The following is a 71,925-nucleotide window of genomic DNA, read 5'->3' as shown; positions in this document are numbered from 1 at the left end:
GGGTACACAGGTCGGGGAAGGGATACCCCTATATCAGTGCCCCCCCCCACAAACACACACAGCAAACAGGAGCTAGGCTCCAGGTCCCCAGCTTAGCAAGGGGCGGCTCCATGGGCAGGGGGATGGAGAGGGGGCAGGAGCACGGCTGGCTGCAGACGGCAGTGGAGCAGGGCAATGCGGGAGATGGGGCAGCGCTGCTTCGGAGGAGTTACCTGGCTGGTCCAGCTGTCCCCCCTCCAGCTCAGTCTGTCCGCTCTCTCCAGATGCTGCTGCACCTGCCTGGCTCTAAGCCCCACTGGCTGTTGACTGGACAGGTGGGAGCGAGGTACCAGCATGGCACCCCATTGAGTGCCACGCCCTGGGCAGCAGCCTGGCCTACCCACCCCTAAGGCCAGCCCTGGAGACACCAGCTAGTGAGGAACCTCTATGGGGTCACCTACCAGCTGTATATAAAGCTATTCCCATTCTGCAGGCCCTGCAGCTGGGAGTCTCCTGCTATTGGAAACGGGTTCATGCTCCTCTGATTGGATGAGCTGAATTTGCATTGTCTTATTGCAAGGGGGGATTGCTGGTGAGTGAGAGGTCTTGGGGAAACTGACTTCTTCATGGCTGAGTCTCTTCAGCTGTTACACCAGGGGAGAAGGGTGGTTTACAGGAGCACATATGGGAAAAGATCACCCTGTGCAGCGCGGAGAGGGGTTCACTCATGTGGCAGCTCACAGCTCCAACTATACACAGCCCTGATGCGCAGCAGTCTCTAGAAGTGTGTGGATTAAGGGCTGTGTTAGCCGCTAAGTATATGTTAGGTGTTGTATAGATCACGTTATTGGGTGTTATGCGCACGGCATCAACATAGTTTGCAAGTGTTGGGAAGGTTTGTTAACTCAATGCTTTTCCCACAATTCTTTCCACCCATGTCGAGTGCCTCACTACATTTTGCACAGCTGACATCAGCTTTGGTATTAGAAAACAGGAGAGTATCACAGGGTCTATGTTTAGGGTTGGCAAAATTCAGTTGTTATTGTTTTTTATCATTTTGAAAGATAATCTCTCTGTTTTTAAGCATTTTTAATTTTTTTTTCAATTTACATTTCCACAATTTTGCATAAATATGGGATTTGGTTTTTTTCCCCAAAGTTTATTGATCTAAATTTTCACAGTTGCAGGAAATTGGGGGGCAGGGTCAGACAATAAATATGTAATGACAGCAGACACTGAGATTCAAGAAGTTAAAGTTTTTTAATGGTTAAAACACAAATTGTTGATATCAGATGTAAAAATATACAAAGTGAAGAGTCTTAAATCAAATGCTCATATGGTTTCAAGCAGCCTGGCTGTAAATTTTGATTATCATCAATGGAACTATTTTTCATCAGTTTGTGTCTGTGTGTGATGGTACTCAGGACACTCTGGACTGCGAGTTATCTCGTTACCCCCTGCTTCAGTGAGAGGGAATCACTCTTGTGATGGCTGGTAGTCAGCTCCCTGACACTACCTGCCCTTCAGCCACTCAAGTACTCTCCTCTGGGCTAGGCCAGCCCTGACTTCCCCTTGCAGGTTAACAATAGCTGTCCCCAAGACCCTTTGCATCAGTCACCTCTGATATACATCCCCTGACACTGGCTACTCACAGACATCCCAGATTCCCTGCCCCCGGAGGAGCAGTGTGCCCCTGTTTACTGGTTTTATCTTAAACTACCACTCCCGTATTACATGTGGCACATGTGAGCTCTTGTAATAAAAGAAAAGTCAGTTTATTTAAGGAAGAAAAAAGATTTAACAGGAAACAGGAGAGAGTGGCAGAAACAAATGGTGACAATGCAAAAGAAAATCATAAAATGGAAAGGTGGGTCTACAATTATCATTAATTACCTTTCTTATCTAATAAAATCGATTCTCAAACCCCACCCCTGCCCAACTTTCAGTCTGTTGCAGAGCTGGCTGGTTTCACAACAAATTTTCATGAAAACACTCTTACTCTGCAAAGCATTTACTCAGTGGATGGACACAGAGTGCTTCTCTTTCTCTGGGCTAGATTGAAAACAGCCTTTGGTTCTAGTCAAAGACAGGGCGAACCCCTGTCTAGCTGTAAAGGTGTTTTTCCCCCCCCCACTTTGAAGTGGTTTTGATTGTTTGTAATTGTCTCTGATGGTTTTTCATTCAAAGTCCTGGTATTGTGCAAGACTAAACAATTGAACCTTGCATTGCATCACCAGTCACACAGGGCGGGGTGACAACTCTTCCTTGCCTGAATGGACCATCATTGAGACACATTAGTGTATCTCCTGGTTACTTATTTCTACTCCAAGCCCATAAAGCACACTGTCAATATGAATACATTATTCCTTAAATATTACCTGTACATACTTCTCACAATGATTATGAATCTTGACAAGTTAGGAGCTTTCAGGTTACTTTTTATGGTTAAATATCCTGTAAGATTTGTGTTTGGTGTAGTGAGTTTGTCAGGGCTGTGGTGAGAATTGTTTTCAAAGAACAGGGAATCCCTTGCCAAGGGGTCTCTGTTTCACAGTGTGAATGGTGAAATTGACATTTATCGACATTTACTGATAAAATCTAATCTCTCCAAGCGTATCTATATCCTAGGACAGATACCTTCCTGGGCAACTGGTTTGGAATGTAGCATCCAAAACAGAGGTAAGATAAGGTACACAACAACACGTTAATGAACTGGTGGGTTGGATCTTAGGTGACACAGAAAGTGCTTTTTAACATATAAGCAACTGTGCTATAAATAGAAATTGTTTGGGGGGCATATTTTGAAGCACACCTACTGTATCAGATGGACTTGCTGCGAGATTAGAATAGCTTCCTAAAAGAAGGGGTATGTATGTCTCCCTTTCATAGTGTACTACTTTATCTTAGACCATAAAATTGGCCCCGTTTGGTTATTTGGTCTCTTGAACATTTTTTTATGATGAACCAGAGGTTTAATGCATTAATTGTCTATTCACATCACTCAGGATGCTAGATATACTGTAGCCCCAAAAGCCAGGGCAGTGCTGTGAAAATGGGCTGTGCAGAAACAATTCCAGCTCTAACTGCATTTCTTTCTTTTAGGTGCTCTGAGCTAGAACCATAATGAAGTTTAACTATTCACAGCCCCAGAGCTCTACCTACCCAGGGCCCCTCCGGCACTCCAGCATCCTGTCTGTCCCAGCCATAGTGATAATGGGGAGCCTGGTGCTTGCACACTGGGTCCTTCTGGTGAGCCCCTTCTCCCTCCTTGTCCGCAGGCTGCCCTTCTGCCAGCGGTGCCTCATCTCCCACTCATACTGTGAGCACATGGCCATGGTGAAGCTGGTTTGTGGGGACGCTACAGTCAGTGTCACTTACGGCCTGTTTGTGGCTTTTATGGTGGTGGGGTTTGACGTGTTTATCATCTCCGTGTCCTATGCTATAATCCTCCAGGCTGTACTGAGGCTCCTGTGCACAGACACCCATCTCAAGTTCTTCAGCACCTACATGTCTCACTTCTGTGTCATCCTGGAATATTACATCCCTGCCTTCTTCATGTTCCTCACCCACCGCTTTGGCCACAATGTCCCGCACCATGTCCACATCAGGGTGGGCAATCTCTACCTGCTGACGCCCCCTATGCTAAACACTGTTGTTGATGGGATGAAAACCAAACTGATCCGTGAGAGGGTGCTCTATATCTTCCAGCAGAAAGTAATCTGGGCAGTGTGTGCCTGTCTAATTTAATCTAGGAGTATAAAACATTCATCACCCTGGCCTCAGACTCATTCATGATCTGCCATCACTCACACTGGTATGTGAGCATAGAGATGTCACCATGGACTCCGGTGGGCTCCACCTTCCCTTCCTGCCCAAGGAAGTATCTCATCAGATCACCTCAGTGGGAGCTCCAAGGACAAATGTGAGAGGGAAACCTCTTCCCTCATCTCCCATGATACCCTCAGCCTGGGCGCTGGATGGTTCATTGGTGGGCGTCTCCGTGGATCTCTATCAACCATCACTCTCAATAATTTATAACAGCTTTTAGTAACAGTTTGTTGTACAACAAAAATAATGTGAAGAAATCAGGTGTGCACAGCTGGATCTCAAACAACTGTGTCTTCTAAATATACCCCAAAGTGCAAGGCTCAGGTAGAAATTGGCTGGTTTCTGGTGGCTTCTGAAACATAGAACATATTGATCACTATCACAGGGCCCACAAACTATTCAAAAGCATGTAATCCTATACACAACAGTAATTAATGTTTGGTATCCATTTGACAGCTGTATCGCACCACACAAAAAACAATCTCTCCCCTGAATAGATCACAGTTTAATTCACACACAATCCCCTGAAACACATGGCAACACTATGGCGGGAAATGGATTACAAGTTACGCGCAGCCCTACTTGTTGGAGGAATGGGCCCAAGATACACAGACACACACCCGGCCCATGGGGCCGAGAGACTCAGACACAGGCCTGGCCCCTGTGAACGGAACAGGGCCAAAAGACACAAACACACACCTGGCTCCTGTGAGGGGAATGGAACAAAGAGACGCAGACACATGCCCAGTGCCTGTGAGTGGAATGGGGCTGAGAGACACAGACAGAAACCCAGCCCTGTGAGGGTATTGGGGCAGAGAGGTGCAGACACACACCCGGCCTGTGTGAGGGGAATTCGGCCAAAGGACAAAGACACACACCTGGCCCCTGTGGGGGGCACAGGGCAAAGAGATGCAGACACATGCCCAGCTCCCATGAGGCAAATGGGTCCTAGAGACGCAGACACACAACCAGCCCCTGTAAGGGGAATTGGGCAGAGAGACACAGACACACGCCCAGCTCCTGTGAGGGAAATGGAGCAAAGAGACACAGACACACACCCAGCATCTGTGAGGGGAACGGGCCCAGAGAAGTGACCAAACACCTGGCCCCTGTGAGGGGAACAGAGCCGAGAGATGAAGACACCCACCCGGCTCCTGTGAGTGGAATGGGGCCGAGAGACACAGACATACCCCTGGCCGCTGTCAGGGGATTGGGGCAAAGAGACATAGACACACGCCCAGCCCCTTGAGAGGAACGGGGCAGAGAGATGCAGACTCACGCCCAGCTCCTGTAAGAGGTATGCAGCAAAGAGATGCAGACACACACCTGGTGCCTCTCAGTGGAACGGGGCCAAGAGACGCAGACACACACCTTGCGCCTCTCAGTGGAACGGGGCTGAGAGACACAGACACATGCCTGGCCCCCTGTGAAGGGATTGGTGCTGAGGGAGGCAGACACTCACTTGGTCCCTGTGAGCGGAATGGGCGCCAGAGATGCAGTCACATGGATGGCCCTTTCCAGCCCCCTAGGAGCAGCAATGGAGTGCCAGACACACTAACAGTGCTGAATGCAGACTGAGGAGCTGGGACAGTCACCAGCAGGTGCCTGGCTCCTAGCAGGGAGGTGGGGCTGAGAGGTGAACGCACAGCAAACATCCTTAAGAGAGGATGGTGGAGAGGAGAGGAGACAGGCATGGCCTGTCACTAGTAGTGGACCCTGTAATGCAATGCAAAAGTGTACAACTCTGTTGAGCCACTCAACGTCCTCCAGGAAACCCAGCTGTTGCAAGCCCCATTCTTCTCTGTGCACAGTTCATGGAGACTCCCCCCATCCCATCCCAATGGGCAGTCACTTAGGCCTCTGCAGGTAAATCTCACCCTCAGAGATGATCCAATAAACTTCTTTCACAGACTAGACTCCTTTCTAGTCTTGGCCCAATCCTTTCCCCTGCTACAGTCCTTGTTCCAGCTCAGGTGGTAGCTAGGGGATTTCTCATGACTGCAGACTCCCTTGTTATGTTCCAACCCCTTATATAGCCTAAGCACAAGGCAGGAATCTTTTGTCTCTTTGGGTCCCCACCCCTCCTCCTAAATGGAAAAGCACCAGGTTTAAGATGGATTCCAGTACCAGGTGACATGGTCACATGTCCTGTGAGACCCCCAAGCCTTCATTCTTCCTGGCCTGACTCACAGGAAGCCTTGCAAGTAAACAGAGCCATCTACTGTCAATTGTCCTAGTTGTTGGGAGCCACCAAAATTCCAAACCAGCATTAATGGCCCACACTTTGCATAACTACAGTAGGACCTCAGAGTTATATTTCATATTTCTAGTTTCAGATAGAAGAATGATACATACATACAAATAGGATGAACACACTCAGTAGATTATAAGCTTTGTAATGATCCCTTACAAGAGACCTTTTGCATGAAGCATATTCCAGTTATATTATATTCACACTCATTAGCATATTTTCATAAAATTGTATGGAGTGCAATGTCACAGCCTCCGCCAAGGCCCAGTCATAGTCGTCTTCCCAAAGCTCTTTGCTGTAGTGAGAACCCCTCCTACTCTTTCCCAGGCCTCTCCGAGTACTCACAGGCAGGGGGTCAGACGAGATAGTCAGAGAGGTTCCTTTTGGCCTGGGAACATGTAAAAGGTTCTGAGAGGGAGAAAAGGGCAGATGGCTGGGTGTGGGAGGGCATGTGGTCAGGTGGATAGAGGTAGTCGGCAGGGTGTGAGAGGGTGTGTGGCAGGGGGGAGAGGCAACCAGCAGGGTGTGAGAGGGTGCATCAGAGAGAGATGCAGCCATCTGGGTATGAGTTTGCCATGTGGTAGATTGGGGGCCTGGCTTTGTGTTTAAGGCTTGGACCGGGGCTCAGATCTGGGTTCACAGGCTCAGGATGGGGTCCAGTTTAGTCTAATCTCCTCTGTCTGACAATGACCAGATCAGGTTCAAGACGCTATGCATGGGACAGCTGAGGGTAACCTGCCTCCAGCGGACCTTTTCTCGTCACCCCCAATGAGGAGAGGTTGGCCGGTGCCCTGAAGCAATTGTTGGCTGTCTTAAACTCCCTGTGTGATGTTGGGCAAGTCCTCGGGCTCCTCGGCCTCATCCCAAACCTGTGATGTGGGGTGACCATAACCCTGCCTTGCCCATGGTTGCTCCGCCTTGTCTGTTTGGATTGAAGCCCAAGGGGCAGGGATGGTCTCTTGCTATATGTCACACAGCAACTCGCACAACGAGGCTCTGATCTCGCTGGGCGGGGTGGAAATGGCCAGTGAAAACAATGCTCTAGAGCAGTGCAAAGTCAAAGCCGTGTTTTGCTGCAGACCCAGACAAGCGTGTTTATTAGCCCTGCTGCTCAGCAAGGCTGAGTTGGGTTTCTATAGCCGGGGGTGACTGAGCCGTCTCGATGCCAGGCCTTGCTGGCCCTGATGTTGCCTGCACGGACCTTGCTCCCCAGCTGCTGACCCATCCTGTGGGCCTTCAGTCTATTTTGATGCCCAAAATGTGGAGCGCCCTCCGCCGGATCCCCGGGGTTCTCACTCCATAGATGATGGGGTTCATCATGGGAGGGAAGAGCAGATAAATGTTGGCGATGAGGATGTGAATGTGGGGAGCCATGTGACCGAAGCGGTGGGAGAAGTAGGTGAAGGTAGCTGGGGTGTAAAAAACCAGCATGGTGATGACGTGGGCACTGCAGGTGCTGAGGGACTTGTGCCGCGCCTCCTTGGTGGGGAGTCTGAAGACGGCCCGGAGGATCAGGATGTAGGACAGGACAATGAGGATAAAATCTAATCCCCCGGTGAAAACCGATACGGCCAGACTATAGGCACTCATGACCGTCGTGTCCTCACAGGCCAGTTTCACCAACGCCATGAACTCACAATAGGTGTGAGATATGACATGAGTTCTGCAGTACGGGAGCCGTTTCAGCAGAAATGGGTGTGGGCCCAGAAAAATGGCCCCCCTCATCACAATGACCAGCCCTATCTTGGCTACAGCCCGATTGGTGAGGATGGCCGAGTGTCGCAGCGGGTTACAGATAGCGACATAGCGATCAAAAGCCATGGCCAACATAAACCCGGACTCCATGCAAGTAACTGAGTGAATCAAAAAAATCTGGGCCAGGCAAGCGTTGGTGTGAATGGCATTGTCCCTGAACCAGAATATGCAGAGGGTTTTGGGCAGGGTTGTGGTGGATACAACCAGGTCGGCGAGCGCCAGCATGCAAAGGAAAAGGTACATGGGCTCGTGGAGGCTCGTCTCAGTCTTGATAACAGCCAGGAGGAGGCTGTTCCCCAGGAGAGACAGAATGTAGACAGAGCAGAAGGGGATGGAGATCCAGACGTGCACTGCCTCCAGCCCCGGGATGCCGAGGAGGATGAAGGTGGAGGGGTGGAGCGTGGTCCAGTTGGAAGCTTCCATGGTGGGGCTGGTTGGGCGTGTTCAGTTCCACAGCACGGTTGCTTCCTGCCCCTGTAACTAACCATTAAAACAATCATTAACTGTCTGATAGGAACACGACAAGGCGACGTTTTCTGAGCATTAGTTCTTCACCTGTCCTGTGCTAATGTCACACAAAGTGTGACTAACAAATAACCTATTCCCAGCTATTGCACTGCAGCCATTCCACCCTCATTACAGAGGCTTTTAGCGGCAAGTGATTTTTTAGAGCTATGATTTTATAATCTTCAGCAACACAATAATGAAATATTTTAAAACAAATTTTAAACTAAGGTCCTGTAGACTAACATGTTCTGAGTAAATACAACAGTGATGCACAACTGGTTTTGTCAGTACATTCAGAAACTGACAGTCTATACCTGGGGGTTGGCAAATGCCTGTTAAATGGCTTCATTACCACTTGAATGGCTCTTTAACAGTTTCAACAGCCTGGAGGAAGGCTCACCAGGCTGCAGCAGCCAGCTGTGGTGGGAGCCTGCAGGAAGCCTTTTGGAGGAAGGACGCAGGAGGTTCATACCAGGGGTCCTACCTGGGAGCTCTCTGTGCCCAGGACATTGGCGGGAGCTTTGCACACAAAGTGCCCAAAGGATTGGGACCAAATGATTTCATGATGGGAACACAGGGCACACCTTGCCTACTTCTCCCCCAGTGACGTTCTCACTCCTCCATCTAGTGTAGGCGGGTTTGTCTATACAGCAGCTGGAGACGTCTCTCCCAGCTCTGAGAGAGCCAGCATGTTAAACACAGCAGGGTAGCCGTGGTGGTGGTGGGGGCAGAATTCAAGCCCAGGGGTACCCCTATCTGTGTATTTGGGAGGCTGGCCTGTTCCACTGCTCCCACCGCGGCAGCTGCACTTCTATTTGTAGTGAGCGAGCTGGGTCAGAGCTAGCGTGGGAACATCTCCCCAAGCTGGGAATTACAAATCCAGATGTCGCCCGCCTTCCTCTAATGAACCTTTTGGTAACTTTACTCACACCTTCAGTACTAACCACACAGGCATTTACAGCTCAGCCTTTATTGAATGAGCCATGAGCAGAATTCTGTCCATTATCTAAGTGCAGCGTACTAGTAGCTTTGTGCACGCTAGGAGAACGTCCACCAGCTCCTGGCCTGTGTTTTCTGGGGTCACTGGGTGCAAAGTCGACCGTGGAGCTCGGGTATACACGGGGTTCCACTGGTTTAACATAGGGTGTGATTTAAGCTCATTCAGCTAAATTGGTGCAAAAGACTTTGTGGACATTTTGATTTCAGACTAAGAGTGGATTATTGCAGTTTAGTTTAAAAAGGTGAGGAAGAGATTTAAACCAATAAAAAAGTGCCCACACAAGGGTTTGCATCTTTTTAAATAAACCAGTTTAGTTAAAATGGTGCAAGACCATTGGCTTTTCTTCATGTACAGTGCTACCGCGTGCAGCAGAGTCGCTGTAACACTAGGCCGACGGGAGCTTCTCCTGTCTGTGTAGTTAATCCGCCTCCCCAAGAGGTGGCAGCTTTGTCAGCAGGAGACATGGTGCTGTCTACACAGGGGGTTAGGTTAGTATAACTACATTGCTCAGGGATGTGCATTTTTCACACCTCTGAGTGACATGGATAGACCGGTATAGGTCTGTAGTGAGACCTGGCTTGTGTGTAGATGAGGCCTCAGAATATGTCTACATGAAAAATTTCCCCGGTATAATATAAAGGGTGTGTTTAAACTGCTTTTGTTCAACTGGTGCAAACCTGTGTCTGGCCTTTGTTATTTTGGTTTAGGTTCAGCTGACTGGGAATAAGTCTAAGCTAAAGTGCAGTTAGCCTTTCTGAAACTGAAATAGGAGCATCCACACAGGAGTTTGCACCAGTTTAATTAAATCAGTTTAAAAACAGGTTCCACTTTCTCGTGTAGATAAGGCGTCAATTAAGAAGCAGTGATGCCCCAACCCGGAGGCTGCCTTTTCACTGGAGGGAGAGGCAGAGAGCTTGTCCAGGAATCACAGCCTCCTGTCACATTTTGGAATAACCCTATTCCATTGGGCTCCTCACCCACAGGGCTCGGGGGCGGGGTCACTCCCAGGGCAAAGATGGCAGTCCATTCTGGCCTGCCGGAAATTAGAAAAATGAAAATTGATAGACCCATTTCCATGCCTGATAATCCAATCAACCAGCCAAACATCCCATGGCATGTCTGCTACCCAAAGCAAACACCCAGACCAGGGACTTGTGGCTAGGGCACCAGGTTGGGTCTCAGGAGAGCTAGGTGCTCTTCAGATTCCTTTGGCACCCTCAGTTCCCCTGTCAGTAAGATGGGGATCAGGATACCCCCAACCTCACGCGGGGCGGTGTGTGTGAAGCAGGATACACAAATGTCTGAGCTTGGTTCCAATGAGCACTATGGACATGCCTATAGATAAATAACTGCCCCCGAACCTGGAAGTGAATGAGAGCGATCTGCTCTCTAAAAAGTATTACAATCTGCTGTAGGACACTCCTGGGAGTGGGTATTGCTCTTGGGATCTGTCTTTTACCTGGCAGGTATCTCAACCCACCATCAGAGAAACAGCCACTGTCACTGCCTGCGCTGGCTAAGGCAGAGGGCTCACCCCATCCCAAGTGAGGGGTAATTTGTACATACTGAATCTAGATCTGCGCATTTCAAAGTTTGGGTGGAAACTATTTATGATGAGACCTCTTTTGTCCTTTGAAGGTTGGGCAGAGACAGAATTCGCCAGAGAGCTTCTAATTATGAGCTCTGAGCAATGCTGTACTACAAATAAGTAATGGCAGATGACACTCAGAGAGACCCCTGCTGTCTCACACACAAGATATGGACCATTCACACACCTTGCGGGAGAGCAGATTCCCAGCAGATAGAAAGTGAAGCATAGAGGCCGTTGTTGATGCATTAAACTAATCGCACGTTTCAAGGGACCGCTGTGTCCGAGGGCAGAAGCTGCCTGAAGACATCGTCATCACAATTTCAATCCAATGCAGCTGGATTGAACGATACACTAACAATAACCTCCCAGCCAAATTCTACCTTCAGCCAGGTGCAAGCGGTTGCGTTGGATCCAATGGGACCTAGGCGGGAGAAGCTTTGTGAGGGCACAATAGGGTGACCAGATCACCCAGGTGAAATATCGGGACATGGGAGGGAGGAGGGGGGCGCAAAAAAAAAAAAAAAAGCCGCCGGAGTTCCACGCCCTGCCCCCGCACCAGCTTGCCTCCGCTCCATCTCGGAGACACTCTGCCGCAGCTCGGCCACCGTGGGCCCGTGCCCGCCCGGCTTGCCCCCCCCAAACACACACACACACCCCTGCACAGACACCGGTCACCCCGCCCCACGCACACACACAGAGCCCTGCACAGCTCCACTAGTCACTAGACCAGCCCCTTTCTCAGCTAGCAGCTCTGGTGTCCCCAGACCAAAGCTCCCCAACCCCCGACCCCTGTGCACCCCGTGAGGAAAGCCAGTCCTCCTTTCCGGCTCCCCAGGGCCACTGGACTGTCCGGGACTTGACCCCAGGCCAGATTCGAGTCCAACACACCCAGGAAGCAGCGCCCCGGGCCAACTTCCAGCGTTGGCTGAGCCCGCAGAGCCGGAGGGCGGCGCAGCCCAGCGTGGAAGGTGTCTCGGGCTGGGCGGCCCGCGGGGGCAGGTTTGAGAAACCCCTTCCCGGGCTGGGGGCTGCTCCGGCTGCTGGCGTGCAGGGCCAGGCTGGAGGGGGCCGGGCAGCGCTGGGCGCGGAGAGCGGCGCTACGACGCGGCGTTTGCGGGCCTGGGCTGGGCTCGGCTGCCGGCGGAGGGGCCCCAGGGCGGCTCGAGAGGCAGGCGAGGTCCCGGGAAGACACGCAGCCGCAGAGGGGCTGCGCTCCTGCCTCGCCTCAGGAACCCCTGGTGCGGCGGCTGCAAACGCGTCTCGCTTGCCCCAGCCCAGGTCGGGCCCCTCCCGCCGCCGCTCACTACCCAGCCCAGTGCGCATCATCCCTGCGGCGGGACGGGCAGGGACCGGCTCCCCCACCCGCTGAGGAAGAGGCTCTGCGCGCCAGCAGCCAAGCTCCGGCTTCCAGTCCCTCCTCAGTCACCCGCCCCACACGCTGAGCCAGCTGTGTCCAGGGTAGCAGACCGGGCTGGCTGCAGCGTGCCCAGAGAGTGCTTGGGGAAGAGGCGGGCTCAGGGCAGGGGTTTGGGGAGGGATCCAATGGGGGAAGGAGGGGGCGGAGTCGGGGCGGGGGGGGGGCGCAGGCGCCGGAGCAGAGGGCAAAATTGTTTGTCCAGTGTCCCGGCCGAACATCAGTCGGGACGCGGGACAAACAAGCAGATATCGGGACAGTCCCGATAAAATCGGGACATCTGGTCACCCTAGGGCACAATGAGACCCTCACGAGGAACAGCATGGTCACATACCACCAACAACCCTGCCCAGAATATACAGGGGTCTCTGCCGCAAAGAGGAGAGCTGAGAAAAATATAGGAGCTTTGTTACTCGGGGTTGTCAGAAACCCTAAAAGAGGCAACTTAACTATTTTACTTCAGGCCATGTAAGGAATAAATCAGCAACAATTGAGCAATTCTTTTTGATCAAGGGGTAATGCAAGTCAGCATGCTCTTGTCTAGCACTGCAGTTGATTAGATGTAAGCACACACAGACATAAGCAACAGGCTTAGAACATCCCAGATATTTACCTACATTCTGAGACAGTATTCAGTAATCAACGACAGGTCAGTGCTGGCCAGACACCTCCCTGCCGGGGAGTAAAGATGTCAGGAAAACATCTCTCCCAGGATAGCTTCTGAGGACTGCTCCCAAGTACATATTATTATTTAAACTTTTTATAACTAACTTCTGCTAAACACATTGGTCATAATGACCCCTATTAATTTATTACTTTTTAATGTTTTAATAAACTTTTCTTATTAGAGGCGTATAGACTTAAGGCTGTTTATTTACATTTTTTAATTTTTATTTATTTACTTTTTTTTATACTGATTAGCAAAACTGCCAATAGTTATGACCTTGCTTTTGAAAGCCTGTCTTCAAATTGACCATTAACTATGTGGTGTTTTATTTTATTATAAATAAATTAAATTATAAATTAATGGAGATATCCTATCTCATAGAACTGGAAGGGATCTTGAAAGGTCATCGAGTCCAGCCCTCTGCCTTCACTAGCAGGACCAAGTACTGATTTTGCCCCAGACCTCTAAGGTGGAGTGCTCATAATATGTTTGCAATTAGCTTGATCACAATCTGGGATATATACACCCCTTAAATCCAGGGCAACATTCTCCTTTTCAAAGGCCAAATATTTTAAATATTGAGGCAGTTACACACATATATATAACAAGTTCAGTGAGTTACTTTTGGAAACCCATCATTAGGCTCACGGCTCTCAACAAAGACTGAGCAAGAATTTTCTCGCTGGCAATTTTCGGTTTCACTCCTGACTTTGCCTCGTTAAAGACCAGACATCAGGTACTTATTTTCGGGACGTGCCCATGGTTTGTAAAATCTCTGGCTTTGCAACCTATCAATCTTCCTCCTTATCCAGCATGTCAGTGCTGAGAACACAACAACCAATGGCACTTGAAGCATTAGAATCACCACAGTTGGATGTAAAGCCAAATTGAAAATTTCCGATGCCATGGGAGACCATCCCAACAATGTCTCCCACCAATTGTGTTCCGAATCTCTGCTAACCCTTTTAATTACTGGTTAATTTTATTAGAAACATGGTGGACAGTAACCATGACAGTAACCACCTCCTGCTTAAAACTTGCAAATATTTTTTTTTAAATGGGAATGCTCAAATAACATTTTTATAGCAATTACATTTATTTTAATAGGTTCAGGTATTACATTGGAGCATAAGGTGTATTTTACTTTTAATTGGCTGTATTTTAATTCAGATACTTAACATTCAAAATTAAATTTTTAATCGCTACAATTTGAGAAAAACTTTTATTTTGGGGGGGATTGTGGGTTCTATTGTGCACATAATGAATGATGAGCACAGGACATTAACTTTTACCGCATACACAATTCTTACCCACATAAACAACTACAGATTTATTTGCAAATGTATTAATAGAAAAATGACATTTTTTAGTACTTTTAAACATATATTTTGTGGTTGCGAAGCATTTTTAATACATTTATATTTAATCCCCGATTTTTTAAGGAGACTTTAATTTCACTGTTTTTTATTTTGGGGCCTTTTTTATGTCCCATATTTTATGATCTATGGGTTCTATTACTGTTTGATTAATATTAAAGCCTAGGGCTGTAATAGAAAAAGCCTATTTTATATTTGCCTTAGACATTAATGAAACAAATGCAGTGATTTTTTAAAAATTCTGATTATAACTAAAATTTATTAGTTTTTACCAGGATTGCTTTTCTTTTTTTAAAAAAAGGGTGGAATATTTTTAAATAATACTTTTAATTTTTAATGGGAGTATTTCATTTATGACATCCAAACTATATGTTTACCATATTAATAATTCACGTTTGCATTTCCAAGCATGCCAGGGCCAAGGAAACATTGCTCTGGAGGACACCAGTAGCCTGCAAGAGGCGGAGGTGATCCTTTTTTATTGGAATTGTTTCTATATTCCTAAAACCTGTGCCACCCAATTTCATATGGAACTCAGCTGATCTAAGGATGCCTTCAGGGGCACTGCTAAATCCTTTAGGTGTTGACCCATTGTATTTATTTTATTTGCAACCACCTTTTTATTTATGCTGTTAAGAACTTCTACCCCAGCACCAATTGTTCCTAAAATGTCCCTTTTTTTATTCATATGGGGTCTGGGAATATTATGAAGATTTATTTAATTTTTTCAGCTCTTATACAATGGTTGAACAAACTCTTTGCATTCGGATTTTATTGCTAAAATATTTTCTAAGGTAATATTCACAGTTACTTTTTTTGCACTGTGGAATGGATTAATTACCAATTGTTTTTTAATTTCTGAAAACCCGGGTCTTTTTAAGTGCAAAACAAAATAATTTTCCTTTTTTTTTTGGGGGTTGTCACTATTTGCAATTTTGCTTTTTTTATTTTTATTTTAGCACCTTAGGAAACGAGGGGGAATAATACAGCCAACAATGGTTTATCTTTCCCCCCGGGGTTGTTCGCTTAGGGATATCATTCCACAAGTGAGTTCAATTGGGTTTCCTACAATTAATTAGCAGCCTGACAGATTCCACCCAGTGAAAACAACTACATGGGTAGTCTTTAATTTTTTGTATTAAGAAATATGCTTTTCCAACAAGTCCATTTGATTACATAAGAATGGTGATGTTGCCACCGAAGTGGGAGGGATTCTGTAATCGCCAGTACAAATCCATTGCAATCCAAACTATAATGCATTGCCAGTTCTTGTTCATTCCCACACTGATGTTTACTTTGTCTAAGACCAAACCTTTCAGCTTTACCGTAGTGGGAGAATATCCGTCCATGGGGTCTAAAAGAGTAATTTGTTTTCCCAGGATATTGGAACCAGTAATGATGTCAAGGGTATTGTTCACTTTCCATTTTGCTGTTATTTATGGGAAGTCTTCCCTCGCCTCAAATACAACAGATATTGGATTTCTGCAATTAAAGAAGCACACCCGGAGATCCAATGCCAGGAAACATAGCACACGGGAATGCTAAATTTTTAAAAATCTTTAACATTCACGCACTTGATTTGAAACACAAAACTTTTATTTTATATAGCGGGAGGTTACATAATAATACAAACGAAATGTATTAATTTGTACTTAGACCAGCCAGCTGAATTTCCCCACCCCCACTCCCCCCCTTTCTTGGGAGTGGGTTCTTAATTTTTTTTATTGTGCTCCAAATGCCCTTCTGATCTTCTGTTCTTTCCCCCTTCTGACCACCCCGTTTCCATACTGAGGTGGTCACTATTGGAGCCACGGGCTGGTGCTTCCACAACTTTTCCAGGGTTTCAAGTAAAGGGGACCATAAAGGGATTGCTTAGAAGTGCCCAAAGGAAAAGGAAGATCATGGGGATCACTTTTCTCTTTATCATAATTAGAAGGATACGAGCAGACATCCTCATCTGACCTGCCCCCCCCCCCTTTCCAAGGTTACAACTACTTCAAATCACAGCCACTCTTCCCTTCTGTTCTCCCAACATAGTTCTAAGAGCACAAATTTGACTCTTACATTCCCATGGTCAGCCTGAGTTCTACTATGGGATTCCTGTGTTGAGGCTCTGACAGCCGACTCACTCTCAGTTTTCTGGTGTCTTAACACAGACACTTCCAGCTCCAGCCTGTTCCCCCCCCCGTACACACTTGCTTCTGCATAGCTACCAGCTGTGCTGCCTGCATGAGGTCTGTGGCTCAGAGGGTTTCCGATTTTGCCATGAAATTACTTATATATATATATATTTAATTTTATTTTTTTACATTTTTATTTTAACCCTTAAATGTTCTAACTCCTGGTTTAATGTTGTTGCTGCCATTCATAACCACTGTAATGCAGCTTTTTTTTTTTTTTTTTTTTTTTTTTTGGCCTTAACATTAGGATCCCTCCATTTTCCTGTCCCAGCCCAGGATTCCCATTCTTTACAGAGCTGCAACAATGCTCAAGGGGAACTAAAGGCTCCAGCTTTCCAAAGGCTGTTCCCACGTTTCTGTATAAAATTTGCCAAGCTGTTATTCAAAGCCATTTCTAGTTTCCTTTTTTCAGGTGTTTCCTGTCCCTCTCACAAATCTTTTTTACTTAATCAGACTTTTTGGACCCAGCCTGTAAATCAACAACGGAGTGTGACCCCAATCAAATCACAGACCATGGCGTGGAGAATTACAGGTTGCTACCCTGTTCCACTGCCCCCCTCACCTAGTGTAAATAACACAAACAAACCACTTGCATTATGTGTTCCTGTCCTTACACCATTCCTGGCTAGGCTCACTCTGTTACCTGGGGTTCTCATAACCCCCAATTGGGGCAACTTAACTATTTCACTTCAGACGGTGTAAGGAATAAATCAACAGGAACTCTGTGATTCTGTTTGATCAAGGATCAGAGTAGCAGCCGTGTTAGTCTGTATCCGCAAAAATAACAGGAGTACTTGTGGCACCTTAGAGACTAACAAATTTATTAGAGCATAAGCTTTCGTGGGCTACAACCCACTTCTTCGGATGCATCCGAAGAAGTGGGTTGTAGCCCACGAAAGCTTATGCTCTAATAAATTTGTTAGTCTCTAAGGTGCCACAAGTACTCCTGTTATTTTTGTTTGATCAAGGAGTAATTCAAGCCAGCGTGCTCTTGTCTAACACTGCAGTTTATTAGATTTAAGCACACACAGACATAAGCAATAGATATCGAACATCCCAGATGTTTACCTATATTCTGAGACTGTATTGAGTAATCAACGACAGATCAGCGCTGGCCAAACGCCTTCCTGCCAGGGAGTAAAGATGTCAGAAAAATGTTTCTTCCAGGATAGCTTCCGAGGACTGCTCTCCAGTACACTTTATTATTTAAACTTTTTATAACTATCTTCTATTAAACACATTGGTCATAATGACCCCTATTAAGTTATTACTTTTTAAAACTTTTAATAAACTTTTATTAGTAGAGGCGCTTAGACATGCGGTTGTTTATTTACATATTTTTTTTTATTTTTAGTTATTGACTTTTTTATATACTAATTAGCAAAACTGCCAGTACTTATGACCTTGCTTCTGCAAGCCTGGCTCCAAATTAACCCATAACTTTGTGGTATTATTTTTTACTCATTCATTGTGGCTGAGTTCATGTAATCTGGTTGCAATTAGCTCGAACACATTTTGGAATATATTCAACCCTTAAATCCAGGGCAACAGCTCCATGTTTCCCAGCCAAGTCCCATTGAATAACCCAGCCCCTTCTGGGATACAATTTAGAGTTTCCCCCAGGCTAAGCATCTTTTCAGCAGACCAAGCTTCCAGACATGTGGCTCTCAGTGCTCTCTCCCCAGACCCTGAGCCTGCCCCTATCTGAGCTTCTTTGGCCTGGCACAACCTGCAGGATCCCCCCTCACCCGTCTCAGCTCTGTGCTTCCTCTGGGCTGTTATGTGGGGCAGGTGCTGCTGATGAGGGCCATTTCCGGGCTCCAAAGCCCTGCACTCACCCAGCTCCTGCTCAGCGGAGAGGGGCTGCCCGGGCCAGCGGGAGGTGTCCAGAGAGTCTCTGTGAAGTGCTGGAGGAGCACTGGGCAGGGAGCTTTATAGCCATGGCTGGGGAATCCTAGCAGGTTTTCTTCCTCACCTGAGCAGCCGCAGCTCAGCAGAGAGCGTGAGACTGACATACATTGTCTCTGGTGTATGGCCCGAGGGGGCTGGGGAGGGCCATACACCAGAGACAATGGGGAAAGCTTATTATTATTAAACAAATTAAAAGCCACGCAGGGTTTGCCAAGGCTCAAGAACTCTAGGAGCCCGTTCAAGTGCTGTACATTCCTGGAGTCATTCATAGATCCGTCCGCAAGAAAATCGCTGGCTGCCAGTTGGTTTCAGAAACCACAACCTTTGATAGTTGCTGTGAATTTGAGTGGCACTGTGACCCCATAGGCCAGGTCACAATGACACTCACTCCCACTGGGTCTGGCCATCTCTTCCTGCGGGTGTGGGCTGGAAGGCTCCTGCGTGACCTTGAGATCTTCATCGTCTGTGGGTCTCTGGACACACCAGAGGCTGGGCTCAGTAAGTCCCCAGTGAGTGGGGTTAGGCAGGGCTTGTGCTGGGGCTGGGGAATCTCCGATAGGGCCTCCAGGGGTCTCTGAGTTGGGACCGGCTCCAGGGTTCAGGGGTTAGACCAGCCACCTCCCCCCCCCTCCCCCCCGCCCTGGGACTGGGGGAATGTGGGGAGCATGTAGCTCCTGTTGGAGGGTAAATGACCCTGCTACCAACTCAGTGTCTGGTCAGTTACAAAACAAGAGTTTAGGTCCCACCCTTCACCCAAGTTTTAAGACTCCATCAGAGACGGTATAGCTCTTCTGGCAAACCCTCCTTGTGTAGACGCAGCTTACCGGAAGTAAGTGAAATAAGCTATACCAGCAAAAGCACTTTTATGCCTGCATAACTGTGTCTACACCAGGGCTTTTGCCTAGTTACAAATGTTGCAAAAAATCACACACACACCCAGCCAACATTGCTATCCCAGCAGAAGTTTCTACTTTAGCCCTGGCCTAAAATAGCTTTAATTGAGAAGCTAATTTAAAAAACTGTCTCCAGTGCTGCCTGAAAGCTGCAGAATCCAGGATCTCTCCCAGTCATGGCTCAGGACAGGGCCTGGTGTGAGGCAGTATTTGTCCATTAGATGGCTTAGGAAGGGGAGGTCAGACACTGGGATGGTAGTTGGTGAGATCACTGGCTTTTCTACAGAGCTAGTTGGACGATTGCACATTTTCTGGGCATGCTAGGTGTGGAAGCAGAGCAAGGCCTGACAGGAATTGGAAGGGAATTTCAAATGCAAACAGTCTTTGTTAGCAAGAGTCAGGCTAACTGAGCAGGGGGTTGGACTAGATGACCTCCTGAGGTCTCTTCCAACCCTGATATTCTATGATTCTATTGTTCTAACCCTAATAACGCGAGATTTGTAGAAGCAAGGATTGTGTGAGGCGAGTGGGAAAGAACTGTGTGAGAAGTTGTTGCGACCTTGTGTAGATAATGTGTAGATAATATGGAATGTAGACTAGAGTCTAAATAAGTGAGAAAAATAAGATATCAGGCTGACCTATGCATAAACAAAATGCAGCTGTTGCTTATTATTGTCTGTAACAAAAGGCATAAATGCTTGCTGTAATTGTTTACCTGTAGAGAGACCTGCCTAGGAGGGGGAGACCCTGTGTCCTTGTGCACTCTCTCCCTCTTCGCAATTGCTTGAGAAAATAATGTATCTGACTTTGCTGTACCCAACCAAAAGAGTGAGAACTGTGTTTTTCTCCGACAATTTGGGGGCTCGTCCGGGATGGCAATGCCCGCAGAGACACCGGCAGCTGCTACGGATCGTTCCCCTTCGAACCCCATGGCGCCACAATAGAGGTAGGAGACCTTTTGAAATCTCTATTGGGGTGTCAGAGGAGGACTATCCGTGGGGCCGTCTGTTCCTGTTGGGCTTCCGCCATCTGAACTTATTGACTGTGCAGCAAGATCAGATGAAGAGCGGTGCTGGGGAACTGTTTTGCCGCCCCCAATAAAGGTAGTTGTATGCGGTACTGGGGACTATAATTTGGCCGCTCCCAATAAGGTTAATGCATAAGGGAAATGCATTAGGTATGCACCGGTGCTGAGGTGTTGTTACCGCCTCAAGAGGGGTTGTTACCGCCTCATAGTGTATTGAGTCCGGACATAAGGTACAGATGCATCGTGGTATTTAAATAGAGGCCTTGGTGTGTGTGTGTGTGTGTACACCAGTGTGAATGAGAGTTACCGGAAGACACCCAGAGTATTCTGCGAAGTCGTTTGGCTCGTGACCAGAACTATTCTAATGCAAGCCCGGTAACTAGAGGATCTGTAGAAGATCCGACCCACGGTAGGCTGACTCGGCCTGGCATCGTCCGGCGAGGAAGCTACCTGGGTCTAGGAGTGTGTGAACCCATCTTCCCTCCCCTTTCCCTCTCTGTGTGAGCCACTGACAGTCTGATCATCTCACTGGATGCAACGAGAGTGAGTGGTGCCGTCTCTCAGAGACTAGCCGACGCTCTTTGCTGAAAGGAGGTGTAGGTGGCCATCCTCATTAGCTATTGTCAACAATGTGTGATTTGTCAACATCATAACATTGGTAAAACTGTTAAGTATCAGAGGGGTAGCCGTGTTAGTCTGAATCTGTAAAAAGCAACAGAGGGTCCTGTGGCACCTTTGAGACTAACAGAAGTATTGGAGCGTAAGCTTTCGTGGGTGAATGCCCACTTCATCAGACGAAAGATCAGACGAAAGATCACTTTCGTCTGATGAAGTGGGCATTCACCCACGAAAGCTTACGCTCCAATACTTCTGTTAGTCTCAAAGGTGCCACAGGACCCTCTGTTGCTTTTTATTGGTAAAACTGTTAAGGTTAAACAGGCAGCCCACCCTCCCCCTTGGGGACCTTTTGTAAATATTCAGATTGATTTTATTCAAATGTCTAAATGTTGTGGTTATGAATATGTGTTAGTTCTAGTTGATGTATTTTCAAATTGGGTTGAAGCTTTTCCCGGCAGGAAAGCAGATGCCAGGACTGTTGTGAAACTTCTGCTTAAAGATTTTGTAATTGTTTACCTGTAGAGAGACCTGCCTAGGAGGGGGAGACCCTGTGTCCTAGTGCACTCTCTCCCTCTACGAAATTGCTTGAGAAAATAAAGTATCTGACTTTGCTGTACCCAACCAAAAGAGTGAGAACTGTGTTTTTCTCCGACATAGGTTATGATCTGAACCCTTTCAAATTTATCAACATGCTCTGAAGTGTGGAGAACAGAACTGGGGACAGTATTCCACTTATGGGCTCACAGTAATGGACCTATACAGAGGCCATACCATGTCCCTACTCCTAATTTATATTCCCCTTCTTGTGCATCTGAGGATTGTCTTTTTTTTTTTTTTTTTTTTTGCTAAAGCATCAGGCTGGGAGCTCACGTCACTCGTTCCCAGGACACAGTCTACCTTCTTATGTAACCTCCAGTCTTTGTTCCCAGATGTAGGACTTCACATTTGTATTAAAACACATGTTCAAGTGAATCCATGCTACCAATAAGATGCAAATTTTTAATTGAAGGCAATTAACCATTGGAACAAATTCACCCATGGTCATGGCGGATTTTCCATCACTGAAAACTTTTACATCAAAATTGGATGTTTTTCCAAATCATCTGCTCTAGTTCAAACAGAAATGGATGAAGGGAAGTCCCGTAGCTTGCGTTATGCAGGTGGTCAGAGAGATGACCACAGTGGTCCCGTCTGCCAATTCAATCTCTGAATCTGTGACCCAGTCAGTCTGCATCACTGAGTTGTCCCCATCACTGTTTCCCCTTCCACCAATTTTTGCATAAGCTGCAAATTTTACCAGCAATGAGCAGTGGACCAAGAACAGATCACTTCACTAGGAACAATCCCATTTACAATTACTTTTTGCAAAGTATCAGTTAACCAGCTTTTAATCCATTTGATATGGGCTACGTCGACTTTTAAAGTGCTTTTTAAAATCAGATCGCCACGCAGAACTAACTCCAATGCTTTAAAGGATAAGAATATTACATCAGCACAGTTACCTTTGTCAGACAAACTCGTGATCTCATCAGACAACAATATGATGTTTGTTTAAAAAGACTTATTTTTCTATAAAACCATGTTGCTTGGTATTAATGATGCTGCCATCCTTTAATTCTGTACTGATTGTGCCCCATATCTACGTTTCCATGGTTTTGTCTGGGATAAATGTCATTTCATTTGTTCATGGTATCCTTAAAGTATTCCTTGTTATTGTCCTTAACCCTGCTGGCCATATACTTTCATATATAACTTTGCCTTCTGTTATCGATTGCCTGCATTTCCTGTCAGCAGATTTGTATGCCTTGTTATCATCTTCCCCGTTTCCCCACTGGTTATATATTGGGATTTCTTTAATGTTTAATTAGTGCCATCACTTCTCCTCTCAATCATGATGTTTTTTTAACCAAGGAAGCCATAGTTCATGACTGCAGAACTGTGGTTTTTGTGGGCATCATAACTATATTCTGTTTGCAAATAGCCACTAAAATTAGATTGTGATTCCTTGCACCTAGGTAACCATCAATTTTTACTTCAGTGATCCACTTCAACTTTATCCATCAAACTGAAATCCACCGTAGAATTATCCTGAGTTGGTTACAATACCTTTGGTAAAAGTTTTGTAAAAGATGATTACAAAGTTATCATCTCTACAGTGTAGAAATTCCGGGGATGTTTTACTAGTGGCAGCATGAGACCTCCAGCCTCTGCCTCCCAGACTGAAATCCCTCCTTATAATGCTGTTTATCTTTCCACACATTATAGGTAGGTGTTTGAGAGCTGTTCATCCTGTTCCTGGTCTAGTATCTAGGGGCAGGGCTACACTTAAAACGCTGCATTGGCACAGGTGCACTGATGCAGCCATGCTGATGTAGCTCTTTAATGAAGACTCTCTATGCCGACGGGAGAGAGCTTTCCCCTGAGTGATGTAGTTATACCAAGGCAATTCTTTAATGTAGGCCTGCCCTAAAACAGGCAGCACATGATCGATCCTTTAGTACACTGATCAATAAGAGAGAGCTTGGAGTCATTGTGGATAGTTCTCTGAAAACATCCACTCAACATGCAGCGGCAGTCAAAAAAGCGAACAGAATGTTGAGAATCAGTAGGAAAGGGATCGATAATACAACAGAAAATGTCATACTGCCTCTATATAAATCCATGCTATGCCTAAATCTTGAATGCTGTGTGCTGATGTGGTCGCTCCATCTCAAAAAAGATATATTGGACTTGGAAAAGCTACAGAAAAGGGCAACAAAAATGATTAGGGTATCAAACAGCTTTCTGAGATTAATAAGGCTGGAACTGTCAAGTATCAGAGGGGTAGCCTTGTTAGTCTGGATCTGTAAAAAGCAACAGAGAGTCCTGTGGCATCTTGCATCTGACGAAGTGGGTATTCACCCATGAAAGCTTATGCTCCAATACATCTGTTAGTCTTAAAGGTGCCACAGGACTCTCCAAGACTGGAACTTTTCAGCTTGATTAAGAGATGACTAAGGAAGGATATGATAGAGGTCAATAAAATCATGACTGGTGTGGACAAAGTAAATAAGGAAGTGTTATTTACTCCTTCGCATAACACATGAACTAGGGATCACCCAATGCAATTAATAGGCAGCATGTTTAAAACAAACAAAAGGAAGTATTTCTTCACACAACGCAGAGTCAACCTGTGGAACTCTTTGCCAGAGGATGTTGTGAAGGCCAAAACTATAATAGGGTTAAAAAGAACTAGATAAGTTCATGGAGGATAGGTCCATCAATGGCTATTAGCCAGGATGGGGAGGGATGGTGTCCCTAGCCTCTGATTGCCAGAAGCTGGTAATGGGTGACAGGGAAGGATCACTTGATGATTACCTGTTCTGTTCATTCCCTCTGAAGCACCCTGGCATTGGCCAATGTTGGAAGACAGGATACTGGGCTAGATGGACCATTGGTCTTACCCAGTATGAAAACTCTGTACATCAGGGGAGAGCCCTGTAATCCCATATTCATCATTTGTATATAATTGTGATATTTCATATAAAGCATGAAATGTAAGGTATCATGGAAAAGGTTATGATCCGCTGAAATCCATTGTTCTAGTGAAATATGTATATCATTAGTGCATATGAAGTTATGAGATAAGTGTTGTATGGTTGTCACTAAAATATGCTGTGAGTTGGGGAATCACCCAGATATTAGCTCCTCAGAGAAAACAACAAGGGAGATAACCAATGCCTAGGTGGGTGTCGAATAACCATCAAAACCCATTGTCCGGCAAGGGAGTTACAATGCAATGACTCACTTGCCCAACACCACATCAGGGGAATTGCTCAGCCTGGCCTAGTGACTCAGCAATGCCTACCAGACATGCCTGGACTTATATTCTACAAGGACATGGACTAAGGGTATTCACCTACGCTGAAGGCAATGCGAATGCTGGAGCTGAGGAGCCTGGTGCCCAGGCTAACAGGGAGAGCCTCCCTATGAAAGACTGTAACCAACCTGCAGTATCCAGTGGGGTGAGAAAAAATGGCTTAGTCCAGTTATGGTTGAGAATTTAGACTGCATGCTTGTCTTCTCTTTTCCTTTGGAAACTAATCTGACTTTTTGCCTATCTATATTTTGTAATCAATACACTTGTTCTAATATTTATCCTTACCAGTGAGTGTGGCTGAAGTGCTTGGTAAATCTGCTCAGATTACAAAGGCTGGTGTATGTCCACTTTCCACTGATGAAGTGGCGAGCCAATTCATACACTTGCATTGCTCAAGCAAGGGTCTTGAGCAGTGCAAGATGGTATATTCCAGAGGTACAAGGCTGAGAGCTGGGGGATTTGGCTGGTGCCTTTCTCTGTGTGATTTGTAAGTGGCTCCGAGAGCATCCGTGCAATCGGGCTGGGTGTGGGGCTCCACATCTGGTTGTATGAGTTGTAACAGCACCTGGAGGGGTTTGCTGCTTGTCACCAGTTAGGCATTTTGAGAGACAAGCCAGATTAATTTGTTAAAGGGGCACACACATCCTACAGTACCACGTTGCAACCCGGGGATCACATCACACCCAGTATGGCTGTTCTTATCTTCTTGGTTATGTCCTCCTGAAATATCAGTAACTCTAATGCAGGTAATGGTATCTTTAATGTAGAGGGCTGCCCCCTGCCCTTCTGCCCACTCTATCATTCCTAAATACAAATGTCTTGACTTCTCCTCTCCCTGAACTCACCCCCGCCTGCTCACCTGGTGACGTTTCAGAGGGTTGGTGAGACCTAAAACCTGTCAAGGCTGATTCCCCACTCTGGCACTTCGAGTGCAGAAGGTGGGGGCCCACAAGGATTTTAAAAATTAATACTGGCCACTCCAGGCTGGTATTAAACCCCCAAGGATACAGTTTTTCTCTAACCTTGGGTTGGTAAATGCTGCCACCACCCAAGTGAAAAACTGCCTCTTGCAAATCCTGGAAAAACTCACTTGGGAATTTTTCCCTGAGGCCCCTCGGCTTTTCCACCCCTCCCTCAGGGAAGCTGAGAAAGGAAACAACAAAAGGGAAACCTAGCCTTTGCCACCAGCTAACTGAAAAACATATGCACAGACCTTTTAAGACACAAAACCAATCAGGTTCTTAAAAAAGGTAAATTTTATTAAAAACAAAAAGAAAGAAAATACATCTGGAACTTAGGCTTTTGCTAGATTTTAAAAAAGCAGTACCAAAAATTAAGCACCCAAAGTAGCTTTCTTGGGGGTTCAGCTTAAAGAGTACAAGCAACAAAGGCATCTGGGGTTAGCACACAGGAGTCCACAAGCCTTACAGAAAATAAAAGAAATAACCCTAATTGTGTCTATCTAAATATTCCCTGTCCCAATGAATTCTTCTAGGTATGGGTGATGAATTTTCATACCTGGTTCAAACTTTACAGAGCATTCCAGCTGCCCCCATATCTTCAGCCCTGAGTGAACAACAGAGAGACAAAAGGAAAGCTTTTTTCCCCTTTTTAAAAAGTACTAGCCTTCCCATTGGCTCTTTTGATCAGGTGCCCACTCCCTTTTCTTCACCTGGGGGACTTTGTTAACCCTTTACAGGTAAAGCAAGCAGAGAACAGCCACCAAGAGGGACTTTATAGCTAACTGGCTGGCTGGATGTCCATAAAAGTGATTCAATGCCCATGTGATGTTAGGGGTATATTGGATGAATTACTGCTGAGAAAACACCACCTTGTCATGTTCCCATCAGCTGGTTAATTATTGTTTTAATACTTAGTTACAGGGGCAGGAAGCAGCCGTGCCGTGGAACTGAATGCACCCAACCAGCCCCACCATGGCAGCTTCCAACTGGACCACGTCCCACACCTGCACCTTCATCCTTCTCAGCATCCCGGGTTGGAGGCAGCGCACAACTTGATTTCCACCCCCTTCTGCTTCATCTACATTCTGTCCCTGCTGGGGAACGGCCTCCTCCTGCTTGTTATCAAGACCGAGCCAAGCCTCCACGAGCCCATGTACCTTTTCCTTTCCATGCTGGTGCTCGCCAACCTGGTCATCTCCACCACCACCCTGCCCAAAACTCTCTGCATTTTCTGGTTCAGGGACTGGGGCATTTACAGCAATGCCTGCCTGGCACAGGGGCATGCCAGCTCGCAGTCTGCATTTAAGGGCCAGCATAACAGGTTATTAAAAAGCCTGCCCCTGAAAGAGGACTCCCAGACTACAGAAGTGACTGAGCACTCGGGAAAGAAGTTTCTGCTCTGTATGACACGAGGGCTAGCACAGAAGGGAACTAGGGAATTGCAAACATTGCTAGAAAACTGAAAGCTGGACCTGGGTCTAGACACTCACCCAAGAGCATGGGATGGGACGGGGTCAGGCCAGGATGATGAGAACCCTCTGTGACGGGTTGGATCACAGAAACCCTCCTGGGAACTGCCAACTGATCCTCCCAACAAAAGGTGGGCGGACTCTCCGGTACCCCCTCACCTTCCATATGGGCTTCCCTCTCCGGGCTTCCCTCTGGGCCAGACCCTCCTGTGTCCCCCAAAAGGGAAGGTGACCTTCGTCCAGCTGTGGGTTCACAACTACCAGCTATGACAGACACTTCCCTGGCCAGCAAAATTCCCCCCTTTTCACTAAGGTTGGGCTTGCTTCCAGCTACAGAGTCCTTGGGGTCTGATCCCGCCGTAGCAGTCACCAGGACCCCAAATTCCACCTTTGGGACACATGCCTCTGTGCACCCCAGGGCAAGCCCTGTCCCCTGCTGACCTGCAATGTCCTGCAGTCAGAAGCTGGGGTGGCCCCCTTGCTACAAGGTGGAACATTCCCTTCCCCCGTGGATATGATTACTGGACAGGAGCTGGCTTCGTCCAGCCCCTCCCTCTGGAACTTGCCTTGAGCCCCAGGGCTATAGGAACTGGCTACAATCATCCCTGCCCCCAGAGCTACATTTTTCACTGCTACAGAAGAATCTAAGAGACACCCTCCTATTTCCCCAGCAGTCCATGTGACTTCACACACACACCCGCCAGGGCTTTTAGCACAAGATTCCTGCTCACTGCTAACCAAGCCAGGGACAGATTCTGCCACATTAAAGAAATCATTCCCCAGTAGAAACAGTGCAAAATTGTGTGCCACTACTACAACAGTCAGTTCAGCCTGCAAATCACCAGTTTCCATGTGTACCTTAGCTAAACGTGCAAGGACTTTGTAACCCCCTACCAGCTCTAATTCTGCCATTTTCCCTGGCAACAAATCCTTCTCCTGGATCAGGTCCCTCCTGACCACAGAATTTCTGCCCCTGTGTCCCTCAATCCAAGAAGCACTTTTCCATTCAGTTTAACAGCATGCATATGCTCATTGCTTGGTTGTGTAGAAGCAAGCTTTACAAATCCTGTGTGGAAAGAGTCAGCAGCCGGGCTCTGAGAAGCAGCAGCTTCATGTGTTACTTGCTGACTGTTTCCACTCAGCAAGGGACACTTATTCCTCAGGTGCTCAGTGGACTTACAATAATAGCACCTCTTGGGCTCCTCTGCTTGTACAGGAAATTTGAGATGAGTAACAGGGGAATGGGGAGGTGAATGCCCAGCCTCCTTTTTCCCAGGGGTAAAACGGTGATTCTACTTTCCCCCAACCCTGTACCCCTCTGCCAGTGGTTTATGTTTAATTGCAGCTTGTGCTTGCTCATAAGAGTCTGCATACCCAGCTAATTCACCCACTGCAATTTCCTTTTTGTCCCACAAATACTGTTTTACATCATCACTGCACATATTCAGGAATTGTCCCTGAGTAACCAAATCACACATTCCTTCAACGCTTGTAATACCTTCCCCCCTCAGCCACTTCTCTACCAGAACTCTCATTACATTTACATAAGCCACATTACTTAATCCAGATCTCCTCTTAAGACTCCTGAATTTAACCCTGCATGTTTCAGGTGTAACCTGAGACTGTTTCGAAACCAGTTCCTTAAATTTAGCATAGTTGAAAGCATCATCAATGGGCATCTTATTGAATATTTTGCTATCAATGTGGTCATCTTTTGATCATCAGGGATCGCATGGAGGGTGCACAGTCTCTCAAAGGTGATGAAATATTCAGAAATATCACTCGATTCATAATATTGTGGACATAGTCGCTCCCATTTGTGGATTTTTGGGGAAGTGGAGCCAGCAGCTGAAGGGTTTTGTCTCTTCAACTCCATAACAGCCAGTTCATGCTTCTGGGCCTCCATAGCTCTCTTGTGGGCAGCTTCCTCCCTGGCTGTTTCTGCCTCCACAGCTCTTTTGTGGGCAGCCTCCTCTGCATTAATTTCTAATTGTCTTAATTCCATCATTCTCTTATGTTCATTTTCTTTCTCTTTTGCTTCCAGTCTAGCCAACTCTAGTTTAGTAGCTGCTTCACTGGTAGTCATTTTCCTGCTTTCTTGCGCTGGGCCACACCCCCTCTGCAGTTCACTGAAACTGGGATGCCTCAGCTCAGGGGATTCTTAGTTAATAGAGACTTCCCCAGTGCCCAGTGTTCAGACTTTTTGGGTAATTTGCAACGTGTGCAGTTCTAGCGTGTTCTGATCTTCACTCTGACTTATTTTGCTTCCTTTTCTGTCCCTAGTTCCCTTACCCGAAATAAGCAAACAGAAAATAATAAACCAGTAACCACTTTGTCTGTTCTCCAGCCACCACACTTAAAACTCACTTAGAATCACTACCAGTATCTCAAAGCAAAGCAATCAGCTGTGCACAGACCCTGCTCACTGTGCCACTGTGATGGGTTGGATCACAGAAACCCCCTTGGGAGCTGCCAACTGATGTGCCAAGACTACTTCTGCCCCTGCTTTCCCTGCCAGCTTGGGACTCCAGCACCTTGTCTTGATGAACCAGACATGCCCGTCTGCTCCAACACAGACCCAGGGTCTGAATTACTTGCCCCAAAGCTGCAGACTTAACTGAAAGCAGTTTACAGAAAGTGTTCCTGTCTTTAACACTCAGAGGCTCAACTCCCAATGGGGTCCAAACCCCAAATAAATCTGTTTTATCCTGTATAAAGTGTATACAGGCTAAATTCATAAATTGTTCACCCTCTATAACACTGATAGAGAAATATGCACAGCTGTTTCCCCGCCTCCCCCTCCCCCCCCCAGGTATTAATACATAATCTGGGTTAATTAATGAGTAAAAAGTGATTTTATTCAATACAGAAAGGAGGATTTAAGTGGTTCCAAGTAATAGCAGACAGAACAAAGTGAATTACCAAGCAATATAAAATAAAACACGCAAGTGTAAGTCTAGTACAGTAATAAAACTGAATATAGATAAAATCCCCACCAAGTAAGCTTCCTTTTACAGACTAGTCTCCTTCTAGTCTGGGTCCAGCAATCACTCACACCCCCTGCAGTTAGTGTCCTTTGTTCCAGTTTCTTTCAGGTATCCTTGGGGGTGGAGAGGCTCTCTCTTTAGCCAGCTGAAGACAAAATGGAGGGGTCTCTCAGGGGTTTAAATAGACTTTCTCCTGTGGGTAGATACCCCTCTGTCCCCCTGTGTAGAATCCAGCTACAAAATGGAGTTTTGGAGTCACATGGGCAAGTCACATGCCCATGTATGACTGAGTTTCTTACCAGCCAAGCTACATTCCTAGGAAAGCTCAAATGTGGATTGGCGTCTTCAAGATCCATTGTCCATTAAGGTGCTTCTTGACTGGGCATTTAACTTGCACATTCCTTTCTCTCAAGAAGCTGACCAAATGCCTTACTAAGGTTATTTAAAATCAGACAAGTACACAGCCAATATTCATAACTCCAAATACAACAATGACACATGCATACAAATAGGATGGATATATTCAGGAGATCATAGCTTTTACATAGATATGTTACATGGCATATGTGGCATAAAACATATTTAGTTTATGTCATATATACATTCATAAGCATATTTCCATAAAGCCTTATGGGGGGCACCATCACACCATCTCTGGCTGCTCTAGTTACATGGGCAGCGGTTACATGTTTACAGTTTGCACTGGATTTCGAAAATCTGAACCCAGCACAGACAGGAGAGAAATGCTGCAGATGTGGCCAGGGAAAAGGGGTGAGCTGCACCTCCCCTGGGAGTGACTGTATAGGAAGGCAGCCCCTTCTGGGCTCCCCACCCCTATTCCCCTTATTTGGGCTCTATAATTGCTATTAATGTTTAACACTATGTATACTTAAATGCTTGGAATGTATATTCCATGCAGTGTTGTAACCGCGTCAGTCCCAGGACATTAGAAAGATTACCTGGGTGAGGTAATATTTTTTATTGGACCAATTTCTGTTGGTGAGAGAGCTGTAGAAGCCCGAAAGCTTGTCTCTCTCACCAACCATCACTCGGTGTTGTGACTGGATGCCTTTTGAAAAGTACATCCTTGTACTGAACCATAAGATATGGACTTACTGCTGAAACCACTGTGGTGAAGGCCTCGGGCCTGTGCCAGGCAGGAGATCATATGAGATAGTCAGTGAAGCTCCTTCTGGCCCAGGAACCTGGGGAAGATTCTGAGTGGGGAGAGAGGCACCCAGATGGGTGTGAGAGGGTGCGTGGAGGGGGGAGAGGTGCCTGGCTGGGTGTGAGAGGGGGTGCAGCAGGGGATAAAGGGGCAGCTGGCTGGGCATGATAGTGTGCATGGCAGGTGGGAGAGGCAGCCAGCTGGACATGAGAGGGCACATGGCGGGGAGAGAGGCAGTCGGTTGGGCATGAATTTGCCATGTGTTAGATCAGGAGCCAGGTCTTGTGGTTAAGGCTCTGGACCAGGGCTCAGATCTGTGTTAACTGGCTCAATCTCCTCTGCCAGGTAGTGACCAAATCAGGTGCTTGAAAGGAAGGTGCAAGACCCCCAGCATGGGGCAGCTGGGGGTAACCTGCCCCCAGGGGACCATTTCTCCTCACCCCCAATCAGGAGAGCTTGACTGGTGCTCGGGAGCAATTGCTGGCTTTCTCTTAGGCTCCCTGTCTTATGTTGGGCAAGTTCTTGGGCTCTCTCAGCCTCATTCCCCACCTGTGATGTGGGGTGACCGCAACCCTGCCTAGCCCACAGTTGGTCCATCTTGTCTGTTTGGATTGAAGCCCATGGGGCAGGGGCAGTGTCTAGCTCTATGTCACCTTGCAAAATGAGGCCCTGATCTTGGCTGGGCCCATATAAATAGCAAGTGAGAACAATGCTCTAGAGCAGTGAAAAGTCGAAGCCGTGTTGTGCTGAAGACCCAGACAAGCATGTTTATTAGCCCTGCTGCTCAGCAAGGCTGAGGTGTGTTTCTACAGCCGGGGGTGACTGAGCCATCTGACCCCAGCCGCTGACCCATTCCATGAGCCTTCAGGCTGATTTGATGCCCAAGATGTGGAGCGCCCTCTGTCGGATCCCCGGGGTTCTCACCCCGTAGATGATGGGATTCATCATGGGAGGGAAGAGCAGGTAAATGTTGGCACTGAGGATGTTAATGTGGGGATCCATGTGGCCGAACCGGTGAGAGAGGAATGTGAAGACCGCTGGGATGTAAAACACCAGCATGACGCAGACGTGGGAGCTGCAGGTGCCGAGGGACTTGCGCCGCGCCTCCTTGGAGGGGAGTCTGAAGATGGCCTGGAGGATCAGGATGTAGGACAGGACAATGAGGATAAAATCTAACCCCCCGGCGAGAAATGATACAGCCAGACTATAGGCACTCATAACCGTTGTGTCCACACAGGCCAGTTTCACCAGTGCCATGAACTCACAATAGGTGTGAGAAATGACATTGGTCCTGCAGTATGGGAGCCACTTCAGCAGGAATGGGTGAGGGCCCAGTAACACGCACCCCCTCATCACAACACCCAGCCCTATCTTGGTTATGGCCCGATTGGTGAGGATGGCTGAGTGTCGAAGAGGGTTACAGATAGCGACATAGCGATCGAAGGCCATGGCCAGCATGAACCCGGACTCCATGGTAGTAAGTGAGTGAACCAAAAAAATCTGGGCCAGGCAAGCATTGATGTGAATAGCCCGGTCCCTGAACCAGAATATGCAGAGGGTTTTGGGCAGGGTGGTGGTGGATACAACCAGGTCGGCGAGCGCCAGCATGCAAAGGAAAAGGTACATGGGCTCGTGGAGGCTCGGCTCAGTCTTGATAACAGCCAGGAGGAGGCCATTCCCCAGGAGGGACAGAATGTAGACAGAGCAGAAGGGGATGGAGATCCAGACATGCGCTGCCTCCAGCCCCGGGATGCCAAGGAGGATGAAGGTGGAAGGGTGGGGTGTGGTCCAGTTGGAAGCTGCCATGGTGGGGCCAGTTGGGCATGTTCAGTTCCGCAGCACGGCTGCTTCCTGCCCCTGTAACTAACCATTAAAACAATCATTAACCATCTGACGGGAACATGATAAGGTGGTGTTTTTTTCAGCATTAGTTCTTCACCTGTCCTGTGCTAATGCCAAATGAAGAGTGAGTCACAAATAACCTATTCCTGGCTCCTAAACTGCAGCCATTCCACCCTCATTACAGAGGCTTTCAGCGGTAAGTGAGGGCTCTGTAGCAGTTCAAAGCTCTGTTTCTTTTTCTCTACACTCCTCTCATTAGATGCACTACGAACTGTCCATGAAAAACCTGCCTGAAAATAGACTCATCAGGCTCAGTCCTGAGCTGGCGTAAATGGGCAGAGAGCCATTAGAGTTGTACCCATTTACACCAGCTGGAGATCTGGCCCAATGCAGCCAGCTGAAAGAGAGACCTGATTTGAACATTTTTTACTAATTGTGCAAAGCCTCTTGAATACCTGCAGCAGGGGAGGGGAGGGAAAATGATGTGAGGCTTATCATTCACGTGGGTAACGAGTTGGGATGCCTCAGCCCTGATTCTTGTGGGACAGAGGCAGCCTCTGTCAGTCAAAGATGAGACCTATTGGAATGGCCTGGGGGATTGTAGATTGGCTCCCCAAAAACTTTCTCCAGGGCTGTCAAGCCTACATCAATTCCAGCAATACATTCACAGCCCTGCCGTTTTGAGGAAGGACACAGGAGGTTCATACCAGGCATCTGACCAGGGAGCTCTCTGAGCCCAGGTGTCCTATGGACATTGGCAGGAGCTTTGCACACAAAGCGCCCAAAGGATTGGGACTAAATGATTTAATGATGGGAACGCAGGGCACACCTTGCCTACTTCTCCCCCAGTGACATTCTCACTCCTCCATCTAGTGTCTGTGGGTTTGTCTACACAGCAGCTGGAGACGTCTCTCCCAGCTCTGAGAGAGCCAGCATGTTAAACACAGCAGGGTAGCCGTGGGGGGGGGGGGCAGAATTCAAGCCCATGGGTACCCCTATCTGTGTATTTGGGAGGCTGGCCTGTTCCACTGCTCACACTGTGGCAGCTACACTTCTATTTGTAGTGAGCGAGCTGGGTCAGAGCTAGCGACGGTACATCTCCCCGAGCTGGGAATTACAAATCCAGATGTAGTCCGCCTTCCTCTAAAGAACCCTTTTGGTAACTTCACTCACATCATCAGTACTAACCACACAGGCATTTACAGCTCAGCCTATAATGAATGAGCCATGAGCAGAGTTCTGTCCATTATCTAAGTCAGGGACCTCAAACTCAAATCACCACGAGGGCCACATGAGTACATTGGCCCGAGGGCCGCATCACTGAAACCTCTTCATACAAAGATACAAAAGCCCCGCCTCAGTGACCCCTGCCCCGCCCCCACTCCACCCCTTCCATGAGGCCCTGCAACTTCTCCGCCTCCTCCCCTGAGCATGCTGTGTTCCTGCTCCTCCCCCTCCCTCCTGGAAAGTCCTAAGCGCTGCCAAACAGCTGTTTGGCGGCGGGAAGCGCTGGGAGGTAGGTGGAGGAGCAGGGGGGGCAGAGCACTCAGGGGGGAGGGGGCGGCGGGGAGCTTGGCTGCTGGTGGAGTGGACATTTCGATTTCAGACTAACAGTGGCTTATTGCAGTTAAGTTTAAGAAGATTTGGAAGAGATTATAACCAAAATAAAAGTGTCCACACAAAGGTTTGCATCTGTTTAACTAAACCAGTTTCATTAAAATGGTGCAAGTCTGTTGGCTTGTCTTCATGTACAGTGCTACAGCATGCAGCAGAGTAGCTATAACACTTCAGTGAAGACGCTACTATCCCAACGGGAGAGCTTCTCCTGTTTGTGTAGTTATTCCACCTCCCCAAGAGGCGATAGCTTTGTCAGCAATAGACATAGTGCTGTCTACACAGGGGGTTAGGTCGTTCAACTGGTGCAAACCTGTGTCTGGCCTCTGTTAGTTTGGTTTAGGTTAAGCTGATTGGGAATCAGTCTAAGCTACACTGCAGTAAGCCCTTCTGAAAGTGAAATAGGAGCATCCACACAGGAGTTTGCACCAGTTTAATTAAATCAGTTTAAAAACTGGTTCAACTTTCTCATGTAGACAAGGCCTCAATTAAGAAGCAGTGATGCCCCAACCCGGAGGCTGCCTGTCACTGGAGGGAGAGGCAGAGAGCTTGTCCTGGAATCGCAGCCTCCTGTCACATTTTGGAATAACCCATTTCTATTCCATTGGGCTCCTCACCCACAAGGCTCGGGGGCGGGGACACTCCCAGGGCAAAGATGGCCACCTATTCTGGCCTGGAGGAAATTAGAAAAATGAAAACTGATAGACCCTTTTCCATGCCTGACAATCCAGTCAACCAGCCAAACATTCCCATGACATGTCTGCTACCCAAAGCCCACACCCGGACTGGGGACTTGTGGCTAGGGCACCAGCTTGGGTCCCAGGAGTGCAATGTGCTCTTCAGAATCCTGTGGCATCCTCAGTTCCCCTGTCAGTAAGATGGCAATCATGATAACCCCAACCTCATGGGAGGTGGTGAGGCAGGATCCACAAATGTCTGAGCTTGGCTCTGATGAGCACTATGGACAAGCCTATTAATAAATCACTGCCCAACTACACTTTATTATTTAAACAGTTGGATGTAAAGCCAATTTGAAAATTCCTCATGTCATGGGGGACCATCCCAACAACCAACATAGAGTCCTGTGGCACCTTTAAGACTAACAGATGTATTAGAGCATAAGCTTTCGTGGGTGAATGCCCACTTCTTCGAATGCCCACTTCTTCGGTGAAGAAGTGGGCATTCACCCATGAAAGCTTATGCTCCAATACATCTGTTAGTCTTAAAGGTGCCACAGGACCCTCTGTTGCTTTTTACGGATCCAGACTAACATGGCTACCCCTCTGATACTTGATATCCCAACAATGTCTCCCACCAACTGTGTTCCGAATCTCTGCTAACCCTTTTAATTACTGTTTACTTTTATTAGAAGTGTGGTGGACAGTAACCATGACTTTACGTGCCTCCTGCCTAGAAACTTGCAAATATATATATTTTTTAAATGGGAATGTTCAGATAACATTTTTATAGCAATTAATTTCATTTTAATAGGTACAGGTATTACATTGGCATATAAGCTGTATTTTACTTTTAATTGGCTGTATTTAAATTCAGGCACTTGATATTCAAAATTACATTTTTAATGGCTACAATTTGACAATAACATTGATTTGGGGGGGGGATTGTGGGTTGTATTGTTCACATAATTAATGATGAGCACAGGACACTAACTTTTACGGCATACCCAATTATTACCCACTTAAACAACTATAGATTTATTTGCAAATGGATTAATAAAAAAATGACATTTTTTATTACTTTTAAACATATCTTTTGTGCTTGCGAAGCACTTTTAATACATTTATATTTAATACCAGATTTTTTTAACCAGGCTTCTAATTTTTTTTTTACGGCTTTTTTATGGCCCATAGTTTATGATTTATGGGTTCTATTACTCTTTGATTAATATTTGATTAATATTAAAGCCTAGGGCTGTAATAGGAGAAACCTGTTTTATATTTGCCTTAGACATTAATGGAAAAAAAATAGTGATTTTTTTAAAATTTCTGATTATAACTATGATTTATTATTTTCAACCAGGATTGCAATTTCTTTTTTTAAATATTCCACCTAAATAAATAATGATTTTAATTTTTAATGGGAGTATTTCATTTATGACATTCCAAATTATATTTTTACCATATTAATAATTTACATTAGATTTCCATGCATGCCGGGGCTAAGGAAACATTGCTCGGGAGTACTCTAACAGCCTGCAAGAGGAGGAGGTGATCCTTTTTGGGGGATTGTTTTATTTTCCTAAACCCTGTGTCAACCCATTTTGTATGGAACTCAACTAATCTAAGCATACCTTCAGGGGCATTGCTAAATCCTTTAGGTGTTGACCCATTGCATTTATTTTATTTGCAATCACCTTTTTATTTACCTTATTAGTACTTCTACCCTAGCACCAATTGTTCCTAAAATGTCCCTTTTTTTATTCATATGGGGTCTGGGAATATTATGAAGATTTGTTTAATTTTTTCAGCTCCTATAAAATGAGTAAACAAACTTTTTTCAATGGGGTTTTATTGCTAAAATATTTGCTAAGGTAATATTCACAATTACTTTTTTATTTTGCTGTGGAATGGATTAATTACCAATTGCTTTTTTACATTGGTTGGAACCACATATGCGCCAATTAAATTATTTACAGGTGGTTCCAAAGTTTATACCTCCAGGCCTTTTACTTTATGGGGTCCCTGAAGGAGCCATTTTTCTGTGATATCGGGCTGCATGTTTATAACTATTTTACCAAGGCACCATTTAACCATCCTTTATTTTAAACACTTTTTATTTTTGTTGTAAACTTTCTGAAAACCCAGGGCTTTTTAAGTGCAAGACAAAAGAATTTTCCATGTTTTTTTTATTGTCACTATTTGCAATTTTGCTTTTTATTTTTTCTTTAGGGTTTGGAAACAAGAGGGAATATTTCAGCCTACAATGGGTTGTCTTTTCCCCAGGGGTTGTTCGCTTAGGGATGTCATTCTTCAAGTGAGTGCCCTTGGGCTTGAGACAATTCATTAGCAGCCTGAGAGATTCCATCCAGCGACAACGATACGGGTAGTCTTTATTTACTTTTTATTAACAAATCTGCTTTTCCAACAAGTCCATTTGATTACATAAGAATGGTGATGTTGCCACCGAAGTGGGAGGGATTCTGTAATCGCCAGTAAAAATCCATTGCAATCCAAACTATAATGCATTGCCAGTTCTTGTTCATTCCCACACTGATGTTTATTTTGTCTAAGACCAAACCTTTCAGCTTTACCGCAGTGGGGGGATATCCATCCGTGGGGTCTAAAAGAGTAATTTGTTTTCCCGGGATATTGGAACCAGTAATGATGTCAAGGGTATTGTTCACTTTCCATTTTGCTGTTATTTATGGGAAGTCTTCCCTCACCTCGAATACAACAGATTTTGGATTTGTGCAATGAAAGAAGCACACCTGGAGTTCCAATGCCAGCAAACACAGCACACAGGAATGCTTAATTTTTAAAAAAAAATTAACATTCACGCACTTGATTTGAAACACAAAACAAAACAAACCTTTTATTTTATATAGCGGGAGGTTACATAATAATACAAACTACATGTATTAATTTCTACTTAGACCAGCCGGCTGAGTTTCCCCACTCCCACTCCCCCCCTTTCTTGGGAGTGGGTTCTTAATTTTTTTTAATTGTGCTCCAATGCCATTTTGGGGTTCAGCATGTGCAGTAATTTTAATTTTGGGGGGCTGATTAGGGTTTTCTTTTTTTTAACCATTTTAGCTGTGATGAGTGGAATCATTTTAGTGTTGCTGGGTTTTTCGGTACGGATTTCTAACTGATAAACAGTGGGACTTACCTTATTGGAAATTTTTACAGGTCCTGCCCAGACTGGACTTAGAACATGGGCTTTTTTTTTAATTAGTTGCTACATGCCACGCTACATGCCATATATTCCACTCCTGGGGGTTCTAGATTGGACCCATTTTTAACATTTATTTTTCCAATATTAACTCCTAGGGCCACAGCAACCTGCCTATAAGTACAAGCAACAACTTTTAACAATTGTTGCATCCATTGGTCTGTAAGGACTCGAGGTTGCAGGTTATCAGGTGCTGTCCCATCTACCCACCATTGTTCTGGAAGGAACGCGTCTCTTCCAGTCATTAGCTTGAATGGGATAACTTCATGGGAGGCCACAGTTGATGGTCCTAGTCTTTACCCTGCTGGTTCACTACTTTCTTTATAGCTCTTTTAACAGTGCAGTTATTTATTTATTTATTTATTCTATTTGGCCTGAACTTTGAGAGTGCCCTGCTATGTGAAGTCTCTGCTTAATTTCAAATGCTTGACAAATTCCTTCGGTGATACTTCCGATAAAGTGAGGTCCTTGATCTGAATTAATTTTTGTGCGGGATTCCCCACCGTGTTATTACCTACTCAAGCAGCACTCCGGCTGTTGTTTGGACTGTATTATTTCTGGTGGGAATTGCTTCAATCCATTTTGTAAATGGATCAACAATTACTAAACAACACCGATTACCCCTGGCTATTCTTCAAAGTCCCTTAAAAGAACCTCCTCTGGGTAATTGCCAACCAGGGCCATTTGAATCATGGGGATAAAGCATTGAATCAAAGTCTGTTTAAATTCATGCGACTCATATACATGATGTTGAGGAATAGTTAACCCAGAGTTCTTAAATGCTAATTTCTTCTTAGCTACATAGCTTTCTGGTCCCCCCCACCCCCGCCCACTTGTTGCTTCTCCTGATAGACTATTAGCACAAGACATTCCCCTGGGAAAAGTGCCTCCAACACTTCCCCTTTGTAAGTAAATATGCTCATTATTTTCAGGAGGTGTCCATACCTGGGTGATGTAAGAAAGCCTTTAAAAACATACACTTCTTGATCCAGCCTGGTTTTTTTCTTTTTCTTTTTTTTACTATTACACACTTGCTTCTGAATAGCTACCAGATGTGCTGCCTGCATGAGGGCTGTGGCTCCGAGAGTTTCAGATTTTGCCATGAAATTATTTATATATGTGGTTTTGAATTTTATTTTTTGTAATTTGTATTTTATCCCTTAAATATTCTAACTCCTGGTTTAATGTTGTTGCTGCCATTCATAACCCCTGTAATGCAGATTTTTTCCCCTTAACATTAGCCAGTGTAAGAAATAAATCAAGAGGGACTTAGCAATTCTGTTTGATCAAGGAGTAAGTCAAGTCAGCATGCTCTTGTCTAACACTGCAGTTTATTAGATTTAAGCACATACAGAAATAAGGAACAGGTTTAGAACATCACAGATATTTACCTATATTCGGAGACTGTATTGAATAATCAATGAAAGGTCAGTGCTGGTGTCATAACTAAAAAAGGGAAGGGTAACAGCTCTCCTGTGTACAGTACTAAAATCCCTCCTGGCCAGAGACTCCAAAATCCTTTTACCTGTAAAGGGTTAAGAAGCTCGGGTAACCTGGCTGACACCTGACCCAAAGGACCAATAAGGGGACAAGATACTTTCAAATCTTGGGGGTGGGGGGGAAAGGCTTTTGTGTGTGCTCTTTGTTTTAAGGGGTTGTTCGCTCTTGGGACTGAGAGGGACCAGACATCAACCCAGGTTCTCCCCATCTTTCTAAACAAGTCTCTCATATTTCAAACTTGTAAGTAAAAAAGCCAGGCAAGGCGTCTTAGTTTTACTTTGTTTTCTCAACTTGTAAATGTACCTTTTACTAGAGTGTTTATCTTTGTTTGCTGTACTTTGAACCTAAGACAGAGGGGGGTCCTCTGAGCTCTTTAAGTTTGATTACCCTGTAAAGTTATTTTCCATACTGATTTTACAGAGATGATCTTTACCTTTTTCTTTAATTAAAAGCCTTCTTTTTAAGAACCTGATTGATTTCTCCTTGTTTTAAGATCCAAGGGGGTTTGGATCTGTATTCACCAGGAGTTGGTGAAAGGAAGGAGGGGGGAAGGGTCAAATTCTCCTTGTTTTAAGATCCAAGGGGGTTTGGATCTGTATTCACCAGGGAATTGGTGAGAGGTTTCTAAAAGCTTCCCAGGGTAGGGAATGGTGGCAGCGGACCAGAACTAAGGTGGTAGTTAAGCTTAGAAGTCCTCATGCAGGCCCCTACATTTGTACCCTAAAGTTCAAAGTGGGGATACAGCCTTGACAGCTGGCCAAACGCCTCCCTGCCGGGGATTAAAGGTGTCAGGGAAACGTCTCTTCAGGATAGCTCCCAAGGATGGCTCCAAGTACACTTTATTATTATTTATTTTTATAACTAACTTGTATAAAACATATAAGTCATAATGACCCCTATTAAGTTGTTAATTTTTTTAACATTTAATAATCTTTTACTTTTAGAGGCGTCTAGACTTAAGTCTGTTTATTTAGATTTTTTTTTTTAATTTTTAATTATTTACTTTTTTATACTGATTAGCAAAACTGCCAGTACTTATGACCTTGCTTCTGCAAGCCTCTCTCCAAATTAACCCATAACTATGTGGTATTATATTTTATTAATTCATTTTGGCGGAATGCACATAATATGGTTGCAATTAGCTTGATCACATTCTGGGATATATACGCCGCTTAAATACAGGGCCATCAACATGTGGGAGAGGGAAATTCACACTGAATTCACATTCCCCAGCCAAGCCCCACTGAACAGTCCTGCCCCTTCTGTGCAGTTAAAGGGGGATGAAGCTATGACGGTCCCCCAGGCTCAGCGCCTTTCCTGCAGACCAATCTCCCAGACATGTGGCTCTCAGAGCTCTCTCCCCAAACCCTGAGCCTGCCCCATCTGAGCTTCCCTGGCCTGGCACAACCTGCAGGATCCCCCCTCACCCGTCTCAGCTCTGTGCTTCCTCTGGGCTGTTATGTGGGGCAGGTGCCGCTAACCAGGGCCATTTCTGGGCTCCAAAGCCCTGCACTCACCCAGCTCCTGCTCAGCAGAGAGGGGCTGCCCGGGCCAGCGGGAGGCATCTGGACAGTCTGAGAAGTGCTGGAGGAGCGCTGGGCAGGGAGCTTTATAGCCATTGCTGTGGGATCCCAGCAGGGTTTCTGCCTCACCTGAGAAGCCGCAGCTCAGCAGAGAGTGTGAGACTGACAAACAGTCCCCTGCTTTTCCCCCTGCTTGGGCATACAGTGCCCCGAGGGGGCTGGGGAGGCCGACACCAGGGAAAAGCAGAGACAATGGGGAAAGCTCATTACTATCAAACAAATTAAAAGCCATGCAGGGTTTGCCAAGACTCATAAACTGTAGGAGCCCGTTCAAGTGCTGTACGTTGCTGGAGTCATTTATAGATCTGGCTGCAAGCAAATCGCTGGCTGCTGGTTGGTTGCAGGAACCACAAAGTTGCTGCGAATTTGAGGGCTTGTGCTGGGACTGGGGAATCTCCCATAGGGCCTCTGAGCTGGGACTGGCTCTAGCATGCTGGGGTCAGGCCTCCCACACACATACCCTGCCCTGGGACTGGGGGAATGTGGGGAGCATGTAGCCCCTGTTGGAGGGTAAATGACCCTGCTGCCAACTCAGTGTCTGGTCAGTTACAAAACAAGAGTTTAGGTCCCACACCTCACCCAAGTTTTAAGACTCTATCACAGGCAGTATAGCTCTACTGGCAAACTCTCCTCGTGTAGACACAGCTTAAGCCAGCCGTAAGTGACATAAGCTACACTAGCGAAAGCACTTTTATGCCGGTATAACTGCATCTACACTAGGGCTTTTGCCTGGCTAGAATTGTTGCAAAAAGCACCCTGGAGCCAAAATTGCTATCCCAGCAAAAATTACTAGTGTAGCCTTGTCCTAAAAGAGCTTTAATTGAGAAGCTCATTAAAAAAAATGTCTCCAGTGCTGCCTGAAATCTGCAGAATCCTGGATCTCTCTCAGTCATGACTCAGGCCAGGTCATGGTGTGAGGCAGTATTTCTCCATTAGCTGGCTTAAGAAGGGGAGGTCAGACACTGGGATGGTAGTTGGTGAGATCGCTGGCATTTCTACAGAGCTGGTTGGACGATTGCACATTTTCTGGGCGTGCTAGGTTATGATCTGAACCCTTTCCAATTTATCAACATGCTTTCTGAAGTATAGACAACAGAACTGGGGACATTATTCCACTAATGGGATCACAATAATTGCCCTATACGGAGGTTGTGCCACGTCCCTACTCCTACTTCTTGTGCATCTGAGGATTGTCTTTTTTTGCTATAGCATCGAACTTGGAACTGACTTTCATTTGGCTAGCTACTGTGACTCCCAAGTCCTGTTCAGACTCACTCCTTCCCAGGACACAGTCTACCTTCTTATTAATGTAACCTAAAGATTTTGTTCCTACATGTAGGATTTCACATTTGTGTTAAACACATTGTGACGGGTTTGGTCACAGAGACCCTCTTGGGACTGTCACTTGACATGCTGGAATTACCTCTGAGCCCATTTTCCCTCCCAGCTTGGGACTCCAGAACCCTGTCTTGTTGAGCCAGACATGCTAGCCTGCTGCAACTCAGGCCCAGGGTCTGGTCCATGCCCCCAAAGCTGCAGACTTTAACCAAAAACTGCTCAGCAAGTCACCTATCTCCAACACCCAGACACCCAGCTCCCAATGGGATCCAAACCCCAAATAAATCCATTTTACTCCATATAAAGCTTATACAGGGTAAACTCATAAATTGTTCACCCTCTATAACACTGATAGAGAGAGATGCACATCTGTTTGCTCCTCCTGGTATTAATCACTTACTCTGGGTTAATTATTAAACAAAAGTGATTTTATTAAAAGTAGGATTTAAGTGGTTTCAAGTAATAACAGACAGAACAAGTAAGTTACCAAGCAAAATAAAACAAAACATGCAAGTCTAAGCCTAATACATTAAGAAACTGATTACAGGCAATACATCACCCTCAGGGACTTTCCAATAAGCTTCTTTCACAGACTAGACTCCTTCCTACTCTGGGGCCAATCCTTTCCCCAGTACAGCCTTTGTTACTCCCAGCATGCATCTTAGGTGAAAAGCAGGAGCTTTCTCATGACTGGGATCCGCTTTGTTTTGTTCCACCCCCTTTTATAGCTTTGGCGCAAAGTGGGAATCCTTTATCTCTCTGGGTCCCCACCCCTCCTTCTAAATGGAAAAGTACCAGATTGAATATGGATTCCAGTATCATGTGACATGGTCACATGTCACAGTAAGACCTAATTCTTCATTCTCCTGGGGCTGGCCTGCATGTACCCAGGGAGGTTTGCAAGTAAACAGACTATTTACAACCAATTGTCCTAATCAATGGGAGCCATCAAGCTTCCAAACCACCATTAATGGCCCACACTTCGCATAATTACAATAGGAACTCAGAGTTATACTTTATATTCCTAAAAAGCGACTGAGAGTCCTGTGGCACCTTACAGACTAGCAGACGTATTGGAGCATAAGCTTTTGTGGGTGAATACCCACTTCGTCAGATGCACTATATTCCTAGTTTCAGATCCAAGAATGATACATTCATACAAATAGGATGAACACACTCAGTAGCTTATCAGAGCGGTAGCCGTGTTAGTCTGTATCAGCAAAAACAATGAGGAGTCCTTGTGGCATCTTAGAGACGAACAAATTTATTTGGGCATAAGCTTTTGTGGGCTAAAACCCACTTCATCCGATGCATGGAGTGGAAAATACAGTAGGGAGGTATAAATTCACAGCATATCAAAAGATGGGAGTTGCCTTACCAAGTGGGGGGTCAGTGCTAACGAGCCTAATTGAATTGAAATATACCAACAGGAAAGAGATCTTGCATCACCGTAGTTAATCCACCTCCGAAAGAAGCTCTCCTGCCAACATAGCACAATCTACACCGGCACTTAGGTTGGTACAACTATGTCACTCGGGGTGTGGATGTTTCACACCCCTGAGCGACGTAGCTATACTGAAGTAATTATGTAGCGTAGGCCTGCCCTAAAACAGGCAGCACCATATTTGATCCTTTAGTACATTAATCAATATGAAAGACATCTTGGAGTCATTGTGGATAGTTCTGTGAAAATATCCACTCAATGTGCAGTGACAGTCAAAAAAGCAAACAGAATGTTGGGAACCATTAGGAAAAGGATAGATATTAAGACAGAAAATATCATATTGCCTTTGTATAAATGTGCGGTATGTCCAAATCTTGAATACAGTGTGCAGATGTGGTCACTCTATCAATAAAAAAAATATTGGAATTTGAAAAAGGTTCAGAAAAGGGCAACAGATATTATTAGGGATATGGAACAGGTTCCATATGAGCAGAGATTAATCAGATTGGGACTTTTCATCTTGGAAAAGAGATAACTAAGGGGGGATATGATAGAGGTCTATAAAATCATGACTGGTGTGGAAAAAGTAAATAAGTCAGTGTTATTTACCCCTTCTCATAACACAAGAACTAGGGGTTACCAAATAAAATTAATAGGCAGGAGGTTTAAAACAAACAAAGGAAGTATTTCTTCAGACAATGCACAATCAACCTGTGGAACTCTTTGCCAGAGGATGTTGTGAAGATCAAGACTATAACAGGGTTAAAAAGAACTAGATAAGTTCATGGAGGATAGGTCAATCAATGGCTATTAGCCAGGATGGGCAGAGATGGTGTCCCTAGCCTCTGATTGCCAGAAGCTGGGAACAGGTGATAGGGATGGATCACTTGATGATTACCTGTTCTGTTCATTCCCTGTGAAGCACCTGGAATTGGCCACTGTCAGTAGACAGGATACTCGGATAGATGGACCTTTGGTCTGACCTAGTATGGCCGTTTTTATGTTCTTATGTTATTATCTTTCCATTGAGTTTCTGTGATGCCTGTCATATCAATATCCTCATTTAATGCCAAGCACTCAAGTTCACCTACCTTATTTTTTAGATTTCCAGCATTTGCATATAAGCACTTGTACATTTTATCAATATTCACTTGGTTGCCTAGCTCCTACGTATAATTCACCAACGTCTTTCCTATCCGTTTTACTAGGATGTACAGTTCCTCCTGTAACAAATTCATCCCTTATTTGTGTGCTCCTCTGCACCTGTTGGTTTTCACCAGCCCTTAGTTTATAAGTCCTCCATAACTTTTTAAATTTTACATGCTATCAATCTGGTTCCATTTTGGTTAAAGTGGAGCTCCTCTCTCCTGTATGGGCCACTCCTTCCCCAAAAGGTTCCCCAGCTCCTAATAAACCTAAAGCCCTCCAATTTACAGGTGGTCAGGGCCAGGCAGCAAAGGCAGCTGGGTAGCCCAGGCCCTCATTCTGGGTGGGGCACTGAGTCTACAGCTTGGGCCTGTATTCAGGCCCGAGCAACACTGGGTACGGGCATCCTAGCTCTGGTGTATGGCCAACAAGCACTGGCTTCTTGGCCTAGATTGGGGGAGAGAGCCACCCCAGGGTTGGGGTGGCGGGGGGGCACAGGCCCAACAACTCCACTGCACCCCAGCCAGGGCCCTAACTGTGGCAGTGCGGTTTGCCACTGGGTCAGCGGGGATCCTGACTGCAACACGCTGGCTCCTCTGGTGGCTGCAGCCCAAATGAGCTCCCAGATCCACCTTTTATACTTCCTGTCCCACCCACTGACTTCCGGTGGGAGGGGTGAGCCCAGCCTGGCTCCACCCACCAGGGCTCAGTGAGGGGTTACTCCCCTTCCGGGTCCGTGGGAGGCCACTCTTCCTCAATACAGAGTGGAAGATAATGAAGAGGACAGATCACTGATATAGTGTGATTTAATTGCTCGGTAAACTGGGTGCAAGAAAACAATATGTGTTGTAATATAGCTAAATGTAAATGCAAACATCTAGGGACAAAGAATGCAGGCCATATTTACAGGATGGGGGACTCTATCCTGGCAAGCAGTGACTCTGAAAAAGATTGATAATCAGCTGAATATGAGCTCCCAGCACAACACTGTGGCCAAATGGACAAATGCTGTCCTTGAATAAATAAACAGGGGAATCTTGGGCGGGCATAGAGAGGTTACTTTACCTCTGTATTTGGCACTGCCGTGACCACTGCTGGAATCCTGTGTCCAGTTCTGGAGTCCACAATTCAGGAAGGAGGTTGATAAGTTGGAGAGGGTTCCGAGAAAAGCCACAAGAATGATTAAATGATTAGAAAACAGGCCTTTTAATGATAGACTCAAGGAGCTCAATCTATTTAGCTTAACAAAGAGACTGTTGTGATGGGTTCCCCTCCCCTTGGGGTGTCACCTGGAACTGGGGTACCACTGAGCCTTCCTGACCCACCAGCCCGGGCTCCCTCTCACACCATGCTGCTGTGACCAGTTGCTAAGCTCTCCAAGCTCTTTCACCAGCATTCATCCAGGTAGGGACACGCCCAGCTGCAGCTTCACACAGATGCTCAAATCAGCTCTGCTTGGGAAGGCTCGGCTAAGGAACTGCCTGCTTTGTGCACACCCCGCTTTGAAGGGTAAACCCAAAATTATACCATCTTGTGCAGCACAGAGAATTGTACAGCATTAGCTCATGACATTCACTCCCTCCCTCAATGTGGAGGAAGATCTGCATCAGCTTTCCACCCAAGTATGATTTCCACACACTGGTTTTAGGCAAAACAAAAACAAGTGTATTAACTACAAAAGATAGATTTTAAGTGATTATAAGTGCTAGCAAACAGATCAAAGAAGATTACCTAGAAAATAAGCAAAAACATGCAAACTGATATTAACATACTAGTGAAACCAGGCATTAGCAAGTTCTCACCCTGAGTGACAAACAGGCTAGCAGATTCTTAGGGCACAAGCTGTCTTGGCTTTTCAGCTTGGGTTTCCCAAGTTTTCATACACAGGCTAGCAATCCCTTAGCCTGGGACCATCACTTCCCACAGTTCAGCCCTTGTTCCTCAGGTTTTTCCAAGTTGGTGGTTGTGGGAGAGTGAGGTACCATCATGATGTAATTTCCCCCCTTTTATATTTTATTCCCACTTGCTGGAAAGCTCTTTTGCTGTGACCTGGGTCAAACAGTTCCCATTGTGTAGTGCTATCGCTGAGAGATTTCTATTGTACACGGTTCCTGGGGTAATTCTTGTGCTTGTGTGCGTTTCCGCAATGAGCCATAAACCCTCTTTGGCCTTTTCTTAAGCAAATTCGCATGTTCCATAGAATCTCTATGGATAGAAATTTCATGCTGTAATAAGAATATAACATTAGGGATCTATTATCGACCACCTGACCAGGACGGTGATAGTGATGATGAAATGCTAAGGGAAATTAGAGAGGCTATCAAAATTAAGAACTCAATAATAGTGGGGAATTTCAATTATCCCCATATTGACTGGGAACATTTCACTTCAGGACGAAATGCAGAGATAAAATTTCTCTATACTTTAAATGACTGCTTCATGGAGCAGCTGGTACGGGAACCCACAAGGGGAGAGGCAACTCTAGATTTAGTCCTGAGTGGAGCGCAGGAACTGGTCCAAGAGGTAACTATAGCAGGACCGCTTGGAAATAGTGACCATAATACAATAGCATTCAACATCCCTGTGGTGGGAAGAACATCTCAACAGCCCAATACTGTGGTATTTAATTTCAAAAGGGGGAACTACGCAAAAATGAGGGGGTTAGTTAAACAGAAGTTAAAAAGTACAGTGACTAAAGTGAAATCCCTGCAAGCTGCATGGGTGCTATTTAAAGACACCATAATAGAGGCCCAACTTCAATGTATACCCCAAATTAAGAAACACAGTAAAAGAGCTAAAAAAGAGCCACCGTGGCTTAACAACCATGTAAAAGAAGCAGTGAGAGATAAAAAGACTTCCTTTAAAAAGTGGAAGTCAAATCCTAGTGAGGCAAATAGAAAGGAGCATAAACACTGTCAAATTAAGTGCAAGATTGTAATAAGAAAAGCCAAAGAGGAGTTTGAGGAACGGCTAGCCAAAAACTCCAAAGGTAATAACAAAATGTTTTTTAAGTACATCAGAAGCAGGAAGCCTGCTAAACAACCAGTGGGGCCCCTTGATAATCGAGATACAAAAGGAGCGCTTAAAGACGATAAAGTGATTGCGGAGAAACTAAATGGATTCTTTGCTTCAGTCTTCACGGCTGAGGATGTTAGGGAGATTCCCAAACCTGAGCTGGCTTTTGTAGGTGACAAATCTGAGGAACTGTCACAGATTGAAGTGTAACTAGAGGAGGTTTTGGAATTAATTGATAAACTTAACATTAACAAGTCACCGGGACCAGATGGCATTCACCCAAGAGTTCTGAAAGAACTCAAATGTGAAGTTGCGGAACTGTTAACTAAGGTTTGTAACCTGTCCTTTAAATCAGCTTCTGTACCCAGTGACTGGAAGTTAGCTAATGTAACGCCAATATTTAAAAAGGGCTCTAGAGGTGATCCTGGCAATTACAGACCAGTAAGTCTAACGTCTGTACCGGGCAAATTAGTTGAAACAATAGTTAAGAATAAAATTGTCAGACACATAGAAAAACATAAACTGTTGAGCAATAGTCAACATGGTCTCTGTAAAGGGAAATCGTGTCTTACTAATCTATTAGAATTCTTTGAAGGGGTCAACAAACATGTGGACAAGGGGGATCCAGTGGACATAGTGTACTTAGATTTCCAGAAAGCCTTTGACAAGGTCCCTCACCAAAGGCTCTTATGTAAATTAAGCTGCCATGGGATAAAAGGGAAGGTCCTTTCATGGATTGAGAACTGGTTAAAAGACAGGGAACAAAGGGTAGGAATTAATGGTAAATTCTCAGAATGGAGAGGGGTAACTAGTGGTGTTCCCCAAGGGTCAGTCCTCGGACCGATCCTATTCAACTTATTCATAAATGATCTGGAGAAAGGGGTAAACAGTGAGGTGGCAAAGTTTGCAGATGATACTAAACTGCTCAAGATAGTTAAGTCCAAAGCAGACTGTGATGAACTTCAAAAAGATCTCACAAAACTAAGTGATTGGGCAACAAAATGGCAAATGAAATTCAATGTGGATAAATGTAAAGTAATGCACATTGGAAAAAATAACCCCAACTGTACATACAATATGATGGGGGCTAATTTAGCTACAACAAGTCAGGAAAAAGATCTTGGAATCATCGTGGATAGTTCTCTGAAAATGTCCACGCAGTGTGCAGAGGCGGTCAAAAAAGCAAACAGGATGTTAGGAATCATTAAAAAGGGGATAGAGAATAAGACTGAGAATATATTATTGCCCTTATATAAATCGATGGTACGCCCTCATCTCGAATACTGCGTACAGATGTGGTCTCCTCATCTCAAAAAAGATATACTGGCACTAGAAAAGGTTCAGAAAAGGGCAACTAAAATGATTAAGGGTTTGGAACGGGTCCCATATGAGGAGAGATTAAAGAGGCTAGGACTCTTCAGCTTGGAAAAGAGGAGACTAAGGGGGGATATGATAGAGGTATATAAAATCATGGGTGATGTGGAGAAAGTGGATAAGGAAAAGTTATTTACTTATTCCCATAATACAAGAACTAGGGGTCATCAAATGAAATTAATAGGCAGCAGGTTTAAAACAAATAAAAGGAAGTTCTTCTTCACGCAGTGCACAGTCAACTTGTGGAACTCCTTACCTGAGGAGGTTGTGAAGGCTAGGACTATAACAGAGTTTAAAAGAGAACTGGATAAATTCATGGTGGTTAAGTCCATTAATGGCTATTAGCCAGGACGGGTAAGGAATGGTGTCCCTAGCCTCTGTCTGTCAGAGGGGGAGATGGATGGCAGGAGAGAGATCACTTGATCATTGCCTGTTAGGTTCACTCCCTCTGGGGCACCTGGCATTGGCCACTGTCGGTAGACAGGATACTGGGCTAGATGGACCTTTGGTCTGACCCGGTACGGCCTTTCTTATGTTCTTATGTTTTTACTGTTGTATCTGAAAGGCTGCTTGTGGGTGCTTTCAACCTCACATGTTTCAGTAACACATACATAGCCAAACTTCATAACTTCACATGCAACGATAGCACATACAATCCAACAAGATATTACTGTCTAGCAGATCAAGACTTTCAGAATGATACCTCACAAGGCATACTTTGTAGAAAATGTATCCTAATTACATGACAATGGTGAATATAGGGGTGCCAGGTTGTCACAAAGGTTAAGTGGGGATTTGATTAGAGTCTATAAGTACCTACCTGGGGAACAAATATTTAATAATGGGCTCCTTAGTCTAGCAGAAAAAGGTAATGGCTGGAAGTTTAAGCTAGACAAATTCAGGCTGGAAATAAAGTGTACATTTTTAACAGTGATGGTAACTAACTACTGGAACAATTTGCTAAGGGTCGTGATGGATTCTCCATCACTGACAATTTTTAATTCAAGGTTGGATGTTTTTCTAAAAGATCTGCCCCAAACAATATTTTGGGGAAGTTCTCTGGCCTAAGTTAGGGAGGTGAGACTAGGTGATTACAGCAGACATTATGGTCAATCCAGGAAACATATTTTCACAGAGCTTATTGCCAAAAGAGATCACTGACTCCAGGAGCTTAGTAGGTGATTCACATGTTCCTGTGATACTGTCCTTTATAAGAAAAAAACCCACCACTCTCACGGTCAATGAATGAGACCAATTTAAAAAACATCCTATTATTTATATGGGACCTATGTATTGTATTTGGCTGCAGTTAACAGAGTGAAAGACCATGTGCCTTTGACACCACTACGAGGAATACTGTAAAGACAGAGAGACAGGTTTGACAGAACCCATCCAAGAAATGCTACTCCCCAGAGCTATGATCCCATTGTCAAAGATGCTAATGCAAACTGGGCATTGGCTCCATCCAACAGAAAGGGGGGAAACTAAAATCTACTTCAGTCTCCTTTTATTTGTTCTCTCGCATTTTAAAGGAATTGGTTTTGGTGTGTCATTAGACAGACAGGGGAGGGTTACTGTTTCCTGACACCATTCACCACCGTGTGTATATTTAGCCTCCCTCAGCTGTGGCAGTGGCCCAGAGAGACAAACTCCAGCTGCTGAGGAACCTCCATGGGGACACCCACTGTCTCTATATAAGCCATTCCTATTCTCCAGCCCCCGCAGCTGGGTGTCTCGTGCTATTGGAGCTGGGTTCATCCTCCTCTGAGTGGATGAGCTGAACTCGCATTGTCTTATTGCAAGAGGTATTGATGGTGAGTCAGGGGTTTTAGGGAAACTGACTTCTTTGTGGCTGAGTCTCTTCAGCCGTTACGCAGGCAGGGGTTCAGCTGGCTTACAGGAGCATGTACAGGAAAAGATCACCCTGTGCAGTGGGGAGAGGGGTTCACTCACGTGGCAGGTCTCAGCTCCGAGCACACACAGCCCCGATGCTCAGCGGTCTCTGGAAGTGTGTGGATTTAGGGCTGTGTTAGCCAATAAGTATATGTTATGTGTTGTATACACCACATTAATGAGTATTATGTGCATGGTATTACTGTTTTATGTGTGTTGGGAAGATTTGTTAACGCAGTGCTTTCCCCACCATTCTGTCCACCCATGTCAAGTGCCCCACTACACTTTGCATAGCTGATGTCAGCTTTGACATTAGAAAACAGGAGGCTGTCAAAGGTTCTATGGTTAGGGCTGGAAGAATTCAGTTTTGGGTTTTTTTATCATTTTGAAGGATAATCTCTCTGTTTTTAAGCATTTTTAATTTTTTCATCAATTTACATTTCCACCGTTTCACATAATTATGTTTTTTTTTTAATTTTATTTGTTTAAATTTTCACAGTTGCAGGAAATTGGGGGGTGGGGGTCAGACAATAAATAAATAATGCAAGCAGACACTGAGATTCAAGAAGTTAAAGTTTTATAACAGTTAAAACACAAATTGTTGACATCAGATGTCAAAATATACAAAGTGAAGAGTCTTAAATCAAATGCTTATATGGTCTCAAGCAGCCTGGTTGAGAATTTTGATTATCATCAATGGAAATATTTTTCACCAGTGTGTGTCTGTGTGTGACGGTTCTCAGAACACCCAGCACTGTGACTTATCTCGTTACTCCCTGACTCAGTGAGAGGGAATCTCTCTTCTGGTAGCTGGGTGCTGGCTCCCGGACACCACCTGCCCGTCAGCCACTCAGGTACTCTCCTCTGGGCTAGGCAAGCCCTGAATTTGCCTTGCAGGTTAACAATGGGGGTGCCCCATTCCCCAAGTCCCTTTGAATCAGTCCCCTCTGATATACATCCCCCGACACTGGCTAATCTCAGACATCCCAGATTCCCTGCCCCTGAAGAGCAGTGTGTCCCGCTTACCAGTTTTACCTTAAACCACTGATCCAGTATTACACATGGCACTTGTGAGCTTTTGTAATAAAACAAAAGTCGGTTTATTTAAGAAAGAAAAAAAGATTTAACAAGAAACAGGAGAGAGTGGCAGAAACAAATGGTGACAATGCAAAAGAAAATCATAAAATGCAAAATTGGGTCTACACTTATCATTAATTATCTTTCCTATCTAATAAAGTGGATTCTCCCTCCCACCCCCCAAAGTTGAGTCTGTTGCAGAGCTGGCTGGTTTCACAAGAAACAGGATCCAAATGTTAATGAAAACACTCTTACTCCACAAGGCATTTCCTCAGTGGATGGATACAGAGTTCTTTTCCTTCTCTGTGCTAGACTGAAAACAGCCTTTTGTTTCTAATCACAGACAGGGTGAACCCCAGTCTGGCTGTAAAGTATTTATTTCAGCTTTAAATGGCTTCAAACATTTCTTGTTGCCTCTGATGGTTTTACATTCAAGGCCTAGTATTGTACAAGGCTAAATAATTGAACCTTGCATTGCATCACCAGTCAAACAGGATGGGTTGACAATTCTCCTTTGCCTGAATGGGCCATCATCAAGACACATTACTGTATCTCCTGGTGACTTAATTCTACTCCAAGCCCATACAGCACATTGTCAATATGAATATGTTATTCCTTAAATATTACCTGTACATACATCTCACAATGATTACAAATCTTGACAAGTTAGGAGCTTTCTGCAGATACTTTACATATTACCTTTAAGGATAAATATCCTGCAAGACTTGTGTTTGGTGTAGTGAGATTGTCAGGATTGTGGTGAGAATTGTTTTCAAAGAACAGGGGTTCTTGCCAAAGGATTTCTGTGTCACACTGTGTACAGTGAAATTGACATTTATCAACATTTACTGATAAAAATCTAATCTCTCCAAGCCTATCTATGTCCTAGTGCAGCAGGTACATTCATGGGCAGCCAGTTTGGAATGTAGCATCCAAAACAGAGGTAAGGTAAGGTACAGAACAACAATTCAAGGAACTGGTTGGTTGGATCTTTGGTGACATATAAAGTGCTTTCTAGTATATAAACAATTGTGCTATAAATAGCCATGATTTGGGTAGCATATTTTGAAGCACACCTACTGTATAAGATGGACATGCTGCAAGGTTGGAATTGCTTCCCAAAAGGAGAGATATGTATGTCTCCCTTTCATATTGTACTACCTTGTCTTAGACAATAACATTGGCTACATTTGGTTATTTGGTCTCTTGACCATTTTTCGTAACAAACCAGAGGTGTAGTCAATTAATTGGCTATTCATATCACTCAGCAGGCTAGATATAATGTAGTCCCAACAGCCAGGGCAGTACTATGAAAATAGGCTGGGCAGAAACAACTCCAGCTCTAACTGCATTTCTTTTTTTTAGGTGCTCTGAGCTGGAACCCTAATGATGTTTATCACTTCACAGCCTCAGAGCTCTACCTACCCAGGACCCCATCCTGAGTGTGGAAACCCTTTCTCATGCCCTTATCCCATACCCAGGGAAGCAATGCCATTAAAGTCAATGGGGCTGTCTGTGTATTGGACTGCAGGATTGGACCCGTAGCATTGAATGTCTGTCACTCTTGATGCCTCTCCTATAAATCTAGCTAGAACACCAACTGCATTCTCATTGTTATTGTTAACGATGATCCCGACCCCTTTGTAAATTGCTTTGAGATCTGCTGATGAAAAATACCATCTAGGAGTGAAGTATTAATTATTATTATTTTATCACTATAATTACTGACACACCTCAAAGGGTTCCATTCTCAGAAGATGGATGCTTGGCATTTTCTGAAAATTAGATCCCACCAAGGAGTCTAAAGTTGGTCACCCCAAAACAAATCACTTTCGAAATTCTGGGTTACAGATTTTAAGGCCAGAAGGGATCAGTCTGATCATCTAGTCCAGCATGATGCAGGCACTAGAATTCCATCCAGTGATTCCTGCCTCACGCCCTCCTGGGCTCTAGTTCAGTCTTGATTTAAGAATCTGAAGTGATGTAGAATACACTGCATCCATTAGTAATTTGTTTCAATGGTCAATTACCCTCGTCGTTACAAATGTGGGCTTATTTCCCGATTGTTTTGGTTCAGCTTCCAGTCTTTGGTTCTTGTATGTCTTTGTCTGCTAGATGAAAGATCCCCCTTGCATAAGGGATCTTCTCCCCATGGCGGGATTTCTAGACTGTGACCAAGTCAATTGAATCTATACAGATTGAGAGCAAGATGACTCTTACAGTATAGTGTGCTTTTCAGCCCTGTAATCATTCTTGTAGCTCTTCTCTGGTCTTTTGATGAAGGCCCTGGACTATGGGCAAATCACTTCATCTCTCTGTACCTCAGTTCTCCATCTGTAAAATGGGAATAACCACATTTCTCTCTCGGGAGTGCTGTGTTGATATATTAATTAACGACTGGGAGATGCAAAGACACTACAGTGATGGGGGCTATATAAATACCTTCATAGTTCACATGCCTATTGTTGTCCCATTAAGTGAAAAATAATATGGACATAAGAAAGACCATCCTGGGTCAGACCAAGGGTCCATCTAGCCCACTATCTTGTCTGCTGACAGTGGCCAATGCCAGGTGATTCAGAGTGAATGAACAGAACAGGTAATCACCAAGTGATCCATCCCCTGTCACCCATTCCCAGGTTCTGGCAAACAGAGTATAGGGACACCATCCCAGCCCATCCTGGCTAATAGCCATTGATTGACCTATCCTCCATAAACTTATGTAGTAAACCCTGTTATAGTCTTGGCCTTCAAGACATCCTCTCGCAAGGAGTTCCACAGATTGACTGTGCATTGTGTGGGAAAAAAAACTTTATTTTATTTGTTTTAAATCTGTTGCCTCTTAATTTAATTTGGTGGCCCCTAGTACATGTGTTATGAGAAGGAGTAAATAACACTTCCTTATTTACTTTCTCCACACCAGTCATGATTTTATACACCTCTATCATATCTCCCCCTTAGGTGTCTCTTTTCCAAGATGAAAAATCCCAGTTTTATTAATCTCTCCTCTTACAGAAGCTGTTCCTTACCCCAAGGAAGATCCATCAACCATCATGAAAACTAGACTACACAAGTTTTATGAAAATATAACAGAGGAACAAGTGTACACTGGCCAAGGGACATGGACAGGTGGGGAACACTAACTCTTCATAGATGGCAAGGCCAGAAAGGACAACTGTAAACATTTAGTCTGACCTCCTGTATGAGACAGACCAGAGAAATTCCCTGAAGCAATTCCTATTGGAACCAAAGCAGATCTTTTAGAAAAAAGAGATTGTGTGGAGCACTGCTCACAGCAACATCTAGCCATAGTGTCTAAGAGCCAGCACCTGAAGGTCTTTTCCATCTTTGCTATAGCGAATAAGGAGCTGGGTTGAGATGGAGCATGGTCTAGTGGTCTAGGGTACAGGACTGGAGACCTGAGCTCTATTCCTGGTTCCTCGACTGTCCTGCTCTGTGACATTGGGCAAGTCATCTCTCTGTGCCTCTGTTTCTCCTCCCACCTTGAGTCTGTCTTCACTATTTAAACTGCAAGCTCTTCAGGCCAGGGACTGGACAGTGCCCTAGCAAAATGAGGTCCCAGCATCATATGAGGCTTCTATCCATGATAGCAGTACAAATATAAGTCAGATTGTAAAGAAAAGCCACCCAGCGCTGCTACAATAAACAACAGGACAAAGATTCCAGCCCACACTGATGTGAGACTCACTAACTGGCTCTGAATCAGAACTTCTCTGACTAGCTCCCTTCTCCTGAGGCTTCTGGGATTTGAATCCTGTTTTTTTCCAGCTGGGGCTGCCTTTTGCTAAAGGGCTGTGCCTGTGTCTCCAGCAGGGTTTGGCTAATGTGGCCCATACAGTCATTAGTAGCCCATCAGCAACACCAGTTTTTTCACACAGGTTTATGCGGTTGCCTATTTGTCCTTTCCTTTCCCTAGTTTTCTGTGAAGGGTCGAAAGGGAGAGACAGAATGCTGCACTGATTAACAAAGAAGAAGGAAACGAGGAAGAGTGCACTCCTCCCCAGCACACTTCATTCTTCTCACACTCATGCCACACACAAAGCCAGAACAGAAAAGGGAATTGAATCTCAAAGGGGGAAAACAAACAAACCAAACAGTCTCTCGAAGAGACAGACTGCACTGCCACAATCTCTAACTCCAGTGATTCTGTGCAAGTTGCTGTTCCTGGGACTGGGAGCTGGTATTTTGAACAGAGGAACTTGATCCAATGTTCAGTAACTCACTTGCACCCCTGTTTCCCAGGAAATGAATCAGCCCTCATGGGTTCATTGGTGCTTTTTACAGGGTGAAAGCTCTCCCAGCCCAGGTAGGAGAAGAGCAACATGTCATGTCATGTCTGAACACCAGCACCCGCTCCCACCCTGCCGCCTTCCTCTTGGTTGGCATCCCTGGACTGCAGGAGGCCCAGTTCTGGATCGCCTTCCCTTTCTGCATCATGTATGTCATTTCTGTGCTGGGAAATGTCATTGTTCTCTTCATTATAAAGACAGAGCCAAGCCTGCATGAGCCTATGTACCTCTTCCTGGCCATGCTGGCCGTCACTGATCTGGTCCTGTCCACGTCCACACTGCCGAAAATGCTAAGCATCTTCTGGCTGGGCTCCAGGGAGATTGGGTTCCATGCCTGTCTCACTCAGATGTTCTTCATCCACACCTTCTCATCGGTGGAGTCGGGGGTGCTCATGGCCATGGCCTTGGATCGCTACGTGGCCATCTGCTGCCCCCTCCGGCACTCCAGCATCCTGTCCATCCCAGCCATAGTGACAATGGGGAGCCTGGTGCTGACACGCGGAGTCCTTCTGGTGAGCCCCTTCTCCCTTCTTGTCCACAGGCTGTCCTTCTGCCAGCGTTGCCTCATCTCCCACACATACTGTGATCACATGGCCGTGGTGAAGCTGGTTTGTGGGGATGCTACAATCAGTGTAATTTACGGCCTGTTTGTTGCTTTTATGGTGGGGGGGGTTGACTTGTTTATCATCATTGTGTCCTATGCTATGATCCTCCAGGCCATAATGAGACTCTCGTGCACAGACACCCGTTTCAAGGCCTTCAGCACCTGTGCATCTCACTTGTGTGTCATCCTGTCATTTTACATCCCTGCCCTCTTCACATTCCTCACCTACCGCTTTGGCCACAATGTCCCCCACCATGTCCACATCCTGGTGGCCAATCTCTACCTGCTGATGCCCCCCATGCTAAACCCTCTTGTGTATGGGGTGAAAACCAAACAGATCCGGGAAAGAGTGCTCCGTATCTTCCAGCAGAAAGGAATCTGAGCAGTGTGTGCCTGTCTAATTTAATCCAGGAATATAAAACATTCATCATCATGGCCTCTGACCCATTCATGATCGGCCATCACTCACACTGGTATGTGATAATACAGATGTCACCATGGACTCCGGGTAGGCTCCACCTTCCCCATTCCTGCCCAAAGAAGGCATCTGGTCAGATCACCTCAGTGGTACCTCTGTAGAATCATCGAATCATAGACTTTACAGTCAGAAGGGACTATTATGATCATCTAGTCTGACCTCCTGCACAACACAGGCCACAGAATCTCACCCACCCACTCCTGTACCAACCCCTAACCTATGTCTGAGCCATTGAAGTCCTCAAATCATGGTTTAAAGATGTCAAGGTGCAGAGACTCCTCCAGCAAGTGACCCATGCCCCACACTGCAGAGGAAGGCAAAAAATTCCTTCCTGACTCCAAATATGGCGATCAGCTAAACCCCGAGCATGTGGGCAAGATTCACCAGCAAGACACCCAGGAAAGAATTCTCTGTAGTAACTCAGATCCCACCCCATCTAACATCCCATCACAGGCCATTGGGCATATTTACCTCTAATAGTCAAAGACCAATTAATTGCCAAAATTAGGCTATCCCATCATACCATCTCCTCCATAAACTTATCAAGCTTAGTTTTGAAGCCAGATATGTCTTTTGCCCCCACTACTCCCCTTGGAGTTCCAGAACTTAACTCCTCTGATGGTTAGAAACCTTCATCTAATTTCAAGTCTAATCTTCTGGATGGCCAGTTTATACCCATTTGTTCTTGTGTCCACATTGGTACTGAGCTTAAATAATTCCTCTCCCTCCCTGGTATTTATCCCTCTGATATATTTATAGAGAGCAATCATATCTCCCCTCAGCCTTCTTTTGGTTACGCTAAACAAGCCAAGCTCATTGAGACTCCTTTCATAAGACAGGTTTTCCATTCCTCGGATCATCCTAGTAGCCCTTCTCTGTACCTGTTCCAGTTTGAATTCACCCTTCTTAAACATGGGAGACCAGAACTGCACACAGTATTCCAGATGAGGTCTCACCAGTGCCTTGTGTAATGGTACTAACACCTCCTTATCTCTACTGGAAATACCTCGCCTGATGCATCCCAAGACCGCATTAGCTTTTTTCACGGCCATATCACATTGTTCACTCATAGTCATCCTGTGATCAACCAATACTCTGAGGTCCTTCTCCTCCTCTGTTACTTCCAACTGATGTGTCCCCAGCTTATAACAAAAATCCTAGTTATTAATCCTTGTTATTAGTACTGGGATTTTATGGTAATAATGTAGCAAGTATTAAATGTATTAATGTATTATGTAATTAATGTAATGGTATAATTATATGATTATATTTTGCCAGCCATCCTTTCTGAAAGCAGAAAGGAATGGCCTACTGTGTGATTGGTAAAGCTGCATCACTCAGAATCTTGTGTCTGAAGCTGATTTCAAGGCAGTAATAGACCTTTAGGGTCACTTTGCTGTAGGCTTAAAATTAGCATTTTGAAATAAGTAAACAAATGCAATGATTGTTTTCTCCTGCATTGCAATTTGAAGTTCCTGTTCAAATGTTCTGTGGAAATAAATCCTGTTTTGTGTATGAATGAGGAAAGTGTGTGTTAGAAGATAAGTGTGAAGGCCATCACCGGACCAGATGTTCTAGGAAGAAACCAAAAACAGATGTAAAGTCACCAGGAGATTGCAACACGGCCCTATTGGTATGTCAAGAAGAGCAGATTGTCGACTCTAAAAATAAGGCAAGCACCTATCAGTCAGGACAAAATAGCTGTGATCAAAACCAGCATGGGGTAACTCCCCGAGAGACTAGTAAAAAAATTAAATAAAGAATTAAAAAACAATTAAGAAAACAAGCACTCGTCAAACAGCGATTGATTACAGCATGACGGTGCTAAAGTCAGTGGTCCCAATGAAGGAAGCTCACTATATAAACAGGGTGCTTTGGCATGAAAGTTTGGGTTCATCTGGCCAAGACTTCCCCGGAGCATCATATCACGACTGACAACCGGGCTCCTTCCTACCCGCGAGCAATCTAGCTTGCCACTAGTTTGCTCCGGACTCTGGACTGGTAACTACACATTGACTGGTGGGACAATGTGTGTGTGTGTGTGTGACTGAATGCATATGCTAATTGTTTTATCTCCAATAAATGCTGCATATTGCCTTTTCCCCTGAAAAAGATCCCATGTGCTTCTTATAAGCATAACAATTTTGGTGGAGAATTGCGAAAATGGGAAGACATATGCACCATGATTGTTGAAAACCTGACTAACCCAATTGCCTTCTATGAGGAGATAACTGGCTCTGTGGATGAGGGGAAAGCAGTGGATGTGTTATTCCTTGACTTTAGCAAAGCTTTTGATATGGTCTCCCACAGTATTCTTGCCAGCAAGTTAAAGCAGTATGGGCTGGATGAATGGACTATAAGGTGGATAGAAAGTTGGCTAGATCATCGGACTCAATTGGTAGTGATCAATGTCTCCATGTCTATTTGGCAGGCGGTATCAAGTGGAGTGTCCCAAGGGTCAGTCCTGGAGCTGGTTTTGTTCAATACCTTCATTAATGATCTGGAGGATGGCGTGGACTGCACCCTCAGCAAGTTTGCAGATGACACTGAACTGGGAGGAGTGGTAGTTATGCTGGAGGGTAGAGATAGGATACAGAGGGACAAATTAGAGGATTGGGCCAAAAGAAATCTGATGAGGTTCAACAAGGACAAGTTCAGAGTCCTGCACTTAGGACAGAAGAATCCCATGCACAGCTACAGACTAGAGACCGAATGGCTAGGCAGCAGTTCTGCAGAAAAGGACATAGGGATTACAGTGGACGAGAAGCTGGATATGTGTCAACAGTGCACCCTTGTTGCCAAGAAGGCTAACAGCATTTTAGGCTGTATAAGTAGGAGCATTGCCAGCAGATCAAGAGACGTGATCATTCCCCTCTATTCGGCATTGGTGCGGCCTCATCTGGAGTACTGTGTCCAGTTTTGGGGCCCACACTACAAGAAGGATGTGGAAAAATTGGAAAGAGTCCAGAGGAGGGCAACAAAAATGATTAGGGGTCTGGAACACATGATTTATGAGGAGAGGCTGAGGGAACTGGGATTATTTAGTCTGCAGAAGAGAAGAGTGAGGGGGGATTTGATAGCTGCTTTCAACTACCTGAAAGGGGGTTCAAAAGAGGATTGATCTAGATTGTTCTCAGTGGTACCAGATGACAGAACAAAGAGTAATGGTCTCAAGTTGCAGGGAGGGAGGTCTAGGTTGTATGTTAGGAAACACTATTTCACTAGGAGGGTGGTGAAGCACTGGAATGTGTTACCTAGGGAGGTGGTGGAATCTCCTTCCTTAGATGTTTTTAAGGCCCGGCTTGGCAAAGCCCTGATGGGATGATTTAGTTGGTGTTGGTCCTGCTTTGAGCAGGGGGTTGGACTAGATGACCTCCTGAGGTTTCTTCCAACTCTAATCTTCTATGATTCTATGAATTGCCTTGGTAAAGGCACCCCCAGTGGAAGAATTAGATACCCTAGGTCAAGAAAATCACGTGTGGTTTACTGATGGGAGTGCAATGGTAGTAAAAGGGAAAAGATGTGTAAAATACACTGCCATTAATTAAGAAGAGGAAGTCATTCAGGGACATCTAGATCATGAATCAGCCCAGCATGCCGAGCTCCATACAAGTTATCAGGTTTTAAGGCAATATGAAAATTCCCTATGACCGGTGTATATTTATGTGACAATGATTTTTGTGTAAATGGGATACAATTTTAAATACATGATTGGTATAGGAACGGGTGAAAAGCAGCAAACGGAAAGAATATTGCATATTCAAAAAAAAAATAGAAATGGATTTACCAATGGGTAACAAAAAATCCTAAACAATTAATGGTGCATCATATAAAGGCACACATTAAAGGTACGGGTATGGAGGCCACTTGAATAACTGGGTAGATACAATAGCCTGACAGCATTACATAGCAGTTGTAACTAGAGGTCAAAAAAGGGACGTCTGCGCTGACACATCTGAGCCAAAAGATGGCACTACAGACCGCCTTAACTGAATTCCAGGAAAAATAGACAGACAGGAGTTACTTCATGTAGGCCATCAGTTTATGCATAAAGGAGTGGAAGGGACTTTAAAAAGGTTAAAGCAAGTAGCAGAATGGGAGTGCATGAAGAATAATGTTAAAACATGGGTGTGAAATTGCGTGCGGTGCGCTTGGGACAAGGCTCATCATCTGCATTGGCAACCCATGCTGCACCAGCGAAGGCTTGGGCCATGGCACAGGGTTCAAATTGATTTTATTGCTAAATGACCAAAAAGTAACGACGAATTCTGGTACTTATTGGTGATAATTGATTCCTTTTTCAGGATGGGTAGAAGCATTTCCCACTAAAAATAACAGCACCAGGGGGGTAGCCAAAAACTTCTTTAATGAGGTAGTGTGGAAATATGGCACCACTGAGATAATAAATTCTGACAAAGGTGGAGCCTTTGTAAAAAAAATCTTTACAACAATAATACAAGACTACTGGTAAATAGGGGTTAAAATAAAAGATCCCTATGGGGACACTATATGGACTACCAGCTACCCACTATTACCACATGAGTGGGATGGTTCTGTAAAGACAGGAACAATACTAACAGTTATTGTAGGGTACTGTCCAATACTCAGTGGTCAATTGAACCTATGGTTCCTGGACACATGCACCAAAACCTGGACCAAAAACTATGCATTCAAAAAAGGTACCCCAGTTAAAATAAAGCAACCTAAATTGTTTGTAACCCAAAGTAATCCAGTAAAGGTCTTGTTAAATCCACTATTAGTAAAAATAAAAATAGGTATGAATTGAACTCAGCTAAACATGTCTAAAATTAAACCTAAATGTTTAACCTACTCCCTTCCTATTGTGACGGCATAAATAAAAACACATCAACACCAATGGTCGAGCCAATCAAAATGTAGCAAACACCATATTAGGAGTAATTGGTTTTGGACCAGGAATTATGAATACTGTAAACCTGGAGGTAATTAAGAATAAGTTAAGTTCCTTGTCACAACTGCAAAATAGTGTCATTCACATGCAGGCAAATACTAATGTGAAGTTGGTACAAATAGGTCTGGGAAATCTAAAAGCAACATGGAATATGTGATGGTGGCTCAACACCACCTCCTGGTTGCTGTATAAACAACAAATAAAATTAGGAAATAAAACTACCTTGGTCATAGGATGTACTGAAATGCAAATTCTTAGTTTAGCATCACTTGAACATCAAATGTTTTCAGTAATATCTGGAAATGTTCGGGTATTAACGCATCTTTTAAAACAAGAAAAGAGATCCTTGTTTGACACCTACTAATATAAATGGATGCAATATGTATCCAGCATGGTTAAGCCTGATTTGTTATTAGGTGATATTATTGTTAAAAGTGCTCACCAACAATCTGTGAAGACAGAAATGTGAAGGGTGAGCCTGCTCCCAAAATTGACCATGGGATCAATTATTGGATACCCGAGGGTGTACGGAATGGAACCCTCAGAAATGGGCGTGCTTGTCCTTATCTGTGTCGGAGAAAAACAGAGTTCTCCCTCTCAGTTTGGGTGCAGCAAGTCAGATACTTTATTATCTCTAGCAATTGCATGGAGGGAGAGAGCAAAACAGGTCTCTCTCCAGGTAAACAATTACAGACAGCATTTATACCTTTTGTTACATACAATAATGGGTGACAGCTGCATTTTGTTTATACATATGTCCTCATGATTTCTTATTTCCCTCAACAATTTACACTATAGTCTACATTCCATACTTATCTAACACAAGGTCACAACAACTTCCCACACAGTTCTTTCCCACTCGCCTCACACAATCCTCCCTTCTACAAATCTCGCGTTATTAGGGTTACAGCTAGCCTGACTCTTGGTCACATAAGGGGACTGTTTGAATATGAAATCCCCTTCAAATCCCTGTCAGTTCTTTCTCTGCTTCCACACCTGTCACCACAAAACCATGTAGCAGGGATACATCATTGGGAACGTGTATGGGGGACAAACTGGAAAATGTAACACATGTTTTGTACCACGGACAATGTGTATGCGTTACATCCTGGGAAAAAGTATTTTGGGAAGATGCAAGTACCAGACAACCCCCAGTGAATGAATGTAGATGTAATGCCAGCGTATTATATACTAGCAATCACACGTACTATTTACCAAAAATAAAAAAGGCACAGAGCATTATAACCACTACTCCGTTAATTTCTGTTACCCTTGCTCTGGATTTTCATGATTTAACTGATCACTTGTTGTCAGAAACAAAGATGACTCCAATTTTTCAACAGACACAGAGGGATATAGGGAAGCATGTCATTCAAATATTATATACAAATGGAGACAGGCTAAAAATTGCTAGATCTAAAAAAGAACTGACAACCTATCATTGGTAGGACATTTTTACAAGCTGGTCCCTGACCTTTAAGGGCATATTGTCTATCATGTTTCAGCCATTGCTAGTTGTGTTAATATTGTCCTGTGTTTGCTTGCTAGGAATGTGTTGTATGTGCTGTTGAATTAAAAAAAAAGTTTGTTAAATTTCAACCACAAGCTCAAATTGTCTCTCAGTATATTGCTATAAATCAGTTGTATAAAATATGACCCACTCAAGAATTGTTCTTGAGGGGTCAAAAGAGGGATATGTAGTACTGGGATTTTATGGTAATAATTTAGCAGGTATTAAATGTATTAGTGAATAATATAAGTATATGATTTGACCATATTCTGCCAACCACCCTTTCTGAAAGCAGAAAGGAATGACTTAGTGTGCATTGGTAAAGATGCATCAGCCAGAATCTTGTGTCTGAAGCTGATTTCAAGGCACTAATAGACCTTTAGGGTCACCGCTTTGTTGTAGGTTTAAAATTAGCATTTTAATATAAGTAAAAGAATGCAATGATTGTTTTCTCCTGCATTGTAATTTGATGTTCCTGTTCAAATGTTCCGTGTAAATCAGTCCTTTTTTAGAAATGTGTGTGTGAAAAAATAAGTGTGAAGGCCATCACCAGACCAAATGTTCTAGGAAGAAACCAAAAACAGACATAAAGGTGCCAGGAGATTGCAACACGCCCCTATTAAAATGTCAAGAAAAGAACATTAATGGCTCTAAACATAAGGCAAGCACCTATCAATTGGGACAAAATAGCTGTAATCAAAACCAGCTTGGGGTAACTCCCCAAGAAACTAATAAAAAAATCAAATAAAAAATGAAAAAGAAATTAAGAGAACAAGCACTCATCAAACGGCGATTGAACACAGCATGAGGGTGCAAAACTCATTGGTCCCAATGAAGGATAATCATTATATAAACAGGGGGCTTTGCCATAAAACTTTGGGTTCATCCTGCCAAGGCTTCCTTGGAGCATCGCGTTGTGACCAACAGAATCCGGCTCCTCCCTACCCACGATCAACCTAGCTGGCCACTAGGCTGTACCGGACTCTGGACTGGTGTCTCAGTGGTGAGAAATCTCACACATAGACTGTCAAATGCCAGGGCTTCTGTGCTGCTGCTCTGGGTGCACCCATGCACACTGTGTGTGGCTTCAGGGACTGCTACACAGGAAGAACTCGCAAGCTGAAAAGTTTGCAGATTGTATAAGGAGAGCAGGCAACTGTGGGGCATGTGAGGGCCTAAATAAATACAGTACAGCTAACACGTGCATGAATCACTGGCAACTAACTGAAACAGTGGGCAACTGACACACCGATGTTAAACCCAGGATGCTCTGGGAGCATTTTTTAGCCAGCTCTGTTGTTCATGATTGGCAAATGTTGTATATTTATTCCTCACTATCACCCATCACTCTGAATGGTTTATATCAGCTTCTAGCACATGGGCACAGCCGGGTCCGAAACAACTATATTTACCCCAACGTGCAATGCTCAGGTAGAAACTGGCTGATTTCTGGTGGCTTCTTAAATGTAGAACAGGCCCACAAACTATTCAAAGGGAAGACACAGACACATGCCCGGCCCCTGTGAGGGGAACGGAGCCAAGAGACGGCGACATGTGCCCAGCTCTTGTGAGGGGAATGGGGCTGAGAGATACCGACACACACCCAGCCCTTGTGAGGGGATTGGTGCTGAGAGAGGCAGACAGACATCTAGCTCTGTGAGGGGAATAGGACCGAAAGACGCAGAAACATGCCCGGCCCCTGTGAGGGGAATGGGGACAAGAGACACAGACTCATGCTCAGTCCCTTTGAGGGGAATGGGGTTGAGAGACACAGATGGATGCTCGGTCCCTGTAAGCGGAATCGGGCTGAGAGACAGAGACAGATGTGCGGCCCTTGTGAGGGGAACGGGGGCCAAGAGATGGAGTCACATGGCTGGTCGTTTCCAGCCCCCTAGGAGCAGCGATGGCGTGCCAGACACATTAAGAGCACCAGACGCAGACTGAGGAGCTGAGACAGAGGCACCCAGCTCCTGGCAGGGAGGTGGGGCTGAGAGGTGAACTCACAGCAAACATCCCTAAGAGAGGATGGTGGAGAGGAGAGGAGATGGGGATGGCCCCCTACTAGTGGGTCCTGTAATGCAATGCTAAACTGTACTACACTGTTGAGCCACTCAGGGTCCTCCAGGAAACCCTCTTGTTGCCAGCCTTATTCTCCTCTGCGTACAATCCATGGAAACTCCCCTTCCCAAGAGCCAGTCATTAGGCCTCTGCCAAGTCCAGGTCATAGTCTTCTTCCCAAAGCTCTTTGCTGTAGAGAGAACCCCCCCTCCCCCGACCCCTTCCCAGGCCTCTCCCAGTGTCCCAGAGAGGGGGTCAGATGAGATAGTCAGTGAAGCTCTTTCTGGCCTGGGAACCTGTGAAAGAGAGGGTAGAGGGGCAGCTGGCTGGGCGTGAGAGGGAGGGTGGCAGGGGGGAGAGGGGCAGCCAGCAGGGCGTTAGAGGGCATGTGGCAGGGGGGCAGGGCATTAGAGGGCACGTGGCAGGGGGAGAGAGCAGTCGGATGGGCGTGAGAGGGTGGGTGGCAGGGGCGAGAGGGGCAGCCAGCTTTTGTCTTTGGTTAAGGATTGCCAACTGTCTAATGGCAAAAACCCAAACACCGCTGCCCTGCCCCCTTCCTCGCCCCTTCCCCAAGACCCTGCCCCTTCTCCGAGACCCTGCCCTGCTCACTCCAACCCTTTCTCTCTGTCCCTTGTTCTCCCGCATCCTTACTCACTTTCACTGGGCTGGGGCAGGGGGTTGAGGTGCAGAAGGCGGTGTGGGGTCGGACTGGGAGGTGGGGCCAAGGGGTTCAGAGTGTGGGAGGGGGCTCAGGGCTGAGTCTGGGGCAGGGGGTTGGGGTGCAGGAGGGGGTTCAGGCTCTGAGAGGGAGTTTGAGTATGGGAGGGGGCTCCGGGTTGAGCCCGGGGCTGGGGGCTGGGGTGCAGGAGGGGGTTCAGGCTCTGGGAGGGAGTTTGAGTGTGGGAGGGGGCTTCAGGCTGAGTCTGGGGCAGGGGGTTGGGGTGCAGGAGTGGGTGTGGGCTCTCTGAGGGAATTTGGGTGCGGGAGAGGGTGAGAGGTTGGGCTCTGGGAGGCAGTTTGGGTGTGGGGTTCAAGCTCTTGGCAGGGGGTGGGATGCGGGATCCTGGGGCAGGGGGTTGTTGTGCAGGAGGGGGTTCAGGCTCTGGGAGAGAGTTTGAGTGTGGGAGGGGGCTCCGGGCTGAGCCTGGGGCAGGGGTTGGGGTGCAGGAGGGGGTTCAGGCTCTGGGAGGGAGTTTGGGTACGGGAGAGGGTGAGGGTGAGAGATTGGGCTCTGGGAGGCAGTTTGGATGTGGGGTGCAGGCTCTTGGCAGGGGGTGGGGTGCAGGCTCTGGGCTGGGGCAGAGGGTTAGGGTGCAGGAGGGGTTTCAGGCTCTGAGAGGGAGTTTGAGTGTGGGAGGGGGCTCCAGGCTGAGCCAGGGACAGGGGGTTGGGGTGCAGGAGTGGGTGTGGGCTCTATGAGGGAATTTGGGTGCAGGAGAGGGTGAGAGGTTGGGCTCTGGGAGGCAGTTTGGGTGTGGGGTGCAGGATCTCGGCAGGGGGTGGGGTGCGGGCTCTGGGCTGGGGCACGGGGTTGGGGTGCATTAGGGGATGAGGAGGGTGGTACTTACTTCAGCCGTCTCCCGAAAGCAACCGGCACATCCCTCTGGCAGCAGCCCCTAGGTGGGGGGGTCAGGGGGGTCTCTGCACCCTGCCCCTGCTGGCAGGCACCACCCCCGCAGCTCCCATTGGCCTTAATTCCCAGCCAATGGGAGCTGCACCGTTGATGCTCGGGGCGGGGGCAGTGTGCAGAGAGCCCCTGGATGCCTGCCAGGGGCTTCAGGGTCGAATCCATTGCTTCTGGGAGCGGAACGGAGCCAGGGCAGGTAGGGAACCTGCCTTAGACCCGCTGTGCCACCGGACTTTTAGTGCCTACAATCTCCCGGTTTGGCTGCAGTAGCCTCCAGAAGATAGTTTGGCAACCCTACTTTGGATTGAAGTCCCTGGGGCAAGGATGGTCTCTAGCTGTATGTCTCACAGCACCTCGCACAATGAGGCCCTGATCTGGGCGGGGCCCGTGTAAATGACGAGTGATAACGATGTTCTAGAGCAGTGAAAAGTCGAAGCCGTGTTGTGTTGCAGACCCAGACAAGTGTGTTTATTAGCCCCGCTGCTCAGCAAGGCTGAGGTGGGGCGGTGACTGAGCCGTCTGGATCCTGGGCCTGCTGGCCCTGGCATCGCATCCCTGGTCCTTGCTCCCCAGACACTGACCTGGGCTATGGGCCTTCAGGCTGGTTTGATGCCCAGGAGGTGGAGCACCCTCTGCCGGATCCCCAAGGTTCTCACCCCGTAGATGATGGGGTTCATCATGGGAGGGAAGAGCAGATACATGTTTGCGATGAGGATGTGAATGTGGGGAGCCACGTGGCCGAAGCGGTGGGAGAAGAAGGAGAAGAACGCGGGGATGTAAAACACCAGCATGACGCAGACGTGGGAGCCGCAGGTGCCGAGAGACTTGCGCCGTGCCTCCTTGGAGGGGAGTCTGAAGACGGCCCAGAGAATCATCACGTAGGACAGGACAATCAGCAGCAGGTCTAAGCCCCCAGTGAGAAATGCTATGACCATACCATAGGCTCTCATGACTGTCGTGTCCACACAGGCCAGTTTCACCAGCGCCATGAACTCACAATAGCTGTGAGAAATGACATGGGTCCTGCAGTACGGGAGCCGTTTCAGCAGGAATGGTTGTGGGCCCAGTAACACGGCCCCCCTCATCACAACACCCAGCCCTATCTTGGCTATGGCCTGATTGGTCAGGACGGCCGAGTGTCGCAGTGGGTTACAGATAGCGATGTAGCGATCAAAGGCCATAGCCAGGATGAATCCGGACTCCATGGTTGACAGGGAGTGAAGGAGATACATCTGGGCCAGGCAAGTGTTGGTGCGAATGGCCCAGTCCCTGAACCAGAATATGCAGAGGGTTTTGGGCACGGTGGTGGTGGATACGACCAGGTCTGCGAGTGCCAGCATGGAAAGGAAAAGGTACATGGGCTCGTGGAGTTTCGGCTCAGTCTTGATAACAGCCAGGAGGAGGCTGTTCCCCAGGAGGGACAGAATGTAGACGGAGCAGAAGGAGATGGAGATCCAGATGTGCGCCGCCTCCAGCCCTGGGATGCCGAGGAGGATGAAGGTGGAGGGGTGGGGCATGGTCCAGTTGGAAGCTGCCATGGTGGGGACGGTTGGGCGTGTTCAGTTCCACGGCACGGCTGCTTCCAGCCCCTGTGGCTAGGCGCACACCAGAACAATGATTTCAGGACTCTCTGCACAGCATGAAGGGATGCAGTAGTCACCCCATGCCTTCAGCATGTCCCCGTTTATTGCCCCCACCTATTCCAGGCCTGAGACTGCAACTTTGAGATTTATGGAGCACCCAGAACTGCCTCAGGTCCTTTGCAAAAGCAGGAGACAAGCTCCTGCCCCAGACTTGTCCCATTAGATAGGATCAAGCTCTGAATGTAGAGGGGAAAGTCTGGGGAGTAGAGACCGGGGTGGGGGATGGGCTGCACTCCACCCCACCCCTCCCCTTTCCCATCAGCTGAAGTGACCAGCAGTGGAACAGCTCACACTGACATTTACAGTGTCGTCATTAGGTTCAGCGTTATCTCCGGCCCTGCATGGGGAGTTCACCCCCCTTACAGCCACTGTCTCAGGCTGTCTGCGGGGAGGGGGCACATGAACCCAGCGAGCAGGCAGCCTCCTACAGTCTGATCACACTACTGCTCCTCCAGCGCAGGCAGAGACTGGGTAGTCTGGGGAGCAGGGCTTTCACACCCGCTGACTGAGGCTTACATGGGCTACGGCCACCCCTAGGTATAAACCCTTAGCCGGGGTGTGGATACCACAGAGAAGCGGGCTACGCACGTCTTTCTCCCAGAGAGAGACCAGCAGCCATTGCAAACGGAGCATCACATCTAAATGGGCTGACATGAGCCAGGCAATCCTGAACAGCCCCCCCACAGGCACCCTCTGCCCCCTGTCCCCTCCTGTGGTGATCTAAGGAGCCATCTCCCCCACATCCCCTGTGGGTGGGATGCCCGAGGGGCGTGCGCTGCTCTCTGTGTTACGACATGGAGCTCACATTCAACGCTCAGGGGACTTTTAGTTGACTAGCTCAGCTCAAGAGCCCCCCAGGGCTGGCCGCAGCCTGCAGCTCCCCTCACTGAAAATATAGGGGACCTCTGCTGTCCCCGGCCACACCCACAACTTTATTCAAGGTTGGGAGTGCCTCCACAAAGGACAGGTTCCCACAGGCCGTGGGCACGGAGTCCCTTAAGGCCAGGTCTGCCCCTCCTGCCCCACCCAATGGGCCTGAGGCTGTAAAGATGAGCCCTCGGAAGCCAGAAGGGCGAGTCCTGCATGGGGTGTGTGAGCGCAGACAGAGGGTTCAGCTGGGAACTGGCTGCATGGGGCACAGCTAGCTAGGGGCTCTGCTTTGAGAGGGAACCAGCTGCTCGGGGGAGCGGGAAAGCTCCGCGCAGCAGGAGAGTGACTCTGCGTGTTGGCTTCCTCTAGCGGAGGAGGCCTGGTCTGGGAAGCTGGTCCAGCTCCGAGCACAGAGACAGATACTCCGGGGGCTTGGATCTCTCCCTGCCTCTTTGACATTTGCACTGGGTCTTGGGGCGCTGCCTTCTCCCCACTAGGGCTATTCACTCCTGTGAGCAAGACGCAGGGGAGCTCAGGCAGAGAAGTATAATCACCCTCCCCCCAGCAGGACGGCAGGCAGGGAATGGCCCAGGCACCTGAGCTCCACTCCCCCAGCCAGGCTATGGCTGACATGTTTGGCTCTGATCTGTCCCAGCACCGATGAGGTGGGTGGCCACCAGTGACTATTCTGACTAGTGAGGACACTAGGTAATGC

General features: G+C 46.1%; 4 protein-coding genes across 4 annotated transcripts; 1 reads left to right on the top strand and 3 right to left on the bottom strand.

The window, feature by feature from the left end:
* Positions 1–7,294: 7,294 nt before the first annotated feature.
* LOC135873844 (olfactory receptor 52K2-like) lies at positions 7,295–8,236 on the bottom strand. The gene has a single exon (XM_065398460.1). The coding sequence runs from the start codon at positions 8,234–8,236 to the stop codon at positions 7,295–7,297; it is 942 nt and encodes a 313-aa protein (XP_065254532.1).
* Positions 8,237–32,306: 24,070 nt separating this feature from the next.
* Positions 32,307–33,248, bottom strand: LOC135895299 (olfactory receptor 52K2-like). The gene has a single exon (XM_065423372.1). It carries the CDS (start codon positions 33,246–33,248, stop codon positions 32,307–32,309), a length of 942 nt encoding a protein of 313 aa, XP_065279444.1.
* Positions 33,249–57,528: 24,280 nt separating this feature from the next.
* LOC135884896 (olfactory receptor 52R1-like) lies at positions 57,529–58,476 on the top strand. Its single transcript, XM_065412474.1, has one exon. The coding sequence runs from the start codon at positions 57,529–57,531 to the stop codon at positions 58,474–58,476; it is 948 nt and encodes a 315-aa protein (XP_065268546.1).
* Positions 58,477–69,293: 10,817 nt separating this feature from the next.
* LOC135895223 (olfactory receptor 52K2-like) lies at positions 69,294–70,235 on the bottom strand. Its single transcript, XM_065423299.1, has one exon. The coding sequence runs from the start codon at positions 70,233–70,235 to the stop codon at positions 69,294–69,296; it is 942 nt and encodes a 313-aa protein (XP_065279371.1).
* Positions 70,236–71,925: the final 1,690 nt, after the last annotated feature.

The sequence above is a fragment of the Emys orbicularis genome, chromosome 1, assembly GCF_028017835.1.
Source record: "Emys orbicularis isolate rEmyOrb1 chromosome 1, rEmyOrb1.hap1, whole genome shotgun sequence".
Lineage (NCBI taxonomy): Eukaryota > Metazoa > Chordata > Testudines > Emydidae > Emys > Emys orbicularis.
Note: the sequence above shows the minus strand (reverse complement) of the source record. Positions and strands in the feature narration are given on the sequence as shown.

Bases quoted from the DNA above. Each gene is read 5' to 3' on its own strand.
- LOC135895223 (XM_065423299.1), bottom strand. From the start codon at position 70,235: ATGGCAGCTTCCAACTGGACCATGCCCCACCCCTCCACCTTCATCCTC.
- LOC135884896 (XM_065412474.1), top strand. From the start codon at position 57,529: ATGTCATGTCTGAACACCAGCACCCGCTCCCACCCTGCCGCCTTCCTC.
- LOC135895299 (XM_065423372.1), bottom strand. From the start codon at position 33,248: ATGGCAGCTTCCAACTGGACCACACCCCACCCTTCCACCTTCATCCTC.
- LOC135873844 (XM_065398460.1), bottom strand. From the start codon at position 8,236: ATGGAAGCTTCCAACTGGACCACGCTCCACCCCTCCACCTTCATCCTC.